The sequence below is a fragment of the Hakea prostrata genome, chromosome 9, assembly GCF_041222555.1.
Source record: "Hakea prostrata isolate BN-2017 chromosome 9, UWA_Hpros_2, whole genome shotgun sequence".
In the NCBI taxonomy this organism is placed as follows: Eukaryota; Viridiplantae; Streptophyta; class Magnoliopsida; order Proteales; family Proteaceae; genus Hakea; species Hakea prostrata.
This window is the reverse complement of record NC_142608.1, coordinates 40,448,869-40,520,957: the sequence shown is the minus strand read 5'-3', so window position 1 is coordinate 40,520,957 and position 72,089 is coordinate 40,448,869. Positions and strand designations below refer to the sequence as shown.

Here is a 72,089-nt window from a genome sequence, read left to right as displayed (position 1 = left end):
CCCGATCGATTCCTGGCATTCCTCAGCAGACCATGCAAATACATCTTTATTCTGTTGAAGAAATAACTTCAACTCATCTTTAAATTCCTCCAGCTGTTCAGACCCGATATAAGTAATATTTTTCTCATCCTCGGTACACAGCTGGATTTGTTCCAGCTTCTCCACTGGTTCGGGTCTTTGCATCTCTGCCTCTTCCCGATCGTCTCGAACTTCTATAGGTAGGGCAGTTACCTTCCTCGGGCCCTCCTTGTCTTTTAAATAGGCAACGTAACACTGCCGAGAGATCTTCTGGTCAGAGGAGACTTGACCAATTCCCATATCAGTCGGGAATTTTATCTTCAGGTGCTTTGTCGAAACAATAGCACCTATCTTGGATAAAGATGGTCGCCCGAGGATCATATTATAAGCTGGCAGTTCCCGAACCACCAAAAAATTGATTCGGACGGTTGTTTCCTTAGGAAAACTTCCAATAGACAAGTCCAACTGGATCGATCCTTCCGCCACTGCAGATGACCCCGCAAAACCATATAGATGTGTGGATGAAGGTTTCATCAAGTCCTGATCCACCTTCAATTTTTGATACACTTCGTAAGAAATTAGGTCACTGCCACTCGTATCAATCAAAACTCTATGCACTTCCCGACGTGCAATCTCTACCTTGATGACTATGGCATCATCATGAGGTAAACAAACATCTCATTCGTCCTCCTCGCTAAAGGTGATAGAATCTTCACCATTCAGCTTCTTCCGCTTCTGCGTCTCTCCGGTTCCAACAAATTTGGATTTTGTTTTCAGACTCATGAGTGATTCGGGCTCTGGTCCCCTGAAGTTGGTAAGGATCGGTGACCGAGTAGCTTCAATCACCTCCTTGCCCTTTTTAGACTTCGAGGCCTCCCTTGATCGTTCCGAACTAACCGAACGATCCCTTTTAGGAGCAGTTGTACGTGGCTCCTCCCTCCTTCTACTAACAAAACTGAACAGATGTCCCTGAGATATTAATCTCTCAATATCAGCTTTCAAATGACAACAGTTATTAGTATAATGACCATAATCCTTGTGGAATCGGCAATACTTTTCTCGATCCTGTTGCTCTCCAGGTTTCAAAAGAATTTTAGGAGGCCACTTCAAAATATTTTTTCTTTTGATGATATTTAAAATATCAGCCCGAGGAACATTCAATGGAGTGTACTCACTTTTACCGGGGGACCTTTGGCGCCAAGCCTGAGATTTTCCAACCCGATCACGGACATTTTTCTTTGGCTTCTGCTTCTGCTCAGGAGCCTTCTGTTCCTTATTGGACACTTTATTATCTCCTTGGCGCGCATCTAGAATCTCCATGACTTCAGCTTGCTTCTGGCATCTCTGTACCAACTCAGCATAAGTCGCAGGCATGTCCTGTAGTAATAACTCCAGGAGTTTCCGATTAGTGAGTCCCGTGAATAGAGTAGTTTTGGCTACTTGCTCATCCAAATTTTCTATCTCCATCGTTACTTTGTTGAATCTTTTCAGAAACTCTCTGATTGATTCGTTCTTTCCTTGTCTGACAGTAAACAAGGTTTCTTCCGTTTTCTTGACCTGTATTCCACTCTGGAATCGCCCTATGAATTTGCGCGCCAGTTCATCAAAGTTTACGATCCTTCCAGAGGGGAGGTTTGAAAACCACTTTTGTGTTGCTCCAGTTAGAGATGAACCAAAAACCCTGCATAAAATTTCATCAGAATTACCTGAAACTGCCATGGTCTGTTGGTAATAGCCGATGTGAGCTATTGGATCTTCGGAGCCATCGAATGTTGAAAAGGTAGGCAAACGGAAGTTACGGGGAAACTGATATCCCGCAATTGGCTCGGCAAAGGGAGTCTTCCGAATGAGTGAGTAAATATCCTCAGTTATTCTTCCCTTAGCCAACTGCCCTAATTTCTCATTGATGTTGGCCAATTCCTGACCAATCTAGGTCGGGTGATCTTCAGCAATATGATCACGACCTCGATTAACACGATCATCCTGTGCTAGTCGATTATCACGAACTGTCCGTCCTTCCCAAGCATTCCGCTCATCGCGAACTGCTCGATCATCACGAACGGTTCTTCTGACAGTGGGTGAGTGAGTTCTTACCCCTGTATCCAACCTTGTATTTGAATCAGTCGTACTCTCTTGCGGTCTGTCGAACCGATCGTCTCGCCTAGGTTGATCATCAATCCTCCTAAGTCCTCGATCTCCTTCACGAAAATTCTGACCGATATTCCGGTCTTCAGCCAATCTCTGATCACGTGGCAATGCACGTCTCCCTGAATCGCGCTGATCAGGTTCTTGTGGTAAAACCACTCGTCTGGTGAGCATGCGGAGTGCTTGGCTCACCTCCAGGAGTTGAATCTTTACCTGATCCAATTGATCTTGGAGTGTATCAGGAGGAGGATTACGTCCTCCTTGGCCACCATCTACCTCGATAGGATTTTGGCTTTCTTGGGGAATATCTGGATTATTCGCTTCAGGGATCTGAACACCAGAATTGCGCTGTGCAGCAGCTGCTGCGGCTGCTAATCTAGTCACCATGGCTTTTCAAGTCGTTTCCCACAGACGGCTCCAAATGATGCGTCCAAAATCTGCTCAGCCCTTAGATCTCCTCGTGATGACCTGCAAAACGAAAGCGTCAGATGTGGCCCGACCGCTGGGGTCGGGAGTCCACCTCCGAAGGCTAAGTCAGTTGATGAACTTTATCACAAACGGCCCTGCTAGAAGCACAGAGCTAAGGAATGAAGAACTGGGAAAGGTGATCTAGATAGCAGAGCGCTGATAGTTTAAGTCTATCAGTATGTATCTGAACCTGAGTCTCAGATTGTGTGTTTTTTCGATCCCCTCACCTCGTATGGTAGTGAGGTTTATATAGAGTGTACCTTCGAATCTCCTTCGTTGGATGCACATGAGCCTTCTTCGGGTAGTCGTTGGATCTTAACAGTTAGATCCGTTGAGCAATAGACTTCTACTAGTTTGGACTAGTAGAGGACTCCTGAGATAACCTTTAGGTTACGTGATGATTATCCCTTCGACAATGATTATCCACAGCCGTTAATTCGAGTCTGCCATCATTAGGGTAATTACCCTAATCCATAAGTAGGATTAGGGCATGCTTGTAGCTGAATAAGCTTTCTTCTTCAGCAAGCCATCTTCTGGATCCGGTTCGCTCGGGAGCGAGTCGGTTCCCTCCGTCTCGACCAGGGTCGAGGGTCGGACCAGGTATGAACCCGGTCTGATCATAAATTCTCCATATGAATATTGAACTTCATAAATATCATTGAGTAGGTCTTGCACTTTCATCTCAACCACCTGGTAAGTCTATATCTGCTGAGTTATTTGATTTCCATTGTTCTTTATGGTAGGCTTTGGGGTCCTCCCATTGTTCTTTTTAACTTTTAATTGAAAAGGGGGAGTGATGCATAAAGTAGATTCCTATGAATTTTGAGGGATTGTTAAGCTGATTTGTTGGGGTAATTGTATTACAAATTTTTCAAACATACAAAAATGAAATTGCAATACAATTGAGAGATGAAGATCTTTAGCAAATCCGAAGAGCTTGAAGTTGCAACCGAACGAACCACCGATCAGTGAGGTTGAGTCACACCTTGAGTGATGTCTTTAAGGTAATTGATGCACCCTACTACCAAGGATTCTTCGCACCACCACCTCCAAGATAAAGCAACCTCCAACTAGAAGATGAGGTAGTTCTTCTAGTCCCTTCAAGGAGCCAAAAGCTAGAGCACAACACTTAGACAACTCAAGAAAGAAATGAACTTTGTAAAATATATAATGTGAGTGAGGAGTGTCACAATAGTACACAATATGCAATGAAGGGTTGGGTTTATATAGGCCCAAACCACACCTCCTCACAAGGGGAGAATCAATTCTCCACTAATGGAGAATCAATGGTTTGTCCCTCCTCCACTAATGTGAATAAACCCCCAGATTGACACTGAGAGGGGGGTGAATCTTCAAAAATTCACCACAATGTGGCTGGGTCTACCAGACAGTGTACCACCACTCTGCAATCAAGGCACTCCAATATGTGCAACAAAGAAAAATAAACAAAAACGCAATGCACCAGAGTTTACGTGGTTCGGCCAAATTGCCTACATCCACGGAATAATACTCTACCTAGGGTTTCTTATATTACTCAATACACTTTTAGATATTTTGACTTCAGCCATCCAGGAACACCAATCCCACTCGTTATAGTCTAAAATGCAATTCGGACAAGGGCACCAACCCCAACCCCCTAGACAAGCTCCAACTTGCTAGGTCACAATGTAAACCAATAATTCAAGTTCCCCAAATTACATTCATGAGATAGATTCTTCATCACTAAACATAACCTCGAAAATAATAGACAATCACTTGTGAATACGGGTTACCTCAACTTGTGTAAGATGCATGGTAACAATACTTGTTTCTCTTTTTCTCCAACTCTTTTTTTTCTTTCTCTTTTCAATCCTTTTTAGTTTTCTCTCTTTAAAAAAGCCATACAACCATGTTCCCTTCTTTTCTTCTCTGCTTTTCTCTTTTCTTCTCTTTCACTTTCTTTCTTGTTCAGCAAAACAAAAAACTTCTTATTCCCAAGCTTCAGATCTCCATAGCCAACCAACGTCTTCTGGTTCGACCTCCACGCTATTCCCAAGCTCCTCAAGACGTCCTCCTCTTTTGCTCTCCTTTTATAGATTAATTTAACTCAGAGTTTGAATCAAACTCAGAGTTCCTATCTGACTTAAACAATGAGTGTTTTAACGTACAAATCGGACTAACTTCGAGATCTCCAATGAACAATCCCACCGTTGGATTTGAAGATCAAGAAGTCGTGAAGCTCTCCTCCGAAAATTAGCTCAATCGGACACTGGATGACCATCCGATGAAGAGGTTGATCAAAACTGGACTCAGAGTTTGAGTCAAACTCAGAGTTCCTATCTGACTTAAACAAGGAGTGTTTTGACGTACCAATCGGACTAACTTAGAGATATCCAATGAACAATCCCACCGTTGGATTTGAAGATCAAGAAGTCGTGAAGCTCTCCTCCAAAAATCGGCTCAATCGGACACTGGATGACCATCCAATGAAGAGGTTGATCAAAACTGGACAGAGACCCTCAAAAACGGGATTCTTGAGTTTTCTTTATTTGAATTGGATTCTTTCTCTCGGAACCTTTTTGTGTGTTGCTGTACCATATCAAAACCCACTTAAGTTGCCAACAATGACAACACCTTCATTTTAGGCCAATGGAACAACAATCTCCCCCTTTGGAATTGTTGGCAACTCAACCTCCTTTTCTCTTTTCTCTCCCCCTTTGACAACAAGTACAAAGGATGCTTTGTGCTCCCCCTACCATAGAGCTCCCCCTACATAGACTCTTCCATAGGAGTGCCCACCGCACCTTCCTATCCTATGGAGAAATGATGTTCTATGTATTTTCTCACTTACTCCCCCTTGGAGCCACAACCCCAAGCTTTACTCTTAATCTCAAAACTATGTTTGGACAGTGGTTTTGTGAAGATATCAGCCACTTGATTTTCTGTGAGAACAAACTCCAAACTCACTTCACCTTTTTGACATGGACCACATACATGATTTGAAGGCCTTTTAATCTTTGAAAGATCTCTCACAACTTCCCTTTTACTGAGCTTGGCAAGATTCTTGAGATTTATATGCCCCAATCTCCTATGCCATAACAAGCTTTTATCCTCTTGACTCACCATGCACCTGTCTTCACTAGTGTTTGATAAGACATATAAGTTTCAGGTTGTTCTGGTTCCTAAAGCCACTGTTTTGCCATTTTTTGGCTTCTTGATTTCACAACCTTCTTTAGTGAAAAGAACTTCATATCCACCATCACAGATTTGGCTCACACTAAGAAGATTGTGTTTGAGCCCACTCACATATAGAACATTATTGGATTTTAACTTTTCTTCATCCAGCTTAATTGAGCCTCTACCTTCAATCTTGGCCCCATCATTGTTGTTAAATCTCACTGAACCACCTTTCACTACATCAAGGCTTGAGAACCTATTCTTGTCACCTGTCATATGTGTGGAACACCCACTATCAAGAATCCAAGGTGTCTCGCTACTATGAGCCTTGAAAGCTGTTTGAACTACCAAGGAATTTATCATTTTCCCTTTTTGTCCTTTCTCAACCCAAATTGCTTTATCTGATACATCAATAGGTTCCCTCGATTTTCTTTGAATTGTTTGTGTATGTCTTTGAGCTAGCTTTTGGGGAAGGTTTATCTCCTTCTGTGAAGGAAGAGCAGTCCAACAATACCTTGCAATATGTCCCAACTTGAAACACCTGAAGCATTCTATTTTAACCTTATCCAATGGAGCAAATCTGTTTGTGTTGTTGAATGCCACAACCTTGTTTTGTCTTCTACAGTTTGCCACTTTATGTTCAAAGTTGTTGCATCCATAACAATACCCATTAAAGCCTTGACCATTAAATGTTTCATGATAAGCTCCAGTATTGCCTTCTTTACTCATCTTTGGCTTGGTCTTCCCAATATATGGATTCTTTTGGTGCTCCTCATCAAGACTCATTGGATTTGTTGTATTTCTATTTCCATTGGTCTTATTTACATTTGAACATTCCCCCTTTGAGTATCCAAGACCAGTTTTAATATGAGGTGACCTCTGAACACTCAAGATCTCATCTAGTACCTTATCTCTTCCCCAAGTGGAAGTAAAGTGAGTAGTCCCTGTCACTTGATTTTCAACTGTCTTGTCCTTAAAGTTCAATGTAACTGGAGTGGATGATGTGGTAGCTTCTATATAACTCCTCTTTTGTTCTCCTTCAAGTTCTGATCTTAACATTCCAATTTCTTTCTCAAGTTCTTCACACTCTTCACACTTGAGAGAGAGGTAAGATGATGAGTCATTTATAACATGTTCCAGTTCACTAATTGTGACAATTCAACTCCTTGATTGTTGTCTCAGAATTTTCAAGTTGATTCTTCATTTCTCTATTTTTCTTCCTTTCCTTTTTGAGATCAAGCAAGGCAGAGTACAACTCACCAACATAATCAATTTCACTTTCAGTGTCTTCATTATCATCAGACTTTTCTTTAGTTTGAGGTGATTCATCATCTTCAATAGCCATAAATAAAACCTCATCAGTTGAGTCATTGTCTTCATCTGATTCTTCTTCAGAGGAGTAGCATTCATTCTTAGTCAAAAGACTTCTCCTTTTGAAATGGCTTTTCTTTTTCTTTGGTAAGAATTTTTTCTTTCCCTTCAAATCATTTCTCTCTTCCTCTTCATCTTCCTCTTCATCTATGTTTCCTTTCTTAGGACATTTAGAGGCAAAGTGTCCTATTCCACCACAACTGAAGCACTTAAAATGTGCTTTTCCCTTGTGTTTACCTGTTCCTTTCTTAAACTTTCTAGCTAAGTAAGCTATAAGTTCATCATCAGAGTCTTCAGATTCTTTTTCTTCTTTGACCCTTAGCTTCTTCATTGCTTTGAATGCTGCTTCCTTCTCTGTGAACTTGCCATTTTCAGTTCTCATCTCATAGGTTTTAAGTGTTCCATGTACTTCATCAATAGTGATTGTATCCAAGTCTTTGGCTTCTTCAATGGCCGAGACTTTGGAGTCATATTTGGGAAGCACAGATCGGAGAATCTTCTGACATATCACAAAATTTTCAATTTTTTCTCCAACTCCTCTGATGGAGTTTACAACCTCATTTACTTTGACCATGTAGCTGTCTATGTCTTCTTCTTCAGTCATCTTAAGACTTTCAAATTGTGCTCTGATGATTTGCAGTTTGGCTTTCTTAACTTTGATGTCCCCTTCATAGATGCTTATCAACCTGTCCCAGACTTTTTTAGCTGTATCACAGTCCATTACTTTAGCCATGACTTCTTTATTCAGCCCAGACATGATAGCATTTAACGCCCTGAGATTGTGTGCATAAGCCATTTTTGCCTCATTGTCTATAAGCGGAGCTACTGGTTCCTCATAACCATTAATCACAGACTGCCATACATCATACCCTAGAGATCCGATATATATCTGCATTCTTCTTTTCCAAAAAACATATCCTGTACCATCAAAAATAGGAACTTTCCCAAAGTCTTTGGAGCTGCCTTCACTTGTGGCCATTCTTACAAATTCTCTGATCAAATCCCGAAGTGGTTACACTTCTCTTCACGGGAACTTGGCTCTGATACCAATTGTTATTCCCAGATTGACACTGAGAGGGGGGTGAATCAATGTCTTCAAAAATTCACCACAATGTGGCTGGGTCTACCAGACAGTGTACCACCACTCTGCAATCAAGGCACTCCAATATGTGCAACAAAGAAAAATAAACAAAAACGCAATGCACCAGAGTTTACGTGGTTCGGCCAAATTGCCTACATCCACGGAATAATACCCTACCTAGGGTTTCTTATATTACTCAATACACTTTTAGATATTTTGACTGCTACAACAGTCTAGGAACACCAATCCCTGTTATAGTCTAAAATGCAATTCAGACAAGGGCACCAACCCCAACCCCCTAGACAAGCTCCAACTTGCTAGGTCACAATGTAAACCAATAATTCAAGTTCCCCAAATTACATTCATGAGATAGATTCTTCATCACTAAACATAACCTCGAAAATAATAGACAATCACTTGTGAATACGGGTTACCTCAACTTGTGTAAGATGCATGGTAACAATACTTGTTTCTCTTTTTCTCCAACTCTTTTTTTTTTTCTTTTCAATCCTTTTTAGTTTTCTCTCTTTAAAAAAGCCATACAACCATGTTCCCTTCTTTTCTTCTGCTGCTTCTCTTTTCTTCTCTTTCACTTTCTTTCTTGTTCAGCAAAACAAAAAACTTCTTATTCCCAAGCTTCAGATCTCCATAGCCAACCAACATCTTCTGGTTCGACCTCCACGCTATTCCCAAGCTCCTCAAGACGTCCTCCTCTTTTGCTCTCCTTTTATAGATTAATTTAACTCAGAGTTTGAATCAAACTCAGAGTTCCTATCTGACTTAAACAATGAGTGTTTTAACGTACAAATCGGACTAACTTCGAGATCTCCAATGAACAATCCCACCGTTGGATTTGAAGATCAAGAAGTCGTGAAGCTCTCCTCCGAAAATTAGCTCAATTGGACACTGGATGACAATCCGATGAAGAGGTTGATCAAAACTGGACTCAGAGTTTGAGTCAAACTCAGAGTTCCTATCTGACTTAAACAAGGAGTGTTTTGACGTACCAATCGGACTAACTTAGAGATCTCCAATGAACAATCCCACCGTTGGATTTGAAGATCAAGAAGTCGTGAAGCTCTCCTCCAAAAATCGGCTCAATCGGACACTGGATGACCATCTGATGAAGAGGTTGATCAAAACTGGACAGAGACCCTCAAAAACGGGATTCTTGAGTTTTCTTTATTTGAATTGGATTCTTTCTCTCGGAACCTTTTTGTGTGTTGCTGTACCATATCAAAACCCACTTAAGTTGCCAACAATGACAACACCTTCATTTTAGGCCAATGGAACAACACCTTTAAAGAAACACATTTGTTTAATTAGCCTTTATGAGTTCAAAGTTTTTTCCACTTTCTCTTTCTCACCTTTATTTCTGGTTTGAAATTCTAGTGTTTCCATTAACTAGACTATAGATCTCCGTTGTCAGAACTGAATTGAAGAACATGGAAGTTGCAGGAGATGAGCATCCACTGATGTCCCCTGTTAGCGTTTTCTGATATTTGTTATGGCACAATGGGTTCCACGCACTAGGAATAAGATCTGATCATTCTTTATTTAGAACGTAAACCATGTTCAATGTCATTATGTCAACTCACTTGATTCGACCATTCATTGAAATTAAAAGAAAATTAATATAAGATTTTGAGAATCAATATAAGATTTAGATCCAGATTACAAACAGGATCTTGATTAGGGTAAAACAATATGCACTTAAGTACAAGGTTAACTCATTCAATTTAACCACTTTTGAGCAGATAATAAAGCAGCAATAACAGAACTTCTCCTATAGGCCATTGCGCTAGTTTTTGAACCGTCGAGATCTAGATCAGATTGTTTAAAGTTCTGAGCGCTAGAATTAGTGGGCAAAGCATGAACATCCAAACATGCTTATGTATTTCTAACAATTGTGTTTAAAATTCAAGACTTCATAATCGAGCAGGAAATCAGTACTAGAACTTGGCCAGAGTTCAAAAGAAATAGAATTTGAACAATTCCTTTACACATTTCCATTTGTTCCTTTAGAAATTGGCTTATTTTAGCATAGATGATAAACATGAAGGAGGGAGAAGATTATGTTGGACAAAAGGGAATTCCACAGGGTAGTAGAAGGTTGCTTGAGATAATAAGCAAGCAAATAGGCTCTATTGCTTTGTCTTTCCCTTCGCATTACTAAATACAGAAGAAAATAGGCTCTATTGCTTGTCTTGATGGGTTGAAGACCTGGTGTTAGATGATAGGGATCACTCCATGATCCTGTCTCTTAGGAACCATCAATCTTCTAGGGCTAGGTGCCTTTAGATGAAGAGAATTTGATTTATGTAGAGTTTGCAAGGGTTAGTGATAGGCTTTCGCCTCCCTTGTTCAGGGGCCGGGGATGGTCAAGGGTCCTTGGTGAATTTCAGAGTTAAAACTGCATTTAATAACAATACATGCGTAGATTAATTGTCTAAAGATGATGAGGTAGTTTTAACTTTAACTTTTTCTTTTCTCAAGTTTATTAACACTCTTTTATTTGACCAGTTACATGTGAAAACTATGAGATATGAGACGGCATCATGAACAGCATGTGGATGACAATAAGTTATGACACCCTGCTGACTCTAAAGCATGGAAGGACTTTGTTAGGTTATATCCTGATTTTGGTAAGAAACCCTGTAATATTAGGCTTGGGTTTGCAAGTGATGGATTTAATCCATTTAAGAGGATTAGCTCAAACCATAGTACATGGCCAGTCGTCTTGATTCCTTACAACTTACCACCATGGATGTGTATGAAGGTGCCTAACATGATTCTTACATTGCTTATTCCTGGACAAAGACAACCTGGGAATTATATAGACATATATTTACAACTGTTTTTATGAAAAGTCTTTATTCTATTTCTACTTGGATGAATGCATTTTATTCTATTTCAGTTTCAGTTTTAGTTTCAGACATAGGAGTATTTCCCTCCAAAAACATTCCTCTTCATTGTAAATCTCTACCTCTAAAGAGTTGTTTGTGGGAATGTTGGGGCTGGGATTTCCTTGGAATAACTCCAACACAAGTACATGGGACAGTAAGAGAGCTCAACAAGTCATATGTTAAAGAGAATGCACAATTGCGGGCTAAGATACACACATTAGAGGCAATAACATCAGCGCAGGTTGAAGAGATAGCTAGTCAAGCTGAAAAGATATCTTTGCTCGAGACTAGCTACTCTTCGTTCAGGGCTGACATAGAGTTCCTAATGCAAGAACGACGTACTTGAGGTGAGTATGGTTCTTACTTTCAATATCCTTGCTTGATCCCTATTAATCTTGGTTTTGATTTTTCTCTAGTTGAAAATTATCTTTTCAGAGTAGACCTACCTGATTTTGTTAAGCCATGGCGTTTCTTTGATGGCAGAAGTGACAGAGCTGATTTGAAAGGTTCCGACGAGCCTACCTCCAATGATATTCTTGACATCCTTCCATCAAATCCCTTCGGCATGGACGTAAGTGCCACTTTTACTACTCTCACGGAATGGATGGAGGACCTAGAACCACATTTTGAGAACTACATAAGAAGTGAAGCTGGTACAGAGAATGGAGATTGTCAGGTTTATACGGGGTTCAACTTTTATTGGATTGATGAAAGTTCAAACCCAGTAAGCCAGTTTGATGGATGGGAGGAGGACAAAGAATTTAGGGATGGATCATGTGACGGTACATCAATATCCAATGTGGAGGAGATCCCTAGTTCCGATGGAGCCGGCAGTTGTCGATTCAATGATTCTCATGAGGCTGCTGAATACTGTTCCCCGAGAGAAAAAGCAGAATCTCCACATGATGGCTTCTAATAGTTAGATGGCAGCACAGAAGAATGGTACAAGAAGAACAACAACATCAAAAATATAAAAATAACAGCAGTGGCGGAGGTTGTGGTGGTGGTGATAGTAGTAATGGGGGAGGTCGTTCTTCCAAGAAGAAAATCCCACAAAGAGGTCTCGGGGTTGCCCAACTAGAGAAGATCTGAGCACTAGCAAAAGGATGTGGTTCCTGGCGTGTTTCTCCCTGTTTTGTTATTCCACTATGTCCTCCTCCTCCTCCTCCTCCTCCTTCTCACTAGTCATCTTCTTCCTTGCTTTCCTTGCATCTTCAATTGATACAGCTTCTCTATTTGGAAGCCCTCTTACGATTCTATTCCAACTCTTGATCTGTTGGTTCCACCACGCGTTTTCCTGCTTCATGAATTATTGTCGCTAGGTGTTGCCGAAGCTAAAGAGGGAAATTGTAAAATGAGATAGGAGGCATTGGTGCTTGTAGTGAATCGGTGTTGCTGCCGATAGTGAGTTGGTGTTGCCAGAGGTGGAAAGGGAGACAACAAACACCCAAAATAGGAGAAAGAAAAGTAAGGGATGAAGTGGTTAAGAGTTCGGAAAAAAGACTAGCGATAACCGATGATGAAAATTACCCATAAGTAGTGGGAAAAATCTAAAACTTTAACGAACAGTTCAAACTTAATTCTATAGATTTAACGGTAAGAACTCAACGACTGATAAGTAAAGTCAATCTACACATCCGTTTAGCTATATATATATATTTGCGACAGTAGGATATTTCCATAGTGAAAAACAAATGCATACTTAGCAAACTATTTGCTACGGTAATTAGAAGCCGTAGCAAATAGTTAGGTAGTTACTATAACATACACTTATCTATTTGCCATGGTAACTAATTACCGTGGCTAAAGATAATAGAACCCACCCCCACAAATTTCTGTCTCAAATCCTCACGACAGCTTTCTAATCAACGGAATTCCGATGGAAAGTTGCCGTCAGGTCAAAACATTTGCCACGGTTTATGGGCTTTTGCCATTGTAATTTTTCGTGGCAAAAGGCCTTATTTGTTTGTAGTGAGATGAATGCAAGTGGCGACGGAGTTGTAGCAGCAGTAGTTGGAGTAGACGAGGTTTTAGCTAAAACCCTAGAGAGAGAGAGAGAGAGTAGTGTGTGTAAAGGAATGAAGAAAACAATGAGTGAATAGGTTTGGGGGTATTTCGGTAATTTACCTCAAAGGAGTATTTGAGTAATTGAGGGTGTAAATTTAGAATGAGGTGTTGGGGGGGGTATTTACATAATTTAACTTCAAGAGGGTATTTGAGTAATTGTACATTCAGATATGAATTGAGGGTAAAATGGTCATTATACTATATTCAAGTTAATATGGACATTCCACACTTGAGTTAATAGAATTTTGGATGGAAAACTATAAGCGTGCAACTTATAATTTTGAGTATATGTAATTTATAATTTTGGACACTAAAGCGTGCAACCTAGAGTTTAAGCTTCGTTAAAGCAGGACAATCTATAATTTAATCTAAATTTTATCTAGTGATAATAGATGTGATTAATTACAAGAGGATCTATACGTAATTTAATCTTAATACCATTATTTTTTTTCTTCCAGAAATCATAATATCATTCACTGTGGGATTTGGCTTTCGTGGTCAAGGCTCGAAAATCTATGAGTCTTTTTTGCTTATATAAAACTCGAAACTAGAGAACTGGACCTCTAATTTATTTTATTTTAACTATACATTATATCCCATTATTAGATTATTTATAATAAAATATTTTTCAAAAGTGATGGAGGAATCTTTTCCAACCTTTCACATGCAAGATGTGAAAAAAACATATAAATTTTCACCCAAGGTAGAAAGCTATGACACCGAGGCACATGGACAAATGAATTGAATAACTAATGTTCACACTTAAATATCACACTAGATGATATTAAACGTCACACTCAATTGTCCTTGAGTCCTTAAGGCTTCTAGGAAGTTTCATTTTTGAGAATTTAATATGCCTACTCCCAAAGTTACCATCTTACCAAAAAAAAAAGTTATCATTAAAATTCTTATCATCCCAAAATATAAATTAAAGAGTTTTTTACATGACCCCCCTCCATTTTCATGGAAAACAAACCGCACCCCCTATAAAATCAAAACCTTGCAAATACCCCCTCCACCATTAACCCTGTTATTTAGGACTGTTAAATAAATCAAATATGACGATATTACCGTTAAATATGGTAACATTTGAATTTCATTTTCAAGAGCTTTTTACATGAGCCCCCTCCATTTTTATGGGAAACAAGGCATACTCCCTCTAAAATAAATAAAAAAAAACCTTGCAAATACCCCCTCCACTTTAACCCCGTTACTTAAGACTATTAAATAATTTTAATATGACCATATTACCCTCAAATATGGTAACGTTTGAACTTCTTATTTCTCTTACCAAAAAAAAAAAAAAAAAAAGAACTTATTTTCAAAGCCATGCCACCTCACTCCTCATACTTACTCATGATGCCTCGTAATCTGTCATGATCACCAATGCCAATCAACGCCCACGATTACCATCGGAGGAACATTTGAGCAGAAGCAGTGTGTAGTACTTTACTTGCATTTTTTTTCTTCTTCTCCTCATATGTTCATTAGGTGGTAATCGTGGACATTGATTGGCAGTGGTGATGATAGATTACGAGGCATCGTGAGTAATTGTGATGAGTGAGGTGGCATGGCTTTTGATGCGTCCAAAATCTGCTCAGCCCTTGGATCTCCACATGATGTCCTGCAAAACGAAAGCGTCAGATGTGGCCCGACCGCTGGGGTCGGGAGTCCACCTCCGAAGGCTAAGTCAGTTGATGAACTTAATCACAAACGGCTCTGCTAGAAGCACAGAGCTAATGAATGAAGAAACGGGAAAGGTGATCTAGATAGCAGGACGCTGATAGTTTGGATCTATCAGTATGAATCCGAACCTGAGTCTCAGATAGTATTCTTTTTGATCGACTGATCCCTCCCTCACCTTGTATGGTAGTGAGGTTTATATAGAGTGTACCTTCGAATCTCCTTCGTTGGATGCACTCGAGCCTTCTTCGGGTAGTCGTTGGATCTTATCAATAAGATCCGTTGAGCGATAGACTTCTACTAGTTTGGGCTAGTAGAGGACTCCTGAGATAACCGTTAGGTTATGCGATAGTTATCCCTTTGATGATGATTATCCGCAGCCGTCGCTTTGAGTCTCGTCATCATCAGGTGATTACCCTAATCCATAAGTAAGATTAGGGCACGCTTGCAGCAGAATAATCTTTCCTATTCAGCAAGCCATCTTCTGGATCCGGTTCGCTCGGGAGCGATTCGGTTTTCTCCGTCTCGACCGGGGTCGAGGGTCGGACCAGGTATGAACCCGGTCTGATCATAAACTCTCCATATCACGAGCCCCCTGCACTGCGTTCGGGTCGATCCCGAGGGCTTGGTTTTTAACTCGGGTTCGTCGTCAGTGATGATCTCTGCGTGCTTCATTAAATGTCATATCACATTTAATGCGGTGGTCACTTTTCCTCGAGCGTTGTGAGTGTAAGGCCACGTATCTTCGTTGCAGTTGATCTGTCGTGGCTCACGTCATCCAAGCGACGGTTTCCGAACGCCTATTTCGGATTCGTGAGTTCAAACTTTCAAAACGTCTTTGAATCTTGATTGTTGATTTTGAATCAATCTCGATCGTTCAGATTCCCGAACACTCGTGCGGGAGTTTTAAAAGCGGTTCATTGTCTTCGTAGGTTTCATTCTTCCTGTCTGGAATTTGAACCTTTGTTGTCTGCTTCGCGCCTTCCTCGCTCTCAAGCTTCCGTCTCACCGAATCAGTAAGTTTACTGGTCTTTTCTTTTTGTAGTTTACTGTAACGAGTAATGGCGGACGATAGGGCTTCTTTAGTACCCCATGTTGGTGAGCAGTGATGCTTTTGCTTCTCCTGCTCCCGAACAGTCGGATAGTGATAACAAAACCCTAACCGTCCTCTGGCAGGAGTTCAGTGAAGTTTCTCAAAAAGGTTTTGAAAGAAAAGCCAAAACTTCTCCTGTCCTTCTCAAGTCTGGATCTTCCAAGATTGTCGAGTCTTCTAGGCAGCCTCAAACCTCCGGGTCCAATGGTGGGCCTGGCTCTGTTCCTTCCATTTATAATGGAGAAACCCTTCTTTCAGCTGTCCAAGATTTTGACCTTCCTTCCTCATATCAGGTTAGGGCTCCCCACCCTGATGAGAGGGTTGATTCATCCCTTTCGGGTGAATTTTCTCTGTACATAGATGCACTGGAGAGCGGGGTTCGCTTTCCCTTTTTTAATCCTTTATTCTCCGCAGTTTTGAATCACTAGAACATTTGTCCTCGAATGCTCCTCCCCAATAGCTGGCGTCTCATCGTCGGCTTCTTGGGTTTGTGTTTTGAGCTTGGCATTATGCCATCTCTTTCTCTTTTTGTACATTTTCATGTTCTTTCTATCTCCCATCCTCCCGGATGGGTCTTTCTTTCCAAACGCAATAAGGCTGAACTTGATTGGAGGGGCAGCATCCTTGTCAAAGGAACTTGCCCTTCTAATCACAAAAGATGGCACGAACGATACTTTTTCTGTCGAGCGCCTCCATCAGATCTTAACTTCCCGACCACCTGGAGGAGGTTTACTTCTTCGTCCGAAAGTAACCGGGGCCTTCCCTTATCCAAAGAAGACGAGGCGGCCATCAGGAAGATCAAATCCATTCCGTGGTATCAAGAGATACATGGATATGAAATGGAGTATAACTCCATCCTTCAGTACTGGGGCTTGGCTCATTGTGAGCTTCTAACCATCATCCTTTGATTTGACTGAAGTGATATGTCTTGAATTCTGATTCTTGTCCTTCTTCTTTGCAGTGCCTCCCAGAACGAACCCTGAAAGCCTGCGGGTGAAGGCCGCTAGGGCCGTTGTGACAGCCGAGCAACGATCGCCCAGGGTCTTGACTCGCAGATCAAGAGGCTTCTCTTCCTCTCCCGACCCCTCTTACAGGGGTATCAGGAATATCGGCCCGTAGCCGATGCTTCGGGTAAAGGGAAGAAACCAATGGTGGAGAGGGCTAACGTCTCCTCCTCCGTCCGAACCAAGAGGAGGCATGACACAATTGATGCTCCCTCCAACAAAAAATCCAAAGCTTCGACGGATGGTGAGGAAGTCTTCATCCCCCATTGGACCCTGAAGATGACCGACAGGGTCACTCGGGATCCTGAGAAAGCTGCAGAGTGGAGCTCCCTCGCCTTGCTCCTTCCGATCACCAGGAGTTTGAAGCCCTGGATGACACCTCCCTTGTTAGTCAATCTACAAGGTACCGGTCTTCTTGCTTACTTATGTTTTCATAATTTCTTATGACTTCTTCCCGATATCTTCCGTCTTCCCAGGAATGCTCGTGTTGAGCTTTTATCAACACATGGAAGCATTGAGCCGGGTTGGTTGCACCAGCTCCTTGCTGCAAAATTGTGAAGAGAAATTGGCCAAGGCCAATTCTGAAATAGACCAGCTGACTGCAGCTACTGTGGAGCTGCAGAAAAAGCATGAGGAAGAAGTGATCTCCCTCAAGGAAGCTCTTGAAGCTTCGAAAATTCGTGTCTCTGCTGCCGAGCGCGAGGCCAGGAAGCAAAAGGCAGCTGCCACGTTGTTTGGTGACAGCCTTGAAATCAAAAGTAGGGAGCTCGAAGAACATCTGAAGTTGGCAATCCCTAGCAAGCCTGAGCATATAAAGCCAGACCTTCGGAAGGAGTGCATTCGGAAATACCCGAACAGCGTACCTTTCTCCGAATTGCTAGGTTTCTACAACACTCAGGCTTATCGCATGGGGCAGAAACGACGTTTGGGAGCAGATCCTTGGAACGATCCCCGACTTTGACACTGCTCCTTTTCGTGAGGAATGCCACCCGAGGTCTTCGGGAAAGTTGGTATGGATCTTCCAGACCGGGCTCAGTGGAGAAGATGATCCTTTTCCAGCTGACCCTCAATATGAGGCATATCCGAATGACGAGCCGACACTTCCAGAGGAGAAATCACAAGCCGAGTCTCAAGTTGTTGCTGTAGAGGATTCAGCCGATGCCACTCTTGAGGAAGGCTCTTCTCATGGTCCTGAGAAAAGTCATCCCGACCAGGGTCCCTCGGGCAACAATGAAGAAAAGGCTTAGGGAGTTGTTCTTTTGTAAAGATGTACCCTCAATTTAATGAATATACATTTCTTTATTCATGTTGGCCTCAAAATTTCCCCGTCTCCTCGTCGAAGTATTGCCTTGAATATCAAAGTATTAATGATAAAACTTATCACTTAACTTTTCATTCCTCGCCGAATAATGATCTTGTAGAAATATTGTGAAGATGCGTTTCGGGAAGATGCATTAATCTTCCCCACTACTTCATTTATTGCAAAGTCCGCACGTTTCCCTTCTCGCGAAGTTCAAACGTTTTCCGCTTTTGTATACCATTCACTGTTTCCAATGAATCGGAAATACATCCATTATTTTAATGGCAAGTGCGACGATTGGAGGTTTCTCTGCATCAGGTGCTCGCTTCCACATGTTTCCATGTGGCATCTCTTCGACCGTTGATCTTGCTTTTTGCGGATTTCGAAGCGTCGTTTCGATCTGGGTCGTCGGTTGTCCTTAGCCTTCAACCGTCGTCTTATACCTTAGGCTATTTAAAGCCTTCGTGGGTACTCTCCATCTATCCCGACTTCCGCAAGATAGATTTGCTAAAGTGCCAAAGCAACCTTTCGTCCTTCGGCCTCGCTTCCGTATTCCTCGTACTCCAACGACAGCTCTATCCATTTCCGAACAAGTGAGTTTTTTGATTTCTCATCTCTTTCCCCTCTTCCCCCCGAAGTAAACTGCACAAGTAGTTATACTTGGGGTTTAGTTTGTTGGTCTGTCGTAGCTTTAGAAAACTAGGGTTTCCCCATTGTTGTTGTAGTTTATTTCTCAGACCGATACGGCGGTTTTTTTTTGTTGTTTTGCATAGTGGCTCCCAAGATCAACCCGAACTTTATCGAGCAAAATCTTGCAAGAAAAGGGTTGCGTTGGTGGTGGTTGGGGCCAGTGTGGTGGTTTCAGCTAGTGAATCCTCCAAGCGTAAGGCGATCGCTGGCGGTGAATCTTCAAGTTAGATTCCCGCAGCCTTCGGTGATGCCGTCCCTACGCCTCCTTTTGCCCGAAGTGATCGCTCGTCTTTCCCAGGAAGATCTTGATCACTCCGCTGCCGATGGTGCTGCCGGCACTCCCGCTGGTGAGCCTGTTGGTGCGCACCCCGAAGAAGACTCTTCGGGCATCCGAGGCAACTATGTTGGCGTCTCGATGAAGGTGTGGTCCCAGCAGGTGCTGCTCCTATTTCTAATTCCAGTGCTTGTTTGGCATCCTCCTCCTCTCCTTCCGAGTTGGAGGATTTTGCCACCAGGAAGCGCCGTCGGGTGACAAGTGATGAAGCTCAGCCTTTGCTTGGTGTAGTTCATCCTTCTCATCCTTCGCTCGAATTAGTGTCAAACGAGTTTGACAAAGCGTTGGAATGGTGTACCGCTGCTCGAATGACTTCCGAGAGCGCAGCTTCTTTCCAAACTTCCAGATGAAGTCTTTACGAAGTCACCGGTGATGTAAGTCTTTCTTCATTATCCTCCCGATTTTGAAAAATTACTTTTCTCGCTCCTCGCTAACTCGAAAGTTGTTTGCAGGAGTCTTGCTGGTAACTTCCACAACCAAGTGGAAGCAAGCATTAGACTCAAGAGGTTGAGCAATGAAGTTTCTAGGCTTCGGGAAATCTCTGAAGCTAAAGATGTTGAGATTGCTCGCCTTCGGAATCTAGCTTGGGAGGTGGCAGGAGAAAAGAATTCGATGATTGGTCGTCTTCGGTCGGACTTGGATGATGCCAGGGAGAAGATCCGGCGATCGGAGCGGACAGTTGGAAAGTCAGAGCTAAAGGATCCGAAACATTACCCGAAAGGCAAGCTGTCGTTCCTTTGCCCGAATCCCTTCCAACCGATGTTCGCAGAGCCTCGCGTCTTCAAGTATTTACACAAGAAGCCTTTTGTTGATATGCTGAATGCTTATAACTTGCAAAGGCGCATCGGGATGGTGAGAACGGAGTATGGGAATCAATATTAAGGAAAGATCCTCATTTTGATACGACTCCCTACAAGGTGCTGTTTGCCATCCCGAAGTATTTACCGACCCGGGTATTCCTCCTCCCGACTGGACCAAGGATAAGATTGATCCTCCACCTTCCGATCCAGATATTATGCAATATCTGGAAGATTCTCCTGTTTATTCTCCGCCGGAAGAAGTCAATTATGACGAGCTTGTACCGAATGCGAGTTTGGTCGAGGACCATTCTTCTCCTGGACAAGCTGGACAAAGAGTATGAAATTGCGGAGGATTTTCTGAATATCGAAATATTTTTGTAATCCTCATTTCTTCTCTTCTTTTCCTTGACTCCCCACCAATGGTTGACTCATATGTTTGTTCTAGCAAAGTCGCATCGATCTTGTATAACTTGTTAACAAATCACCTGTAATGACTTTCTTCTTTGATCAAAGATTGTATCCAGCTCTTGTAATTATTTTGATACCGGCCTCTTTGGATCTTCCCAAGAAATAAGAAATTACTTTATCTTTGAACTTTGCTAGCCACTTGAATCGGGGGTGGAGCCGTTCAGGATTTCCACATGCATTAGGTCTCACTTGTCTTTAAACAATGCCTTTACTTAAGGATTTCCGGAGAAATACAATAAGTCCGAGAAGGAACTCACTCGGGTTTTAAACCGATGCCTTATACTGTTTTGGGGGGAAATAAAAAAAGTCGGGGGAGGACTCCTGGGTTTTACGATGCCTTATTTAAGGATTTCCGGAGAAATACAATAAGTCCGAGAAGGAACTCACTCGGGTTTTAAACCGATGCCTTATACTTAAGGATTTCCGGAGAAATACAATAAGTCTGAGAAGGAACTCACTCGGGTTTTAAACCGATGCCTTATACTTAAGGATTTTCGGAGAAATACAATAAGTCTGAGAAGGAACTCACTCGGGTTTTAAACCGATGCCTTATACTTAAGGATAATTCAAAAATTCAATAAGTCTCGAAGGAACTCACTCGGGTTTCAAACCGACGCCTTGCAAAAGGAACTCACTCGGATTTTCATCCGATGCCCCGACTTAAGAAAGTTCGAAAAATTTTCCATAAGCGTTGAAGTGTTGAAGGACCCACACGAATTTTCATCCGATGCCTTATAGTTGGATCTTGTTCTTGAATGTGGTGTATGATGCCCCCCAATCAAAAGATAGTTTGTTAAAAGCCAAAAATTGCATTGATTGAGTTGAAAATGATTACACCGCGAACAAAATTGAAATCATCCTCAAGGATAAAACTTTTTGAGATGCCTAGCATTCCACGAACGATCCAACTCTTTCTGGGAATCGATGTTCTTCAGCCTGTAAGCTCCTGAACCGACCGGTTTCACAACCATATAAGGTCCTTCCCAGGAAGGGTCCAACTTTCTTTGGTGACGCGGGTCGGAAGCTAGGGTGTTTCTCAACACCAAATCTCCGGCTAAGTACCGACGATTCTTCACTCGAGTATTATAATGAGACGCTATCCTTCTTTGATAATGTTGAGTTCGTGCTATTGCCTTTGCCCGAACTTCGTCCAACAAATCAAGACTATCAAGCAATCCTTGTTCATTTACTTTTTCCTCGAACTCACGATCCCGTAACGTCCCCGCCATTATCTCCACAGGTGCCAAATGCTTCGGATCCATATGCCAACCCGAATGGAGTTTCTCCCCGTAGGTGTTCGAACCGTAGTTCTATAAGCCCACAATACATTATGTAGTTCTTCGACCCAAGAAGCTTTGTCAGCTTCGAGTCTTCTCTTTATTCCTTCCAGTAGCGTTCGGTTAGTAACCTCTACCTGGCCATTGCTTTGGGGGGTATGCCACCGAGGACATATGATGCTCGATCATATATGTTCCACAGAATTGCTCAAATTGTGGACAATCGAACCGAGTACCATGGTCGGTGACAATTATCTTTGGAATCCCAAAGCGATATATGATTGATTCAAGCACAAATTTCTCCACTTTTTTCTCGTAATTGTCGCCAAGGCAATCGGCTTCTACCCATTTTGTGAAGTAATCAATTGCTACTATCGATATTCCCGTCCGCCTCGATGCCTTGGTGAATTTGCCCATGATATCAATTCCCCACATTGCAAAGGGAATGGGATTTAGAATTGAAGTCATAATTTCCGCCGGGCGCTTCGATATCGTAGCATGAATTTGACAGTTACTAAATTGACAAACGTAGTCCATAGCAGCCTCTTGGATCTTAGGCCAATATAACCCAAGTCTTAGAATTTTGTGGGCTAGGGCTCTGCCACCCATGTGAGCGCCACAAATTCCTTCATGAACCTCAGCCAAAGCTGATTTTACTCCTTCGGGGCCTATACATCTCATAAGGGGTCCAAGATAAGATCTTTTGTATAGTCTCCCATTCCGAATGACAAATCTAGCTGATCGAATCTTGATCAACCTTGCCTCTACCGGATCCTCGGGTAACTTGTCATCTCTTAGATATTCGATTATTGGATCCATGCAGCAACGTTCTGCTTCAATATAAGAAATTTCTTTCTCATGATAACTTGGAAAAGTTACCTCTTCAATGTAGACCGAAGGGTCTAGATTCTTTTCCTTGGCATTGGCTAGTCGGGATAGCTCATCTCGCCACCGAATTTTCATTCCTCGAAATCCGAGATATCTTCAAATTCCGAAATTGGTTCGAAATGCCCGCACTATCTCCCGATATTTTTGCAAGCGTGGTTCTTTAATGCCATACTCCCCCTGGACTTGGTTGACTATAAGCCGAGAGTCACTATAAATAGTAACATCTGCAATAGCTAATGCCTTTGACAACCGAAGTCCCGCTATCGTGGGCCTCATATTCCGCTTCGTTATTACTTGCATCAAATGCGAATCTCAAAGCATATCGAATAATAAATCCTGCTGGACTTTTTAATAGAATTCCAGCGCCTGCTCCATCTTTATTACTCGAACCATCCACATATACCTCCCAAGTGGTTGGTATAATGGGATCCTCAATGGTGGGTTCCACTGGTGCAAAGTAGTTTCTACTACAAAGTCGGCTAATGCCCGAGCCTTGATTGCAGTTCTGGGCTTAAAGCTCACTTGGAACTCACTTAGCTCAACCGACCAGATACCATCCTTCCACACAAATCAGGTTTGTTAAGAACTTTACTAAGAGGAAAAGTTGTAAATACCTCAATTGGATGAGCCTCGAAAATATGGCCTTAGCTTCCCGGCGGCCATCATGAGAGCCAGAGCCTCGCTTCTCAATCTGCGAATATCTCGTCTCCGCATCTAGCAACACGTGGCTTACATAGTAAATCGGCCACTGTTTCTTATCTTTCTCCCGAACAAGTACCGCACCGACCGCCGAAAGGGATGTCGCTAGATATAGCTGTAATGTTTCCCCCTTCTCCGGTCCGGACAGATCGGTGGTTGTCCAAGTGCTTCTTTTAATTCCTCGAAAGCTTTCTCGGCACTCTTCAGTCCACTTTGCTTCCTTATCGCCCTTCAGGTCTTTAAGTGCCTTGAAGAAAGGCAAACATTTTTCTCCGGACTTGGAGATAAATCGATTTAAGGCAAGCAACTCTCCCGGTCAAACATTGTACATCCCGAACGGTTTTGGGAGCCTCCATATCAATCGAGCTTGTATTTTGGCAGGATTTGCCTCAATTCCCTCTCGTGATACCATGAAACCCAAGAATTTGCCCGAGGAGACTCCAAAGGCACATTTTTCGAGGTTCAACTTCATTTGATGTTTCCTCGCATCGAGAAAACCTCAGTCAAATCTGCAATGTGATTTGCTTTTGTAAAGCTTTTCACCAAAGCATGTCGTCAACATATGCTTCAACATTCTTTCCTATCAGCTCTTTGAAAATCTTGTTGACGGCCCTCTCGATATGTTGCTCCCGCATTCTTCAGGCCAAAAGGCATGACCTTGTAATAATAGCTTTCACGATCAGTCATGAAAGCCGTATACTTCTCATCCTCCTTATTCATAAGGATCCGATTATACCCGAGTAGGCATCCATGAAACTTAAAGTTTCATATCCCGCAGTAGCATCTATCAAGAGGTCAATCCGAGGCAACGGGTAGCAATCTTTTGGGCAAGCTTTGTTTAGATCCGTGTAGTCTGTACACATCCTCCACTTCCCATTCGCCTTTTTCACCATCACCACGTTGGCCAACCAAGTTGGGCACTCGATTGGTTCTATGAAACCAGAATTCTTAAGTTTTTCAACTTCGTTCCGAACGGCTTCATACTTTTCAATAGAGAAATTTCTTCTTTTCTCGTATCACCGGTTTCGCCTTAGGGTCTATCCAGAGTTTGTGCTCCGCAATGGCCCGATCGATCCCCGGCATGTCCTCAGCAGACCATGCGAATACATCCTTATTCTCGTTGAAGAAATAACTTCAACTCATCTTTAAACTCTTCCACTGCTCGCACCCGACATAAGTAATCTTTTTCTCATCCTCGGTACACACTGGATTTGCTCCAGCTTTCTCCACCGGTTCGGGCCTTTGTATCTTTGTCTCTTCCCGATCATCTCGAACTTCTATGGGGAGGGCAGTAACCTTCCTCGGACCCTCCTTGTCTTTTAAATAGGCAACATAACACCGCCGAGAGATCTTCCGGTCGAGAGGAGACTTGACCGATTCCATATCAATCGGGAATTTTATCTTCAGGTGCTTTGTCGAAACAATAGCACCTATCTTGGATAAAGATGGTCGCCCGAGAATCATATTATAGGCTGGTAGTTCTCGAACCACCAAAAAATTGATTCGGACAGTTGTTTCTTTAGGAAAACTTCCAATGGAAAGATCCAACCGAACCGATCCTTCCGCTACCGCAGATGACCCCCGCAAAGCCATATAGGTGTGTAGATGAAGGTTTCATCAAGTCCCGATCCACCTTCAATTTTTGATACACTTCGTAAGAAATTAGGTCAGCTGCAGACCCGTATCATTCAATACTCTATGCACTTCCCGCCGTGCAATCTCTACCTTGATGACTATAGCATCATCATGAGGTAAACAAACATCTCTTTCGTCTTCTTCGCTAAAGGTGATAGAATCTTCACCATTCAGCTTCTTCCGCTTCTGCGCCTCTCCGGCTCCAACAAATTTGGATTTGGTTTTTAAACTCCGGAATGACTCGGGCTCTGGACCCCCGAAGATGGTAAGAATCGGTGACCGAGTAGCAGCTTCAATCACCTCCTTGCCTTTTTTAGACTTCGGGGCCTCCCTCGATCGTTCTGAACTAACCGAACGATTCCTTTTAGGGGCAGCCGCACGTGGCCCACGTGGCTCCTCCCTTCTCCCCGCTAACAAAACTTGACAGATGTCCCCGAGATATCAATCTCTCAATATCCGCCTTCGTATGACGACAATCATTAGTGTAATGACCATAGTCCTTGTGGAATCGGCAATACTTTTCCCGATCCTGCTGCTCTCCGGGTTTCAAAAGAATTTTAGGCGGCCACTTCAAAATATTTTTTCTTTTGAGGATATTCAAAATATTGGCCCTAGGAGCATTCAATGGAGTGTACTCACTTCTACCGGGGGATCTTTGGCGCCAAGGTTGGGATCTTCCAACCCGATCGCGAACATTCTTTTTTGGCTTCTGCTTCTAATCAGGAGCCTTTTGTTCCTTATTGGAGACTTTATTATCTCCTTGGCGCGCATCTAGAATCTCCATGACTTCAGCTTGCTTCGGCATCTCTCGTACCAACTCAAAGATAAGTCGTGGGTATATCCCGTAGTAATAACTCCAGGAGTTTCCGATTTGTGAGTCCCGTGAATAGAGCGATTCTGGCTACCTGTTCATCCAAGTTTTCTATCACCATCGTCACTTTGTTGAATCATTTCAGAAACTCTCGATCGATTCGTTCTTTCCTTGTTTGACAAGAAACAAGGTTTCTTCCGTTTTCTTGACCTCGTATCCCACTCGGAATCGCCCTATGAATTGGCTCGCCAATTCGTCAAAGTTTACGATCCTTCCCGAGGGAGGTTAGAAAACCACTTTTGTGCCGCTCCAGCTTAGAGATGAACCGAAACCCCGCATAAAATTTCATCGAATTACCCGAAACCGCCATGGTCTCGTTGGTAATAGCCGATGTGAGCTGTTGGATCTCGGAGCCATCGAATGTTGAGAAGGTAGGCAAACGGAAGTTATGGGGCAACCGATATCCCGCAATTGGCTCAAAGAAAAGGAGTCTTCCGAATGACCGAGTAAATATCCTCGCTATTCTTCCCTTAGCCAATTGTCCTAACTTCTCATTGATGTTGGCCAATTCTTGATTAACTGGGGTCGGGTGATCTTCAAGAATACGATCACGACCTCGATTAACACGATCATCACGTGCTACTCGATCATCACGAACAGCCCGTCCTTCACGAACGTTTCTCTCGTCACGAATTGCTCGATCATCACGAACGGTTCTTCCGACAGAGGGTGAGTGAGTTCTTACCCTCGTATCCAACCTTGTATTTGAATCAGTTGTACTCTCTTGTGGTTTGTCGAACCGATCGCCTCGCCTTGGTTGATCATCAATCCTCCGAAGTCCTCGGTCTCCTTCACGGAAATTCCGATCAACATTCCGGTCTTCAGCCATTCTTTGGTCACGTGGTATTTGATCACGTGGCAATGCACGTCTCCCCGAATCGTGTTGATCGTGTTCTTGTGGTAAAACCACTCGCCTGGGTGAGCACGCGGAGTGCTTGGCTCACCTCCAAGAGTTGAATCTTTACCTGATCCAATTGATCTTGGATTGTATCGGGAGGAAGATTACGTCCTCCCCGGCCATTATCCACCTCGATAGGATTTTGGCTTTCCCGGGGAATATCTGGATTATTCACCCTGTATCTCGAACACCGGAATTGCGTTGTGCAAGGCTGCTGCGGCTGCCGATCTAGTCACCATGGCTTTTTCAAGTCTTTCCCACAGACGGCGCCAAATGATGCGTCCAAAATCTGCTCATCCCTTGGATCTCCACGTGATGTCCTGCAAAACGAAAGCGTCAGATGTGGCCCGACCGCTGGGGTCGGGAGTCCACCTCCGAAGGCTAAGTCGCTTGATGAACTTAATCACAAACGGCTCGCTAGAAGCACAGAGCTAATGAATGAAGAAACGGGAAAGGTGATCTAGATAGCAGACGCCGATAGTTTGGATCTATCGCATGTATCCGAACCCGAGTCTCGTATAGTATTCTTTTTGATCGATTGATCCCTCCCTCACCTTGTATGGTAGTGAGGTTTATATAGAGTGTACCTTCGAATCTCCTTCGTTGGATGCACTCGAGCCTTCTTCGGGTAGTCGTTGGATCTTATCAATAAGATCCGTTGAGCGATAGACTTCTACTAGTTTGGGTTAGTAGAGGACTCCCGAGATAACCGTTAGGTTATGCGATAGTTATCCCTTTGATGATGATTATCCGCAGCCGTCGCTTTGAGTCTCACTGTCATCGTGGTGATTACCCTAATCCATAAGTAAGATTAGGGCACGCTTGCAAAGAGAATAATCTTTCTTATTCAAAGAAGCCATCTTCCGGATCCGGTTCGCTCGGGAGTGATTCGGTTTTCTCCGTCTCGACCGGGGTCGAGGGTCGGACCAGTATGAACCCGGTCCGATCATAAACTCTCTAAAAAAGATTAAAAAAATTAAAGGTTAAAGGTTTTTTTGGGGTTTGTTTTTTTTTTTTTATTTTTTTTTTTGTTTGTTATTGGGGTTGGAGGTAGGGGGGTTTGGTTTTTTTTTTTTTTTTTTTTTTTGGGGGGGGGTTGTTTTTTTTTGAATAGGGGGGGGGGGGGGGGGGGTTATTAATTGTTGATGATTTTTTTTGTTTTTAGTTTTGGGGATGTTGTTTTTTTTTTTTTTTTTTTTTGGGGGAATAGGAAAGGGGTTGGGGGTGGGGGGGGGTTTGGGAGTTTTTTTTTTTGGGGGGGGGGGGTTTGTTTCCCATGAAATGGGGGGGGTTTGGGGTCATGAAGGGGGCTCATGTAAAAAACTCTAAATTAAAATATGAATAGACCCTTTTAATATACTATTAAAAAAAGATTGCTCTGACACCCCCAATGCTTTAATGTATTGACATCCCTGTGCATTTTTTTCAAAGTATGTTTCATAAACATAGACATTTTTTAGTAAAATAAATTAAACATAGATATCGTAGAATTGAACTTATCATGACACGTTAGTCCAATATGTTAGTGTCTTCCACTAAATCATAATTTTAATTATTTTAATTTCAAAATTATCTTTAATTATAAATAAAATTGCCATATTACCTCTACCTTACCTGCTGTCAATTAAAGTTGCTTGATTCCCAGCAAGGACAATCTCTTACCAGCACATTGGGAGGAATCTTTACATCCTTTCACATGAAAATTGAAAAAAGATATGATAATGCCGACACACATTGGGCAGTGAGTTGAAAATTTTTCACACGTAAATATTTTATAAATGACATTAAACGTTACATTCAATTGTGGGTGATGGTTCCAAGAAGTTTCATTTTAAGAATTATCATTGCTACTCCTATAGTTATTTTTAATTACAGCACTTTCCCACAATAAATTAAATTGGCAATTAGATCCTTTTAATATATTATTTATTAAAAAGGTAAGAATACTTTCTATAATTGTGTGGAGGACATATTATATCCTTTTTAATTTAGAAAACCAGTATCTCAAATCGAGAAAATGATACCAATGTAAATCGTCTTAACCCTTCGTACCCTTAAAAAAAAATTTGTATTAACCAAACCAAGTAACATTATGACAATAATTACATCATCAGCAAGTTGACATCATTTTTCATTTGATTGGTTACTTTAATTAAAGGATACAATAGACAGTTTCTATTTTACTTTATTTTAAAAGAATAAAGAATTTTGTTAACCAAATTAATTAACATTATGGCAATAATTACTTGATCAGCAACTTGGTATCATTTTCATCTTATTGGTTCCTTTAATTAAACGATGTAAGTGACAATTTACATTATTAGAGGGGTATTTTTGTTTTTTTAAATAATATATTAATAAAAGACCTACTTTCTATCAAAAAATAAGAAACTTACTTGATATTTTGATTTATTTTTTCATTACATTAAAATAAGTAGTAATTAAGAAGCAATTTTAATAGATTTTTTTTTTTTTAACTTTTTACATGAGTCGCCTCCATTTTCATCGGAAACACCACACATACCCTTGTACTTGAAACCAAAACCTTACAATACCCCCCTCTTCCCTCCAGCCCAAAAGAAAGAAGAAAATAATAATAACACTTCACATCACTAATTTATTAACCTTAATATGTGATTTTACATTTTCACCAATATTCAACGTAAAATTACTACTATATGCTTATAAGAATAATTTTCAAAATCAAGAAAATGAAAGATTAAAAAACACTGGCAGCATTTGGCTGATTGTGGCCTCTTTTTTTTTTTTTTTTTTTGTAGGAAATAAAAACTTTCCTGCGGGATCTTACATATTAGAGAGTCAAAAAGTAAAATCCAAGACAAGAAAGGAGCCCGCAACCTAGCCATATTGAATTTTTTTTTTTTTTTTTTGGGTAAGGTGCTTCAAAGCAAGGAATATTTGTTTATGATTCTCCTCTTTGTCACAGGATTGCACTACGGTCATAATAATCCATCTTTTGTTTTTCTTGTGAAAAGGGTGGCCTTGTTATCTCGATCTATTAGAACATACTAGATCTTTTGAATCTTTATTGTAAAAATCACAACACAACCCTATCCCTTAAACCTATAGTTGATCTCCCTAATCTGTGCAACCCTCGATCACCACAACAATGATGACCCTAACCATTGATTGAATCAAGCCATCTGTTGTATGATGGTTATCTTGCAATAACGGGGTTAAAATTTTTGGTTAGAATAAATTTGAGTTTTTTCTTTGGTAAAAAAATAAATTTAGTATTATTGTTTTTTCGAAATTGGTAGTTTTATATTTGAGGTGGATACTATTATGTACTCCACAAAAAGTGTGAAATGAGTGATCTCTTTATTAAGATGTGTTAGTCATTACCCACTTTTCAGTGTAAAGTGAACTTATTTAAAATTAAAACCATGAGAGTTCAGCAAATATAATCAATTAGCATTGACCAACATAAAAAGTGGTATAATAATTTGAGTCAATACGAGACAATCAAACTTAAGGGGTTATAAGAGTTATTCTACTCTTTTAAGTGGTAATATGGTCATATACAAAATATAGTCATTTGATTTTTAATGACTATGAGTATAAAGTATAAACCGTTTGAGGAAGGGGTTTTGTGAGGTTTTCTGGTTGTGAGGGGTAATTCCATAGTGTTAATGGAAACGAAGGAGGCCTATGTAATTTCTCCTTTTCATTTTTGTTTGAAAAACTTTAATGCAATTTCTGTTTGGATTCTTCAAAAGTTTAAGACAACAGCTGTAATGATTTTGTCCTTTTGTTGATGTCCGTTTGCCAATTTGCATGTTACTTTGGTTTCCGTTTTTATTTTCTTTTTAATTTTTTATTTCTTTTTAAATTTTTAATCTTCTTTATTAGAATATAAAATGAGCCACTTGCTAGGATTGAAGACCGACTTGACTTAAAAAATATAAAGAGGTGAAATACCTTATCACACTTTAGTATACCCGGCATTCACATTTCAAAGGATCAGTCGATTGATTTTCAAGCAATTTGTAAGGATGACATCCTCCTTTTCTTCATCATCTAAAGGTTGGCGTTTTGATGTTTTTTTGAGCTTTTGTGGTAAAGATGTTCGTACTAGTTTTGCTGATCACCTCTATCATGCTTTGGTTGGAGCTGGAATTCGAACGTACAGGGATGAGGATGAACTCACCAAGGGATACAAGATTGGTCCTGAGCTAATCACTGCAATCCAAGAGTCAAAAATCTCCATTCCCATCTTTTCAAAGCATTACACTTCTACCAAGTGGTGTCTCAATGAATTGGTTGAGATATTCAAATGGAAGAAGACAAAGAATCAGGTCATCTTTCCCATTTTCTACAGAATTGAACCAAGGGATGTACGAAATGAGGAAGAATTCAATGTGAATGTCTCTATGGAATACAATTTGTGCCTCGGTGAATATCAAAAGCATTTAGTAGAAATAGATGCTGACGTCTTTGAGAAACACCAAAATAATAACGAAGAGAAGGTTGTACAACAATGGAAAGAAGCTGTAAAAGAAGTCGGAGAACTGGTTGGATGGCATTTGAAGGAGGGCATGTAAGTCTAACACAACACTTCTATTTTATTGGTTCCATAATATTTAAGGTATAGTTTGTACGTAGTTTCTTCTTTTAATTTTTCCACCGTAAAGTAAGTCACGTAGTTGGATCTACTAGATAAGAAAATAAATAAATCTAAATCAACTCTATTTATGGGCAAGTTAAAATAGAAAACATTTTTTATTTTTAATAAATTTTTAATTACCGCAATTCATTGTAATTTTTTATTTTATGTTCTTAACTTAGTTTAAACATAGTTTTACTTATAGATTTTTTATTTGAATTAAGTTAAAATTGACTAGATCTACTATATAAGAAAATAAATGAAAAAAGAGGCTGATTTTAATTTTGCATGGACTTGTTTTTCAATTTAGTAGATCTCTAGAAAAATGTCATTTTAATTAATATTTTAATAATTTTTGTGCACATGAGGACCTACAATTGGCTACACTAGTCAACCATTTTAAACGAGTCAAATTCTAGAACATCACAAGCGCAACTTATACTATCAATTTTTTTATGCAAAGCATGATATGGATGTTATCCAGTGGCCAAGGGTGTGAAAGAGGATGAGCATTTGGACAGTAATAGGATTTGAGCACTTACCACACATTAGTCAATGGGGGTGAGAGATCCACTAAAATGGGATAATCCTTTCTGAACACAAAGAAGCATGTCAAGGAAGAACATCCGTTCAAGCCCTATTCTTAATTCAATATTGTTGGAATTTATGATTCCAATACACACAAAAGCACTCACCAATCTTCATAAGTTTTTGACTAAAGATACTTGCACACATTGAGGGAGGGTTATCAAGAGCTAGGTGAAATATTTTGCATATATAGGATGGAATATGATCATAGGGAGTCTCTTGTGAAGAGTCCTCATGAAGCTCTTGGGGGGGGGGGGGGGTGTGAGATTTGTGAAGATAAAAAATATAGGAAGAAACAAATTGCATAACTTCAATTGGGTTGGGGTTACTGTTTTTTAAATATACTAAATTACGTTATTTCCAAATGAAATAACAAGTTATAATGAAAACAAAGAACATCCATTTTAGAGAAGCTTCATCAAGGATCTGAAGAGATAGATTTGCGCAGGTGAAGAGAAAATCTCCATGTGAATTATTTTATCCACAGCCCCAGAGGTCCCGTCGCCCATATACGCTTGCTCCGTTTGCAAGATAGGAAAATGTGCCATTGGGACTTTGAACCACCATGACATAGAACACAAGTAGATCGAACTGGGATGTAATGGGATAATGTAGAGCAGATTGGTATACTTGTATTAGAAGGCGCCAGAAGAACAATTTGAATTTAGGATGAATATTTAACTTCCAAAAGAAGTTCCACCATAAAGTAAATTCATTCTTCATAGAATTATGTTTTAATAAGAAAAGTGCTTGGCCAACAAGTCTAGAAGTAAAAATTCCAGAAGACGAGATAACATACTTTCAGTAATCAGATGAAGAATTCAAAGTGGTGGAAGAGACGAATTCAGCTACAGTTGGATTAAAGGAGTGAATCTCTGATATTAAAGCATGTCTATTACCCACCATGTCTATAACGTTGGCACCTCGTGGTTGATGATGGTAATCATTCAAACCAATCTTATGATCTGGGGCGCAATAGACCCAGGGATCAAACCAAAAAGAGGTGTTCTTGCAATTCCCCTCACATCTGAGCACCATTATTGCAAGCATAGTATAGTCATAAGCTTTTCCAGGTTTGAGAACCAGATTTTCTAGCAACCATAGGATCAAACAAGGAAGAAGATGGAAAGTATTTTGCTAGTAGAATCTGGCACCATAGCGCAGATGGATCCGTCACCATCCCATGTAGCAACAAAGCTTTGTTATACTCCTACATCTTCTTGAAACCCAAACTGCCTAGTGTTTTAGGTATAGCATTTGTCCCATGCAATGAAGGTCAATTTCTTCCCTTCCCGTAGAAACTCCTGCAAGAATTTTTGACAAATTGGATCCTTGTGTAGGCAAGTAACCTTAAGAAAAGCTAAAATAGTCTGTATGATGTAGAGAAAGAGATTGAATGACGGATTGAACAAGAACTCTCCTTCCTACAAAGGATAGGGATGTAGACTTCAGAACATAAAATTTTCTATGCATCTTATTGAACAAGGGTTGAAAGTCTCAAGACCTAGACCTTGAGGAAAACAAGGGTTTTCCTAAAAAGACATCGTTCTTCTACATTTCCCTAAACACTAGAAGTCTAAGAACTCTTTGTTTTTCCTCTATCGACATATATCTATTGAAAAAAACCTCAGTTATCTCAATATTAACATGGCGGGTTAGATTAGAGAACAGATCAATTACAACTTTAATAGCTAACATATCATCACAGGTGTTACGAAGAAAAAAGAGTCATCAACAAAGAACAAATGGGTTACATCTAGAGCTTGCTTAGCAACCTATTAGCAACCTAGATCCCTTTGAATAGGTTTAGTCTTGTACTCTATCAAGAGTCTAGAGAAGACCTCCATGACTAGAAGGAATACGTATGGGTTAAAAGAGGGCATCCCAGCCTTAGGCCCTAGTCCCAAAGAACCTTGATAAGGCAGCCCATTAAGCTTGGTGGATAAAGATGTAGAGGAGATAAGATGCTCAACTAGGCTACACCACTTTTGGTTAAACCTCAAAGGGACATCACTCGAAGGATGATTTCCCATTCAGCGCCGTGATATGCCTAGACATATCTAACTTTAAAGCAATAACATAGACAGACTTAGCACGAGTTGAATTCATAAGTAATGAAAAATTTTATGTGTAATATAAATATTATCAATGATTTGTCTAGATGGCACAAAAACTCCTTGTATGGGAGAGATAATATCAGACAATAAAGGCTTAAGCCGTAAAGCAAACAACTTTGCAATAATTTTATAAGCTACATTACATAGACTTATGGTTCTAAATCACTGTACACAAACTAAAATCTTTTTCTTGGGAATGAAACATAAAATAGTGTGATTGATGCCAAAAGGGAGAGAGCTAGTTCTAGAAAATTCTTCAAAAAAAAAAAATAAAATTGAGTTCATTATAGAAGTATCCAACACCTCTGGAAAAAAAATTTCTGTCTTGAAACCCATCTAAACCAGGGACTTTACAGACCCCTAGGGAGAACACAACCCTTCTTATCTCATCTATATCTGGCAGTTCAGTCAAGGTTGAGGTTGAAACAACGGTTGAAGCATTGAGAATAAACGTTCTACAAAAGAAGAGTCAAGGGGTGAAGATGATGTGTAAAGAGAGGACATAAAGTCAGCAAATAAAGTGGCTACTTTACATGGTTGGGAAGCAACAACTTTATCCATTAAGAAATTAATTCTACTACGGGCAAACCTTGTTTTAGCAATAGAACGATAAAGTTTTCAGCTTCTATCTCCTTTAGAAATGTATTTATGTCTTGATTTTTAAGACCAAAAAGCTCTTCAGCAACATAAATCCAAGGCAGGTTGTCGTTTTCTGCAGTGTAAGCACCCCAATTGGGGGTAGGGGATTCATGGACAGCTTTAGGTTCAGATTCAATTTGCATACAAAGATTGTTAACATTACCAAAAGATTCATGATTCCATTGGCAAGGAAACAAGAAAGATTTCTAACATTCCCTTCCAGGCCATACTCAACATAGGGAATTCATAACTTACTACCTTAAAGAAGTCTGAGTAGAGATGCCAAGCCGCTTGATAGTGGAAAAGTTTATTTCCTGTCATCAAATAGGGTTAGTATTTAAGAGTAGAGGATTATGGTCAAACTCAATGGCTTAAAGGTAGGATAGGGATGGTGAAGAGAGAGAGAGAGAGAGAGAGAGAGAGAGAGAGAGAGAGAGAGAGAGAGAGAGAGAGAGAGAGAGATGAAATCATGCCCTAGAAACAACTTATCCAATAGTTCATGCAGCAAATGAGGGGGGGGGGGGGAGGTTTCGTATGAGATTAGGTGAAATTCTTACAAGGCCAAAGCAGTTCCAATAGGTTGAAATCAGACAAACATTCAAGGAATGAGCATAAAGCAGGGGAAGGGAAGAAGGGACTTCCAAGTTTTCAGAAGTAGAGCAAAGTAATAGAGTTTGCACACAAAAAGAAAGGAAGAAGGGAGAGAAAGGAGGGAATGAGAAGAAACCCATGCACCTTTCCTAGGACCATACTGAAGGGGGTCATAAACAACACAGAGATCTATTGAAAATGTAAGTCATAGAATTTTACAGCAATGAAAGCAGAATGGAAAAAAATGATTGAGAATTTAATACAAGACTTTGTGAGGATCAAAGCACCCCCCCCCCCAAAAAAAAAAAAAAAAAAAAAAAAAAAAAAGAAAAAAGAAAAGAAAAAAAGACCGTTTAATGCTAGAGCTAGCACTTTCAAACATAGAGACCAATCCCAAAAAGCATGATTTATAAGAATCCATAAGATTAGAGTGAGAGGCACACTTAGTTTCACACAAAAAGAGGACATTAGGATCACTACGTTTGATTAACTTTTGCATCCAACATATTGTAAATTTATTTTTTAAATCCCAAACATTCCATGCAAAAAACCTCAGGATGGGTAAAAATGAAACATGCAAAAAGCCTTGCCTTCAAGAATCAAAGGGGGGGGGGGGGGGGGCAAAAAAGCACAACAATAGGAATATATGCACAGATAGATATTCACAATACCAGAGAAACAAGAAGTAGGAATGGCAACCAAGGAGCACACAAATAAAAGATAACACTTTAAAAGCTTGAAAACACTACAGAGAAAGCCCAAACAAACCATAATAAGCATAGACCAGGATAAAGACAGAGAAGATCATGAAATTTAAACTGGTAGGAAAGAAGTTTAGGAAAAACTAGCTTAAATAGAGACACAAAAAGGATCAAGAAAAGTACCATTTTTCAAGAGAGCAGTGAACTTTTATCTATAGCTTTCCGCTAGTAAGGAAATTTATCTACAGTGGTTAAGGAAGTGGGCTAACATAGCTAGGGTTAGGATTGGTGATAGAAGTGATGAGAGCCCTAGGACTGGCCTTGGATCAAGTGATCATGGGGTGGGTGTTGAGTGAGGGTTGGGTGGAGGTAGTGGGTAGGATTTCCTGTGTCTCATAAGGGAGATCAACAACCAGCTGAATGAGTGAGGGTGATTCGGCCAAGGAGGTGGAGGAAACTCTGGAATTTCTGGGGCTAGGAGTGGAAGTGTGGGACTCAGTTGGTGGCATGGGAGAGTAAGAGTCAACAGGGGAAACCCTAGGAGGGAAGTTCTGCCTAGGTGGGGTCTCAAGAGAGGTGGTGGTCCTAAAATTGTGGGAAGTGGTTGGGTTGGTGTGGTGGTTACCTCACTGACAGGGAAAGGAAAATGCCTTTCATCAAATGCAACATGGCCAAAAATAATAATTTTCCTAGTGCCAGGGTCAAATTAGTTATTTCTTTAGTGAAGAGAACTATATCCCATAAAAACATGAAAGGTAGACCTAAATTACAACTTGTGCTTATCATATGGTCTCAAACAAGGATAGCAAGCACATCCGAAGATCCTCAAAGAATCATGGTCAAGCCTTACTTTGACCAATTTGAAATAGGGAGAAACATTTTTCAGAACGTTGGTGGGTTAGAAATAGCAATTTCAAAGGCATGACCCCAAAATTTTCTAGGGCAAGATGAGTGAGCCAAAAAAGATAAGCTAGTCTCTACAGCATGTCAATGACACCGCTTAGCAGCACCATTTTATTCATATGTGTGAGGGTAGTTCAATTCCATTTTTTTTGGTGAAAGATAAATTTATTCAGAAGGACTCATGGAATCATGATTACAAAGATCACTCAACCACGGACTGGACTCAGGCAAAATTGTCATACTCCCATGCGACAATGCCTTCCGAGCTAGGGTATCGGCTACTGAGTTAGCCTCCCTAGGAATAAAACGAAAAGTACATTCCTCAAACCTATTTGACAAAAACTCTATATCATCTAAAATGGATTGAAGAGGAACTGGGCCCATGAAAGAACCATACTGAAGACGGCCCATGAGAGCAAGGCAGTCAGACTCCAAAGCTACCTTAGTGAAACCCAAGTTTACCACTTCAGTCATACCTCTTCGGAGAGTCAACGCCTCACCTTCAAAGCTGCTGCCAAAATTTGCAGCTTCAACAATGGCAAAAAGGGGTTCACCTGATTGATCCCTACACACTACTCCCAAACCTCCAGCTGAATGTCCTTTTTTCCATGAGGCATCACAATTGATTTTAAGCCATTCTATAGCTGGGGGTCTCCATCGCATTGGCTGTTGGTGACGTTGAGAAGGAGTAGAAGATCGAGTATGTAAGTTGGCTTTCTTATACTCCTCCGCCCTTACAGCTGCTGACTCCACTACTTGCATTGGCGAAATGTTTGACTCGTCGAAGATGAATTCATTTCTTGCAGTCCATAGCGCCCATGCTAGACACACTGAGAAGTGCTTCAAATCCTCCTCAGTTTCCTTTCCCAATATGCTCCAATGACCCCATGATTGAATCCAATCTTGCAATTTGAAACCTTCAAGTTGAGGGATTCTATAGGACAGCATGCTGCCATACCACACCGCTTTAGCATATGGACATCTAAGTAATATTTGTTCTGGTGTTTCCTTCTCTTCATTACTTCTTGGACAGCTTATCTCATAAGTCAGATTTCGAGTAGCTAGACCTTCTCCAGACGCTATTCCACCTCCCACTGCCCTCCATAAGAACGATTTAACCTTTGGCATCACATTAATGTTCCAAATAGTCTTCCACACTTGTGTAGATGTAGTCTCCCACCTACTATTTGATGATGATGAAGCCTGGGATTTTTCTTTTAGTTCTTTCTCATGTTTCAACATCAGATATGTGGATTTGACAGAGTATACCACATTCCTTGCTTCTCTCCAAAGTAAACGATCATCCCTGCTATGAGTAGGTAAATGTATATTGAGAATCGCTGTTGCATCCCCCTCTGAGAACAATTGTTGAATCAGCTCTCGTTTCCACTGCCCAAATATTGGATCTATGAGATGTTCAACTTTGAAAATAGCGGGGTTATCATCAACAACCGAATGGACCATTCCATTTTCCACTCTTGGCACCCACCTCTCTGTAGCTATGTTGATTTTCTCCCCATTTCCCACTTTCCAGATTAAGCCCTTTTTAATCACTTGTAAACCTTCCCAAATATTTCTCCATCCCCAAGATGGGGAGGAACCTAGCCTTGCATTCAAAATATTTGTATGAGGAAGGTATAGACAAATCATATACTCTCCTTGTTAGTCACTACAAAAATATTTAATACGTCTAGAAAAGAGTTCTCAACAAGCAATTTTAACATTTTAACAATTGTCAAAACTTCAGATTTGACAGTCATAGGATAAAGCCATATAAACTTGCTGAAATCCTCCACAAAAATAACATACTAGCGGTAGCCATCAATAGACTCATTTGGGGAAGGTCTCCATACATCCGAAAAAATTAAGTCCAAGGGTCCATAAGAAATAGAGTTAGAAGAGTGAAAATTGGAGTTTGTGACTTTTTCCTTTCTGACAAACATCTCACACTAAAACAAAATTCTTTGAACTAATAGTAAATCAAAACTTAAAATCAAACTCTTAACGCCTTTAGAGTTAGGATGCCCTGATTGAACGCCAATTTAAAAAGGAGGTCTTTTCTCCAACCAATGCTTTGGGAGAAGAAGAGTTTCCCAAGCGAAGTTGATACAATCCATCCTTAATGCTGCCTTGAAGTAGATATCTCCCCGTTGTACGATCTTTCACATAAAAGAGATTAGGGTAAAATTCAAACATTGTTGTCCCTTGTGAATTGTGAGACCCATAATAAATTATTGCAAATAAAGGGCACATAAAGAACTAAATTCAGATATACCAAAGAAGAATTTGTACCAATAGAGATGTTACTAGTGTTACCAATAGGCAAGCCAACACCATTTCGAACTTGAACACGATCTGATCCAATAAGGCTTGAGCAACATGAAGGTTGTCAAAAGCATGGTAACGTGGTGAGTGGCTCCAGAATCAGGGTACCAATTTTTATTTGGAATAAAAACATTATAAATTTCATAAATATTCATAGAAGGACATGCGTTTTTGGTACCTTGAATTGCATGGTTGAAGTGTTGATAACAATCCTTGGCTTTGTGGCCAGGACAAGCACAGTTTTGACAAATGATTTTTTATCTAGGGCCACCAACTTGAGAAGGTGATTGAGCTGGCTGAGGGGGATGATTAGAAGTGAAGGATCCACGTCCAAATCTACCTCTTTGAGAAAGAGCCCCTTATAGGGCTATCTTAGAGGCTGAATTCCATGAAGTTGGCTTCTAGCTATATTTGTCATAGGCTAAGATGCATCAACACTAGATAGTTCATCTTTCAAATGGGGGCAATTAAATGGGAGGTGGGTCGTGGTTCCTAGCGAGGAGGGGGTATGGTGGTTTTTGGCGAGGGATAGGTAGAAGATGGGTGATGGGAAAATCCCTTCACTCACCTAAGGGTTGGGTATGGGAGGGTGTTAAATAGGGGTAATTAATTCATTTTATTGCTCAAAGGGCATTTAGGTCATTTTACACCCAACTTAATAGAAAATCCTAACTATGGATAACTTATAATTTTGAAAGTGGGTGCCATGTAATTTAGGTCATAATAGTGGGTGTACACTAGTTTCACCCCATAATTGTGGGTGCAGTGTAATCAAATTGACAGCACTTTAGGATTTTAACTACTAGGGTAATTGAGGATAATTTAGGATTTAAATTAAAAAAAATCTTTTCAGTTGAGGGTAGTTTGAGATTTTAAAAAAATATTTAAAGCTAAAAGTGGAATTTAACTAAAGAATTTGTTAAAGCAACCCAGAGGGGGGTGAATAGGTTGCAACTAGTGGATTTGTTTAATTTTTCAATCTAATTCAATACAAGATATATTATAACTTTAAATGAAATTAAAATATTGTAATCAAGCACAAGGAAAAATATTATATAATGCTTTGACTTTATAAGTCTACGTCCACTCCTCTCTTGGTCTTAAGAGAGTATTTCACTAGTGATTCTCTTTCAATACTATGGGTAGAAATCAAATCCTTACAATCTATGTTCAATAGAAAAAATACATCATTTATAATCTTTGTTCTAGATAGGGAAAATGTACTATTTATAATCTTTGTTTATCCTAGGGCAAGAGTACCCTTAATCAATTATAATCAACCTAAACTAGAATTGACCAAACACAATAAAGAGATGAAGGAGGTAACCTAACAAGGGGTATGACACTTTACCCTTTGTGTGAGTGTGATGCAATGAGAATGAAAACTTAGAAGAAAATGACTGCACCACAAATGAGATACCAATACTCTTCATCACCTCAAGCTTTGCTCCAATGAGCTTGCTTAAACACCTTGATATGTTTTTTCAATGTTGAGTGGGGATGGAAGGAAAATAACAAGTGATTCTTCACAATTTGAGAGATTGATAGTTGTAGGGGAATTATTGCCCAATAGGCAAGGTAGAAGGTCTCAAATGGGGTTGGTTGGGATTATAAAGATGGCATTCAATTGTTTGGCTCAATCTCCCATCGGATAGAAATTTCATTGAAAGTTCAATCTAGACGGACGACCGTTTGAAAAGTAACCGTTAGGCTTATTTTTAACCAGACAAAATTTTCGTTTAGCATTCTGTGACCAAACGGACATCCATCTGCAGCACATAATGCCTAGTAAACCCAATCATAAGGACTTGAGGGGGGGGGGGGTTTAGGGATTTCTAGCCAACCCTAAGCCTCATACACTCTCCTAACATGTCCTAGCTTTGTACAATGATAAGATACATGTGCAATTGAGTGCAATTATATGTGAGTGTGCATGAGAGTGTATTAAGTCCTGAATTTTTCTAAGTCTTCTTGCTTGAGCTTGACTTGATATTCTTGAATCTTCTTGCTCATTTTGACTTAGACTTCTTGTTCAAGCTTGGCTTGTCTTGACTTGGCTTCGAACATCTAGTGAGTTGGATTAGGTCCGCTTGCTTTCATATTGAACTGAACAATTATGACTCAGTATAGACATTAGTACTTCATGTTTGTTATCATCAAAACTAATAGAGGCTGATGTGGCAATGCTGACTTGACATTTCCCAACAAAAATTAACAGAAGGAGGTGTTTGATATCTTTGCCAGGTAAGAGGGGGAGGTAAGTATATATTAGATATAGTTGATATAATACACCTCTCTCTCTCTCTCTCTCTCTCTCTCTCTCTCTCTCTCAATATAGATATTAGTATTTCATGTTTGTTATCATCAAAACTAATGGAGGCTGATGTGGCAATGCTGACATGGCATTTTCGAACAAAAATTAACAAAATGGAGGTGTTTGATATCTTTTCCAGGTAAGAGGGGAGGTAAGTGATATTTAACCTTAAAGTTATAAATATTAGATATAGTTGATAATACACCTCTCTTTCTCTCTCTGCCTATATATATATATATATATACCCACCCACCCACCCACATAGATATATATATATATATATATATATATATATATATATATATATATATATATATATATAATGGATTTCACCAAAATGTATTGACTGGTACGATAAAATACTCAATATAACATGATACGTCTCTCAAAATCACATGACCGATATGATACTCGATATTGATGCTTCAAATAATACTTTTAGAATTTTTTTCAAAAAAAAGTTATAAAACCAGTCTTTGGTATTCAGTATCTAAAGTTATTTTTTTGTTTTATAATCTCTTCTTTTATTGTTGTCTAACTGCTTTTCATTTTTCCACAAAAAAAAAAAAAAAAAAAAAAACCTTCTTGTCATTTTTGAATGACAATGGCTGCTAGTATTAGATTTTTCAAATAGGCAAAGAAGAGAATGATAAATAACACCAGTCAAAAAGAGTTTTGTCCAACAATAAAAAGTGAAAGATAATTAGAAGAGGAAAACCAAGATCATCTTAAGGGCCAACACAAAATAGGCTCAGCATCCAAGTTTTTCATTATATATACTTTTAAATACATTACATCAATTTCAAATTCTTTTATGTACTAAAAAAGAAATACTTGTGTTGTCATTTGTAATCGAGTTCCCCTTTCTTACTGATACGAATTTTTATCATGTTTAATATATATTAGGTTAAGGTCCCTCAAAAATTGAAATATGGGACATTCTTTTATCTACTTTGCTTGCTTACATTCTATTTGCTCATTATGAACTTTGCTCTTTTTTTTTCTTCTTTTCTACTGAAAGATAAAATTCTCATTAAACTACAAGAGAACTTAAGTACAGAATTATACATCTCTCTGTGTCTTGGGTTACAATTGATTTCAATTTCCTATTGTAACTCCAAGATAAGAACATGGGTAACAGAATTACGGTAAATAAGAAAGCAACTGAAGGTGGATGTTGTCAACAAAAGAGACACCGAATGTATCAGCCATGACCTAGTAGGAGATGGGATTAATTGATCCCAAAGTTGTTTGTCTGAAACAACAGAATGAACAATCAGATGGAGAACTTTAGCCTATTGCAACCCTTGGTAAACTACTATAGCTATTATGGACAATTTTGATAGAGAATTCATGCAAAAATGAAAGCAAACAAATGAGACCCAAATATAAATCCACTTAATGTTTCTTCCCTGTTAAGTATTCTTAATCCATTTCAGTATATATATCATTCATTACCTAAATCCTTTTATTGCTATTAAGTTGGTTTCAACTACGCAGGTACGAAGGGAAGTTAATAGAGGAAGTTGTTAAAACAATTCGGATTGAATTGCAAAAGAGTCGTTCCATTCTTCTTGACAACCTTGTTGGAATTCAATCTCATATTGAAAATATGCTGGATCGTTTAGACATTGAATCTAATGACCGAAAAACTATAGTGGTCCATGGCCTTGGTGGTATTGGAAAAACAACAATTGCTAAGGCTGTTTATAGTAAAGTCCTCAGTCATTTTGAAGAGCATAAATTCATTGAAGATGTTCGTGACAAGGCTAAAAAGCATGGGATTGAATACTTGCAGAACCAACTTATCACTAATATCTTGGGTCACAACAAGCATAATATTACCAATGTGTCCGATGGAATTCAGCTGATCAAGGAAAAATTCCACAACAGAAAAGTTCTTATTGTGCTTGATGACGTGGATAGAAGTGATCAAGTAGAGTCTTTGGTTGGAAATGGTGAATGGTTTAGTATTGGAAGTAGGGTCATTATCACAAGTAGAAGTATGGATATCATAGTTGCCCCAAACCAAAGGACTTATGAACCCCAAGTAATGGATCCAGAAGATTCACTTGTCCTTTTCAGCCATTCTGCATTTAGAACTGATAAACCTCCAATTGATTATTTGGATCTTTCAACAAAGATTGTGGAAACTACTGGTGGACTTCCCTTGGCTCTTAAAGTTGTAGGCTCATCTCTATATTCAAGGCAGGAAAGATCAAAATGGGAAAATGTGTTGAAGAAATTGCAAAAGTTTCCCGATACCAATGTCATGAAAAGCTTGAAAGTAAGTTATGATGAGTTAGATGTTGTGGAGAAACAAATTTTTCTTGATATTGCTTGTTTTTTAATTGGAGAGGATAAAGGCATTGCATGTTACTTTTGGAAAGGGTATGGTTTTTTCGCTGAAGAGGGAGTTGACACTCTTTGTGCAAGGTCGTTGCTAACGATTGATGAATATAATAACCTAAGGGTGCATGATCAGCTTCGGGATTTCGGAAGACACATTGTTTATCAAGAAAACGAACTCGTACCGGGAAAACGTTCTCGAATATGGTCTAAGGAGGAAGCCTTTGAAGTACTCGATACACTGACGGTAGGTTTTGAATAATTTAATTTTTTCTTTTTAATCTTTTTGAGGAGTTTTGTGAATTAGGTGTTCTTTTATTCTTACTTAATTGAGGTTGTCATTGTAGGGAACAAGTACTGTTAAAGGACTCCATGTTCGACAAGATAATTTGATTCCCAGTGAAGGAATTGCTTCAATGACAGAAATAAGCTTACTTCATATTAATGATGCATCAATGACAGAACTGAGCTTACTTCATATTGATTATCCATATCTTTTTAAAGGAATGTTACCTGAAAGAAATTCTCCTGAGAACATCACTAATTCTTTTTCAAAATTAAGATGGCTTTGTTGGAGAGCATTTCGTCCGTCTGAATATCAACTGCCCAACTTCCATCCAAAAAAGTTGGTTATTCTTGATCAATCCTATTCTGAAATCTCAGACGAATGGATTGGCTGGGAACACATTAAGGTTTGGAGGAATTAATTTTCTACTTCATGTAATTTGTTAATAGCAAAATCTTGCAGGGAAAAAAAAAATTCTCTATTTTGTCCTTCTCGAGCTAATTACTACGTAAATGCAATTTTGTAGGTGGCTGTCTGTCTGAAAGTTCTAAATCTCACGGGTTGTTGGAGATTATCTAGAACTCCTGATGTTTCAAGGAATCTACTCCTGGAGGTATTGATTCTTAAAGGTTGTGGTACATTGAAGGTGATGGATAAATCCATTTATTATCTCAGAAACTTGATCATATTAGATATGAGTTACTGCGAGTATCTGAACGATCTGCGAAGTGAAATTTCCCAGTTGACGTCACTCAAAAGGCTCGATTTAGAGGGATGTTCCAGTCTAATCACTCTGCCAGAGAAGCTGGGCCACTTAATCTCCTTGGAAGAAATTAATTTAAGTGATTGCTATAGTCTGGTGGAGCTCCCAAATGAACTCTATCGGTTGACTTCTCTCGAAAGTCTCAAATTAAAACGATGCCGCACTCTACAAAAGCTGCCAGAGAAATTGGGTTGCATGACCTCCTTGGCAACGCTTGATATAAGTGGCTGCAACCGACCTGAGTCCCTCCCAGGTCTTCCCTCGAGTTTGACCAGACTTTATGCCTCGCATTGTGACTCATTGGTAACACTATCAAGTACCCCAGGAGGGTTGAGGAATTTACAGATATTAGATCTTGATTACTGCAGCAGCCTAGAAGAAATTGAAGGTTTCGACGAGAAATTGGATTCCCTAGTGGACTTCAGGATTCATGGCTGTGCAAGATTAAAGAAAATACCAAAATTGAGGGGCTCGAAATATCTGAAATATCTGAGGACTTTAAAGCTGGTCGGGAATCCCTTCATATCTGATTTTGAAGGTGAGGGGATGGATTTTCTGGAGGCTTTGGAGGTAAAGAACTGCGACTCATTGAGAAAAATACCATACCTGCGAGATTCGAAAAGCTTGAGGAAATTAGAGATCATTGGATGTCCCGTACTGTTCGAGATTGAGCACCTTGAGTACTATGAATGCTTACAAGAGTTATGGATATTTAAGGCCACATCATTAGAGAGATTACCTGCTGATCTTTCAAGGTTGAAAGAGTTGCGGCTACTGAAGATTGAGGACTCTGAGAATTTAACTGAGATTCAAGGTATTGGCAGATTGGAATTCTTGGAGACTCTGAATATTATTGGGTGCGAGTCCTTAGAAAGATTACCAGATCTCTCAAATTTTCAAAATTTAGTGAAGCTAAAGGTCACAAACTGTGAGAAGCTGACTGAGATTCAAACTGGTAACGGATTGATAGAGTCTTTGAAGATCTTGGTTATTGGAGGGTGTACATCCTTGGTAAGATTACCAGATCTCTCAAACTTTCAAAATTTAGAGAAGCTATATGTCACATACTGTGAGAAGCTGATTGAAATTCAAGCTGGTTATGGATTGAAATTCCAACAGGCTCTACCATACCTGCGAGATTCGAAAAGGTTAGTGATCAGTAGTAGTGCAGAACTGTCCGAGATTGAGAGCCCTGAATATGAATGCTTACAAGAGTTATGGATAAGTAATGCCACATCATTAGAGAGATTACCTGCTGATCTTTCAAGGTTGAAAGAGTTGCGGATGTTGAAGATTGAGAGCTGTGGGAACTTAACCCATATTCCAGGCCTCAGCAGATTGGAGTCCCTGCGAGAATTAATGATAGCAGGATGCCCACTCATTCCAAGATTATCAGATCTGCCCAACAATTTGAGTTCTCTAAAGATCTTACGCTGCAAGGATCTAAGTGAGATTCGTAGTTTAGACAAGTTGGAATTCTTAGAGGAATTGAACATCCGTTTTTGTGAATCCTTGGAAAGATTACATGGTCTGCCAGAAAACGTGAAGCATCTCGTGATTCAGGGATGCAAGAATCTAACTGAGATTCAAGGTATTGGCAGATTGGGGTCCTTGGAAAGGTTGGATATTAGTGCGTGTGGTTCCTTAAAAATGCTTGATCTGTCAAACCTTCAGAACTTGAAGAGTCTAAAGATAACTTCAAGAATCCAACCGAAATTCATGGCGATAATGGATTTGATTTCTTAAATACGCTGAATATTATTGGGTGCAAGTCCTTATAAAGATTACTAGTTCTCTCGAATTTTAAAAATTTAGAGGAGCTAAAAATCGGATGCTGCAAGAAGCTGACTGAGATTCGAGCTGGTGATGAATGTTTTTGCAGGTCTTGGATATCAGAGGGTGTACGTCGTTGGTAAAATTACCAGATGTGACACAGTCAACGAAATTGTTCAAGTTAAAATGGTTCGATCACAAGAAGAATTTCTGGCTGTTGGCATATCTGAAGCAGAGTATCCATGGGAAGGTACTTCTCTCTCAACATGTATCTTTTTTTTTTATTTTTTTTATGTGTGTTTTTAGTTCTGGTTTATTTTTGTTGGTAATACATCAAAAGTAATTCAATTCAATTAATTGATGAGGAAAAAATTCCTTACCTGAATTCGCTTTCCCTTACTTGAAGTATTCGCAGCGGAAGTCTAGATCCACGTTCTCGTTCCACCACCAAAGATTTACCGGCGAGATTCCACAATCACAGGGAAAGGGAATAATATCCACAACCCAAATGCCGTGGATTAATGGAATGAAGATCAAATACTAGGAAAGAAGAATTTCTAAGCCTGCGATTCTAAGAGAGAGGGAGAGAGAGATGGAGCCGTCGTTTTTCAGAGATTCGCTCGTGCGAATGAATCACTCAGTTACTTACTCACTAATGCGGTGGTTACCAAAATATATAACCCTATTTTATAACCGCCCTAATAGTGAGTTTCCAATATTGCCCTTGGGCATTTAATTTATTAATCAAATTAATAAATTCCAACAGCTCCCACTTGCACAAGGGCAAGTGTTAATCTTTCAATGTGTCCCAGACACACTTGTATATCCCAGATATACACATTCAATCTCTCTCGCTATGTATCCCGGATACATAGACCTCTTGTGTCCCAGGACACACATGCATATCCCGAGATATACATATATATTGATCTCTTCACTATGTATCCCAGATACATAGACCACCTGTGTCCCAGACACTAATATCCACAAGTCATACTGGAAAAATGGGTTGTGCGACCGGTGATATACTTGCACACGTGAGCCCCAAACTAGAAACCTTCCCAGAAGGCCAGAATGGCACATCACTCATAGAAACAAATCAAATAAGCATTAGTATAACACAGTGTCCTAGGTTTATTCAAACTCACCAGACTAAAGGTATCTCGATCCCTCTGAGAGATCACCTTCTTGTCCTTAAAATGATCACTACCTGTAACACATACGGTTGGCGCCACAGAAACACTTTTTAGGGTGCGGTTGAATCAAACCTTTCCTTTCGCCCCAGACCATCACTACACTTAGGATTGACTCCTTTCCCAGTAGTGCCCCTTTAGGTCGAATCTGTCATGACCATAGGTAACACCCCAAAGTAGCCACATCAACCCTTCGTTTCATGATGTCGTCGAAAGTCACTAAGAACACTAATGGACCATAAGGTCCAGGACTCACACAATGAGAGGAGCAGGGATCCATCCTCTTATTTCCAATGATTGCTAAGCACACATAGTATGATATATGTGCTATGGTGGAGCATTCTATATACAATAGAACGTATGTCCATCTCAACACCATACAGGTCTTAGTCTAGTCGCAACCCCTTGCGCCTAACCCGAGTTTCTTTATTGTCGCCACCCTAGCGCCACATAAAGTACTCGCACTTGGCTCCTATAGGCAACATGAATAGTGGGAACATTCATGTCGATTTTCTTCACAATAGATAAACTCATCTTGATTCCAAATCAAGGCGACATCATGATTATGAATTGACCTACACAAAGTCATTCACAATCCGTCTCATCTCTGCTCGCCTCCAAGGCGCCAGAGGCGAATGCTCGTGTGAGTGAGCCATTCTCTTGCCTATTGACATATGTTGTTTTATGCTAGCAAAACACAATCACACAGAAAGTGAATAAAAAAATGCTGGAATGAACTCATATTATTCATTAATAAGAAAGTCTCAGTACAATAATAAGTCACAATCTACGCAAGCCCAAGGATTTTACATGGGAAATAAAAACATCATTGGCTATAGGTTTGGTAAGAGGGTCAGCTACCATCAAACTAGTAGATATGTGCTTAAGTACAACTTTCTTTCTTGATGTAATGTCTCTAACAAAGTGATATCTCAACTGTATATGTTTGGTCTTCCCATGATACTTGGGGTCCTTGACATAGCTAAGAGCTGCCGTACTATCACAGTAGACAAGGGCAGCCTCTTTGGATGTCATCACAATCCCAGTATGTCGAAGGAATCTCCTCAACCAAACAGCCTCTTGAACCGCAGTTGAGCATGCCACATACTCTGCTTCCATGGTCGAGAGGGATATACAAGCCTGCTTCTTGCTACACCACGAAATGGCCCCCCATTCAGCAAGAAAGCATATCCAGAGGTTGATTTGCGCTCATCGATGTCTCCAGCCCAGTCGGCATCACTATAGCCAACTAACCGCAAATCCGATCCTTGGTAACACAACATGTAGTTACTCGTTCCTCTGAGATATCTCAATATCCTCTTGACTGCTTTCCAGTGCTCTATGCCTGGGTTTGATTGGTATCGACTAACCAAACCCACTGCATAACAAATATCCGGCCTAGTACACATCATAGCGTACATAAGGCTACCCACTGCACTGGAATATGGAACTCTTTCCATCTTGGTTTTCTCCTCTAGAGTCTTAGGACCCATATCAAGGCTCAAATGCAAACCCTTCTCCACTGGAGTATCAATTGGTTTGTAGTTGTGCATCTAGTATCTCGTCAAGACATTGTCAATATAGGTCTCTTGAGAATAGGTCTCTTGAGATAAACCCAGTAATCTCTTTTGCCTATTTCTGACAATCTTGACACCAAGCACATAGCTTGCTTCACCCATGTCCTTCATATCAAATACGGAGGACAATCATTTCTTAATGGTTTCCAATAGCTCCTTGCTATTGCTAGCCATAAGTATGTCATCCACGTACAGTGTCAGAATGACATAATTATTATCAGATCTCTTGGTGTAAACACAGTGGTCTTCCTCAAGCATGGAAAAACCATTTTCCATCATAGCTTGGTGAAAGCGCACATTCCACTGTCTAGATGCTTGCTTTAAGCCATATATGGATTTCTTAAGCTTGCACACTTTGCGCTCAAGTCCATGTGCTTCAAAGCCTTGAGGTTGATCCATATAGATCTCTTCCTCAAGTTCTCCATTGAGAAAAGCAGTTTTTACATCCATCTGATAAAGCTCCAAGTCCAGCTGAGCAACAATGGCTAGTATGAGGCGAATTGAGGCAAACCTAACCACAGGGGAAAAAGTTTCCTCATAATCAACGCCCTCTCGTTGGGTGTAGCCCTTAGCCACTAAACGAGCCTTGAATCTCTCAATAGATCCATCCGCCTTTCTTTTGATCTTGAGAACCCACTTGTTCCCAATCGCCTTTCAGCCTGGCGGCAAGTCAACCAAGTCCCAGACATGATTAACTTTCATCGACTCCAACTCTTCCTTTATTGCTTTTAACCATTCCTTTGAGCTTGACCCCGCAAGAGCTTCCTGCATGCTCTTTGGTTCATGCTCATCGACTGAAATCATCTCACAGTCGATCTCTTCAGGAGTTACCATGTAGGCTTCATCCTCTATGTCGAAACGTCGACGAGGAACTAGCCCGCGCCCACTACGGCGCAAGTGCATGTAAGATTGCTCACCGTCTAAGGTAGCTATCACATCTGCACTCCCACTCCCACTAGGATCTTCTGGATGAACCCCAAGTTCATTATCCGAAATCTGAATCCCTGGAGTGACAAGACCACTATCTTGTATCTCAAAGAATTCCAATGATTCTTTGTTAACTCCTGAAAGAGATGGAAAATCATTCTCCAAGAATGTTGCATCCCTAGACTCAAGTTCCGTTCTCCTCTCATTCTCATCTAGTCCAATGAAGACATGGCCCTTTGAGGGTTCAGAATATCTCACAAAGATACACTTTCTTCCTCTGGGTCCAAGCTTTCCATATTGGTGAGAAGTAGAGTGAACATATGCTGCACATCCCCATGCGCGCAAGTAACTCAAATCTGGCTTCCTTCCGGTCCACAACTCATATGGTGTGGAAGGAACCGATTTGGTTGGAACTCTGTTGAGGATATAGGCCGCAGTCAGCAAAGCATCTCCCCAATAAGAGATGGGTAGATTTGCCTACGCCATCATGGATCTCACCATGTCTAGCAAGGTTCTATTCCTCCTCTCAGCAACCCCATTTTGCTGTGGAGTCCTTGGAATAGTAAGTTGTCTAGATATCCCCTTTTCATCACATAACCCTTTGAACATATCGGAGAGATACTCTCTTCCTCTATCCGTTCTAAGAGTTTTAATCCTTTTATCTAATCGATTCTCAACCAAGCTCATGAATTTCTTAAAACATTCCGGAGCTTCGACTTATGAGAAGTTAGATAAATGTGACCATACCTTGTATAGTCATCTATGAATGTGATGAAATAAGACTGTCCTTTTCTAGTATGCACATTCATGGGTCCACACACATCTGAATGGATAAGTTCTAAAGGAAGAGAGGCTCTTAAAGCCTTTTTAAATGGTTTTCTAGTTGCTTTTCCTACTAGACATGACTCACAGGTTGGCAAATCAGATAGTGAACCTTGGCCTAAGAGACCTTCTCTTGCCAACCTGTTCATCCTATCTAAGCCAATATGTCCTAGTCTAGCATGCCACAAATTAGAATCAATACACACAGTATTTTGGCAAACAAAAGCATTACTAGAATTAAATGAATAATCAATTGTATCCAATACAATGAAACCATTATCAAGAAAACCATAACCATAAACTGTATCACCCAGATACAAAACCAAAGAATTGTTTTCAAATACAACTCTAAAACCATGTCTTAAAAGATAAATAACGAAACAAGATTTCGCCGAATGTCCGGAGCATACAAGACATCATGGAGTAACAGCGTCGGCCACCTCGCAAAACTAATTTGCATGTGCCTATGCCATGAACCTCCACGCTTGAGCTGTTCCCCATCGTTATTCTTTTGCTTCCTCTTGGAATACAATGGTATTCCACGAAGCTCGAGCGTTCCCTTGTTATGTGTTCTGTCGCACCTCTTGCTCAGTGCAATCACGAGCAAAATGACCAGGCTTTCGGCACTTGAAGCAAATCAAAGTTGATTTCTTCTTGCCAGCACTAGTCCCCCTTGAACGCTTGGGCCCACTCTTGTTTTTGTTCCCACCCTGGTTACTTTGCTTGGACCGTTGAGGTTGAGCTTTCTCTCTCTTGCGCTTGAAGCCTGCACCCTTACTAGTGCTAGCTTCAGCAGCAAATACATCAGTTTGAGGGGTATCGGCCAACATCCGATCCTCATCAAGCTCAAGGTGCTTGGCAGCTTGATCGAAAGTCTTGACCTCATCAGCATGAGTCAAGAAGATCTTCATATGCTCCCAAGTCTTTGGCAATGACCTGATGACTGCGGAGACTTGCTCCTCATCAGTCTTCTGGCGCCCACATGCGCTCAACTCACTAATCATGTTAGACATGATGGTTATATGCTGCCTCATGGTGTGACCCTGGCGCATCTTATAACCGTCAAAAGTGAGTCCGAGCTGGCGGCCTCTTGTGGTGGAAGTCCCTCCATACTGGAACTTCACAGCCTCCCACAAAGACTTTGCGATCCTATGCTTCTCATAACGAAGCATCAGGTCATCCCTCATGGAGCTCGGGATTGTAATCCCGGCTACCCGGTCTTTCCTCTTCCAAGCATTGTATATATCAAGGTCCCTGCGATGCTGTGCAGTGGTACCTTCCTCAGGTGGGTTCATGGTCTGGTTTATGGTCTCCAGCATATCCTGCTCTTCCAGGAGATATTGCACCTTTCGGTGCCAGAGGTCATAATTCCTCTTATTCAGCTTATCTCCTTTAGTGAGGTCAGCAACAATGCTCTTGGTAGCAGCCATTTTTCTAGAGATATTACATACAAGAATGAGTTCAATAAATCTAGCATAAAACACAACTCATGCAACAACAAATCACACTAGCATAGTCAACCTATGGGATAAGCACTTAAACCAAAAGAGATGCTAAAAAACATTCAATCAAATTCTCATGCAAACCCACAAAGACTTATACACTAGCTTCATTCTGTGCAAGAAACATGATTGATAGACCCATAAATAAAAAATAGTTTTATTAAAATAAAACATGCAATCATGTTCAAGCTATGAGGTGGTTCACACAGAACACTTCTACCTCATTAGCTCCCACTAGGCCCCATTAGGCCCTCAATGCCCAAACATCACACAGATTATCGGGCCATTGGTGTCCAGTAAGTTAGAAACACATTCTGAACTAGACAAACCAATATCCAAAAAAATCCATCTCCCAGATGGACTGCGCCGTCTGCCCAGACGGAATTCCGTCTGCCTTTTATGCCCAGACGGATGACCGTCCCAGACGGAAATTCCGTCTGGGTCACTATGACCAATCTAATAATAGACGAACGACCATCTAGTCAGACGGTCGTCCGTCTGGTCCACAGTGACCAAAAACGGCGATTTTTCAATTTTTCTTGAACGAAAAAAACGGTAAAACACGTTTTTTCACTCAAAAAAACATCCAAAAACACATGAAAAAATCCAACAAAAAATTTTTAAACAAAAAATTATCATCATGGATTATCAATTCATGCAAATCTTCATTAGGGAAATTCACAAGGATCTCCCACTCGGATCCGAATCAAAATTAAAGGTTTCCAAAAACCCTATCAATTCTCCCATGGGTTTCGTATTAAACCCTTGATCCTCCCATTGGATCCATACAATAAAATTAAACAATGGGGAGGAACAATAAACGTGGGAACCAATGGCTCTGATGCCAATGTTGGTAATACATCAAAAGTAATTCAATTCAATTAATTGATGGGGAAAAAATTCCTTACCTGAATTCGCTTTCCCTTACTTGAAGTATTCGCAGCGGAAGTCTAGATCCACGTTCTTGTTCCACCACCAAAGATTTACCGGCGAGATTCCACAATCACAGGGAAAGGGAATAATATCCACAACCCAAATGCCGTGGATTAATGGAATGAAGATCAAATACTAGGAAAGAAGAATTTCTAAGCCTGCGATTCTAAGAGAGAGGGAGAGAGAGATGGAGCCGCCGTTTTTCAGAGATTCGCTCGTGCGAATGAATCACTCAGTTACTTACTCACTAATGCGGTGGTTACCAAAATATATAACCCTATTTTGTAACCGCCCTAATAGTGAGTTTCCAATATTGCCCTTGGGCATTTAATTTATTAATCAAATTAATAAATTCCAACAATTTCCCTGAAAAGAAGTCCTAGAAATGTCTATATTGAAATCAAATCCTAGAAAAGTTTCACTCGGAAAAAGACAAGAGAGAAAGACTAGTCAGCGCAAAGATGCTAGTTGAGGTCAATTTTGATTGGCTGAATTTGTGCCAATTAAGATGTTGCTTGCATTTCAATGAAAGGAATACTGAGGCCAGGACTCTGTTTCACTGACTTACCACATTCAACTGCAAATCTAAATCTAATCTAAATGGTTTATCTTATATTCACAAACAAATTTTTTAATAAAATCCCATTTATATATAATCCTCTAGTGTAAAGGTTCATGTTTATTCAATTTTGCTGAGGTCCTGTAATTAATGCGCAGAACCGTCAAGCCGGCTGTCCGATTAGATCAGATGGCTGACTTGATTTTAACAATAAAATAATCTAAAATACTCAAATCCTTGTTTAAAACATCGGTTCTGTTTGATGGTTTGGTCTAGCACAACCCAACGGTTCAAGTTGGGCGGTTCGACTCAATTGAGAGGGATACGTTTTATATACAATCCAAAACAATATATACGATTTTAAATTTTAATTTTAAAATATATGATTTTCAAAATCTTTTGAAAAGCACAAAACCCAAACTGTAAGAAACCAAACCTCATTTCGTGATATCGATAGAAGCTCTAACGCATCTTGGAGAAGAAGAAAAAGAAGCAGCAGGTTGAACAAGAATCTTCTTTCTCTTGAAGCGTTTTTCTTTGCTACATCTGATATCGATCGAAGCTTGCATCTTGGAGAAGAAGAATAAGCAGCAGCTTGAACAAGAATCCAACTCGTTCCAGCATTTTTCAATTTACACCTGATTTCGTGTTATATCTTCGTATTGAGCTTTCGATCGAGGCTCTGACGGAGAAGAAGAAGAAGTAGCCTGAAGCAACAACTTGAACAAGAAGAAGCCCTAGTTTGGGTACTCGTTCCAGCATTTGGAGCTTTCATGGAGAAATCCGTACTAACTCCTCCAACTGCTTCTACTGAACTTCAAGGCCTTACTTTTCAAAGACATGTCTAACTCTTTTTTCCCTTCGTTTACTTCTTTTGACTTCTTTCATTTTTCTTTAACTTGTCTATTTATTTGCAATTTCTGGGCTGTTTGGTTACATGAATCTTGAGATTTCAAATCTCTGGATTCATGAATCTGAGAATTATACCCGTTTGGTTGTAAAAATCTCTAGATTCATGAAATCTAGGGATTCACCTTTTTACACTAAAAACGTGAATCTGTAGATTTATGGGCAAGGGGTGAAATGCAGAGATTTCAAAAAAGCTATATATTTGCACATTCACAAAAATCACGTAGATCAAATAGTTTTTTAGGATGAATCCACAAATTTCATTCCACAACCAAACATTTAATTTTATAAATTATGATTCCATAAATTTGAAATCTACAGATTTGAAATCTCAAGATATTTGAAATCTCCAAACTCATAATTGGTCTTGAAATTTTGAGTTTGTGTGAACAGATTTAATGTTGAAGGGTATGTGACTGGATTTGGTCATCCGGATTGGGCCAAGACCCACTCAGTGTTGGGATCAATCCCTGCTCCCGTTGTTCTGACTCTCTGAATCTTTGGTGCCACATCTGTTGGTAAAACCGTCTTAGATGAATTGGCCTACAGGTATGTTCAATTTATTTATTTTTTATTTGAACAATTTCTGGGATGAAGAGCTGTTCATGTTTTATGTTTAATATTTTGTTGCCTTTTAGTTTTTGATTGCAGTCTCAATGGGGAAAATATACACTACGGAACACCTGTTAACCCTTCTTTCCCAGATAAGATTCCTGGAGGATCTTCAAGTGGGTCTGCTGCAACGGTGGCAGGGAACCTTGTAGATTTCTCCTTAGGTGCAAAACATTCACTCCCTTGAGATATTATCATCTTGTTTTTTCTTTCCCCCTGATGGAGGTTCTCGTACAAACCCTTCTTTTCTGTTGGCGTTTTCCTTCCAGGCACTGACACTGGAGGAAGTGTAAGAGCCCCTGCAGCATACTGTGGAATTTAAGGGATTCGGCCTTCGCATGGTGTTGTTTGTTGTAATATTAGTCCCACATCGACTGATGTGGGAATATGTGGAGAAGAAGAGGCTATAAAAGAATGCCTCTTCCTTCTTCTTTAATCATCCCAAATATCTTCTCTCTTGGATATTTCTTTATTTATAGTGGAGTTTTTTCTCTTGCCCATATATTATTGTGTCTTTCTTTTCTCTTAGTTGTTATTATTGTGTTCTTCTTTTCTCTTATTTGCTGATTGTTCTATTCAGTGGGTTCTTCATAACCCGACAGTGGTATCAGAGCGAGGTTTTTCTGAAGTATGCTCTGTAGTTGCAGCATAGTCTGAGCTTCCACATCAGAAAAGGAAAATTCCTTGGGGGTTTGGTTTAGGGTGTGAGTATCTACTTATAGTATGCTCTGTGATTGCCACTTAGGTGGATCCTTCACATCAGAAAAATAAGTAAGATATTGTTTTTCATCCTACGGAGGTGCTGCAGAAGTCGCAATTTCACGTGGTTTCTTTTTGGGTATCCTAGAAAGGTGTATTGGGTGATTAAGTGCATGTCTAGGAAAATTTTGTCTAAGGAGTCTGGTTTTTAAGCGGACCGCTTGTGTCCCTCCAGTCTTTCCTGGAAATTTTCCTGGTGCATTTTGGTTCAACCATATACCAGTTGGAGGTTACCTGAGAAGACAAGTTTCACGTGAAATAGTGGGAGTTATTCTGCAGCCAACAACAGTTCATGATAGAAGCAATGGCAGCAAAAATCGACATCGGCAAGTTTGACGGCACGAAATTCTCATTTGGAAAATGAAGATGAAGGCATTATTGATAAAAGATAACTGCCTGGAAGCCATTAGTGTTCGGTAGGCGAAGTTCACAGACAACGAAAAGTGGAACAGAATAGATGCGATCGCTCTTTCTGATTTGCATCTAGCATTATCAGATGATATTTTAGCGGGCGTAGAAGAGAAGAAAATTGATAAGGAGTTTTGGGATCACCTCATCAAATTATATGAAGCCAAAATCACTTCACCTCATCAAATTGTAGATAAGGTAGAAACATCTCAAGGGTGCGTTGCTGAAGGAGAGATTCTTTATAGCGAAGCAGCAAACGGATCCAAGGATAGATTGGAGCTCACTGATGCTTGGATCTTGGATTCGGGAGAAACATGGCACATGACCTCTCGTAGAAATTGGTTTCAAACTTATGAACCTATCTCTACAGGGTCTGTGTACATGGGAAATGATCATGCCTTGGAGATTGTTGGAGTTGGCACCATCAAGTTGAAGATGTACGATGGTATGGTACGCACTATTCAAAATGTGCGGCATGTGAAGGGCTTAAAGAAGAATCTATTGTCTTTGGGACAATTAAATAAAATTGGGTGCAAGACACGCGTCCAAAATGGAATGATGAGGATCGTCAAAGGAGCGCTAGTTGTAATGAAAAGCTGAAAGGGGCGCTGCAAATTTGTACGAATTAATGGGAGAAACATGTCTGGAGGCAGAAGCATCAGTTGCATCAACCGGAACTGCAGAAGAGATGACAAAAGTGTGGCATCGAAAATTGGCCCAAATGTCAGAGCAAGGGTTGAAGGTTCTCGCAGAACAGAAATTACTCCCGGGTCTCACAAAGGTTTCATTACCCTTTTGTGAGCACCGTGTTACAAGCAAGCAGCATAGATTGAAGTTCAAAAGTATTCTGGAATTAGTTCACTCTGATGTATGGCAAGCACCGGTTACATCTCTAGGAGGAGCAAGGTACTATGTATCTTTCATTGATGATTATTCCAGCAGATGTTGGGTGTTTCCTATCAAGAAGAAGTCAGATGTGTTTTCAGTTTTCAAAACATTCAAAGCGCAAGTTGAACGAGAAACTGAGAAGAAAATCAAGTGCCTCAGGACGGACAATGGCGGTGAATATATAGGGGATGACTTCTTTGAGTTTTGTACTCAAGAAGGCATCAAGAGACAATTCACGGTGGCATACACTCCTCAACAGAATGGAGTAGCGGAGGGGTTGAATAGAACTCTACTCGAAAGAACGAGAGCCATGTTGAGAACTGCAAGTATGGCTAAGTCCTTTTGGGCAGAAGCCGTAAACACTGCCTGCTATGTGATTAATCGATCACCAACAAGATTGATTGATTTGAAGACACCGATGGAGATGTGGACTGGCAAGCCGCTTGATTATTCACGCCGCACACATTTGGGAGTCCGTGTACGTGATGTATCATCCCCAAGAAATTTCGAAGTTGGATCCAAAATCCGGAAAATGCAGATTCTTGGGAAATGCTTGATGGAGTCAAGGGGTATCGATTGTGGGATCCCACTCGCCCACAAGGTTGTCATCAGCAGAGATGTCATTTTTGCAGAAGATAAGCTACAAAAGGAAGATGTGAGTAGCATTTCAATAGAAATTCCGGAGAGTACAACAGTTCAGGAGGAAGAGAAGTCCAATCCAGAAAATTCTTCTGGAGCAGAATCTGAAAATGAGGAACAAGTACCAGTTGAGTCTACAACTGTAGAAGTTCGACGGTCACCTCGTGAAAGACATACACCGACCTGGGCAGTCGATTATATTATGGAGAGCAACATTGCATACTGTCTTCTAACAGAAGATGGTGAGCCATCAACATTCAGAGAAGCGATTGATAGCTCAGAAGCGTCACTTTGGATGGCAGCTATGTAGGAAGAACTAGAAGCTCTTCATAAGAATAAGACATGGGAGCTTGTACCTTTACTGCACGGAAGGAAGCCCATTGGTAACAAATGGGTTTACAAGATCAAACGAAATAGTGATGATCAAGTAGAGCGGTATCGTGCAAGAATGGTGATCAAAGGATATGCTCAGAAAGAAGGTGTCGATTTCACAGAAATCTTTTCTTCAGTGGTTCGACTTACTACTGTCCGGATAGTTCTAGCACTTTGTGCTACGTTTGATCTACATCTTGAGCAGTTAGATGTAAAAATTGCATTTCTTCATGGAGATCTTGAAGAAGAAATCTATATGCTCCAACCAGAAGGTTTTGAAGAACCAGAAAAGGGGAACTTGGTTTGCAGGTTGAACAAATCTTTATACGGCTTAAAACAGGCGCCAAGATGTTGGTATAAGAGATTTGATTCCTTCATATTGAGCCTTGGATACAACAGACTTGCTTCAAACCCTTGTGCGTATTACAAGAGGTTTGGTGATGATGATTTCATCATTTTACTGTTGTATGTCAATGATATGTTGGTGTTAGGCCCCAACAAAGATCGGATCGTAGAATTAAAGGCTCAGTTGGCTAGGGAATTTGAAATGAAGGATCTGGGACCCGCAAACAAGATTCTAGGGATGCAAATTCACCGAGACAGAAATAACAGGAATGTTTTGGCTATCTCAGAAGAGTTACTTAAGGAAAGTCTTGCGCCGCTTCAATATGCAAGACTGTAAGCCAATTTCTACTCCTCTTCCTGTTAATTCCAAGTTATCCTCAAGTATGTGTCCTAGCAATGAAGCAGAGAGGATGGAGATGTCTCGAGTACCGTATGCATCAGCAATGGGAAGTCTGATGTTCGCTATGATATGTACAAGACCGGACATTGCACATGCAGTGGGAGTGATTAGTCGGCATATGGCGAATCCAGGACAAGAGCATTGGATTATAGTGAAGAGGATCCTAAGATACATTAAAGGAACCTTGGATGCTGCTCTATGTTATGGAGGATCTGAATTTACTGTCAGAGGATATGTTGATTCTGATTTTGCAGGGGATCTTGATAAAAGGAAATCCACTACTGACTATGTGTTTACAATTGCAGGAGGAGTTGTGAGCTGGGTATCTAAACTACAGACAGTTGTAGCACTGTCTACAACAGAAGCTGAGTATATGGCAGCTACACAGGTTTGTAAAGAAGCAATCTGGATAAGAAGATTCATGGAAGAACTTGGGCACAAACACGAGAAGATTCTCTTGTATTGTGACAGTCAGAGTGCCTTGGACATTGCAAGGAATCCAGCTTTTCATTCCAGGACAAAACACATAGAAGTACAATATCATTTTATTCGTGAAGTGGTGGAAGACGGAAGGGTGGATATGCAGAAAATCCACACGAAAGAGAACCTAGCAGATGCATTGACAAAAGCAATCAATACTGGCAAGTTCATTTGGTGCAGATCCTTGTATGGCTTGACAGAGACATAGACAGCATGGTGGTGGCAAGATAGAGACTGGTGGAGATTGATTGGTTCTCAATCTAATTTCCAAGTGGGAGATTGTTGTAATATTAGTCCCACGTCGACTGATGTGGGAATATGTGGAGAGGAAGAGGCTATAAAAGAATGCCTCTTCCTTCTTCTTTAATCATCCCAAATATCTTCTCTCTTGGATATTTCTTTATTTATAGTGGAGTTTTCTCTCTTGCCCATATATTATTGTGTTTTTCTTTTCTCTTAGTTGTTATTATTGTGTTCTTCTTTTCTCTTATTTGCTGATTGTTCTATTTGGTGGGTTCTTCATAACCTGACATTGTTCCCATTAGTGGTGCTGTTCCTAGTTCACAAAGTTTTGATACAGTTGGTGAGTTGCTAATATCGATTTTCAATCTTTTTTTCCTGTTATGTATACTTTTTTTTTGTGATATATTTTTCAGAAACGCTTTCATGGTCTATGTCGAAGCATGTTTACTTAAATCCTGTTAATAACATTATTATAACTATGAGGCCATGAGCCATGAGAATCCCCACCTATTCTAAACTTAGAATTTAACCAATATCATGGTTTGAAATGTTGACTGAATGTTGAAAAGTCGGTTAAATATTTCACTTGTAATGGGCGTGTAATGATCCCAAATACAAAGACTATTGTATTTCCTCAAAATTAATGAAACATTGAAATTTTGGTAAAAAAGTTGAGATGCACATTTTTTTATAAATCACCGAAGATTCATCCATCTCTTACTCATCTAAGGTCCCATGATAAAATTGAAAAGTACTATGTGCATTTAAACTTCAAGAAAGAGATCCTGAAATGTTTCCATTATTTATTTATTTTTATGGCTTTTGGTGAATACAAGTTTCATTACCAACAACTTGGAGGAGAAGGGGGGCCGGGTGGAGGGGTGGGGTGGGATGGGATGGGAGGGGATGGGATGGGATCTATTTGGGGCCTGGGAGAGCCACATAAGCCTCAAGTCGTAGGAAGGTGGGGCCAGAAAACTGTGAAAGAGATACAACTAGATATCAGGATATTTATAGGGTTGTATATTAAATGATGCAGCCTCAATTGAATGGAGTTCAAATATACCTGGATCTTGTAACAAAAACAGCTCCATTTGTTAAAGGGGTTGGCTTTGGGGTAGTTTGGTTATGATGGGTGGGGTGCTTTTACAAAGTGATCTCAAATGGGGCCCTAGGGCTTTGGCTCTAGTTGAAATGTTTACAGACCATTTGTTGGCAAGAGGAAAAGGGGCAGGAAAGATAAAAGAGTAGGACCCACTAGTAGTGGGGTGGGGTGGCAAAATAGGAAAAGAAAGGATTTTACAGAAAAGTTGAAAACAAAAGTTCCATGTTAAATAAAATAATGTTTTCCCTCTTGTTTCCACGAAGTCCTATCTAAAGTGATGGGACTTTGAAGAAGAGTGGGATGAGAAAAGTTGCTTTGCCATGTAAGTTGACGTTTCCCCTAAATTATGGAGGTTTGTCTCTCTATTATTCCACCCCAGCTAAATAAACAAACCTAGATTTTGGTGTTTAGTGGAAAAGTTTCCTTTCTTCCAACCCTTTTTTCTCACCCAATTCTATTCCATCAAACAAATAGTATGTTAGGGTTTGTGATGGATAAGGTTAATGGTTTGGGGAGTGAAGTTTGAATCTGTACAAATTTGGGTTTAGGGTTTGAGATATGTGTCACACGGAGGGAAAACCTTGAGATTGGGAACTGGGTTCTTAGGTGTGAGAATTGGATGAAACTTTATGGATATGTTGGTATTGGAGGTGTCCTTCAAGTTTGGTTGGGTTTGGATGGTTAGATTAGGAGATATTAGATTTCCTCATTAATAAGGTTTCATAATATTCGACAAGTTGCTGGTTTCTAGGGTTAGGAGGATCAGAAAGGGGGTGAAGATAGGATCAGAGGTCAAGTTTGTGATGGATGAGGCTGTGAATGAAGTAAGGTCGATGATCTGGCGGCTGATTAGGGAGATCTAGTTCTGTTCTTTTGTGTGTGTGTGTGTGGAGAGGAAGTGGTCTGGTGGGGGGGGGGGTGTTAGGGTTCTAGAAATGAAAAAAGGGGAATGGTGGGGGATGGGCTCGCTTTCAAGCATACCTGCTGTAGAGCCTTGTCTTCTTGTGTGGAAATGGATTTGATGAAAAGTGTAGGCTGAATCCACAACCACAGTAGAATTTGGACTTGAACCACCAAGAACCTTGAAAAAACACCGTGGATTACTCACCAAGGATCCCCAGCATCTTGGATATTATCAATTATGGTACCAGTCTTATCATAAACTTTGATCAGACAAATCTCACAGAGAAGCTGCAAGTTGACAAACAACTAGCAAACTTAATCCCATCAACTGGATTTTTTTTTTTTTGGGGGGGGGGGGGGGTATTTGTAGATTGCTAACCAGCCTTACAATGTGCTCCCTCCATGGAATTGAACTGGGACTCTTAAACTCGACTAGGACCTCTACTTCATGGAGACCATACAAACTAAAATTGACTAAATAAACAAACTGTAAAGATTTTTGAACTTGACTTAAGTTGGATGAATTACAAGCTATATCCTAAACTGAGAATTAGAAGGGCTTGGTACAGATAATACTTCTAATACTACCACTACTGCTAGGCAGTAGTCTCTTGGTGCTGGGTAGCAACTCTGTGAACCCTATTTTGGTGTTGAAACTGCATCATCAAGCTAGAGCTGACGTCTAAGAAGATGTTTTCAAAATCAAGACAATAAAGTGGGTTGGAAGTCCATCTTTTGAGATTCTGCTCCATCCAAATGTGAGAGAGAGTGGCACCATTTTATTTCTTGCATTACAAATTGAACTGCCAGAAAAAGTGGTATCCAACTAAAGCCTGAGTTTTATGTTATAAACTAGCAACCTAGGGACTGAAATTAACTGAAAAGAAAATGATCACAAAATTTGTAAACATGCTTAACTAGGCAATAATTGAAGTTTATGAGTTTTGGCCACCGAAATGGTCCATTTCCTGAAATTTGGTACATTAGGTGGGATTTTGGCCCCTCTGTTGGCAGCCTTAAGCCAAGCAAGTCATGTTTCATCATTCCATTGCAAATCCCAAGATCAGTGACGTCTATGCTAAATTTTACTTGGTATGGTACTGGTAGTACATGACTACCATGCATTCTACCATTTTTATTTGTCATGAAAAATGTACTTCTAAATACATTCATTTCACAAAGAGAACTGCAATGAACAAAACAAAAGTGAAGGTCCCATTAATAAAAACAAACAACAAATTAAGAGAACCCATCCAGTAGAATTTTTTTTTTAAGGAATAAGACAACAAGAGGTATTGACAACATGACCAGCAGCCCATTTCATGAAAGGTATTGACAACATGACCACCAGCCCATTATTCCAATGTTGAGACTGAAACAACTTCAATGTTAGGAATGAGTTTTCTGATAGAATCAGGAGCAAGTGAACCCTGAACTAGCTTTCTAATTCTAGTGTGGTAGTTCCCTTGGAAAAACCGAGCAGTTGGGCCGACTGTTGACTACAAACTGACACTGCCTTATTGAACTTCTACAATTTGGTCTGGTAATACACCTTAGGCTTCTAATTTTGTCTTAATTCTGAATTTTCTTTGTGGGTTAAATGGGGCTAACTGGCTAAGTCATCCTTGGTCATAGTTTTACATTATGCATGCCATACCAACAAAACATTTGAGTTCCTAATTCTATGTTCTGCCAAATTTGAAATGCTCTAATTCTGGGTTCATTGGAGTATTTCTGTGTTTATGTGTAGGATGACGGTCTACTATTCATTATAGATCACCTAATATTAACTTGAACTGATTGATAGAGGCTGCATGGCAGGTTAAGGACAATAGCAGAACTAAAATGCTTGAGGTTTTCCAGTAGAAGCCACGTTCATCATAGCCTAATTTGATATTAAGCAAAACTATATTCGTCCAAAGCAAATGCAACCCAAAAGAAACCTTATTGGGCTCAGTTAATTGTGGGATGGGTCATTTTTTACTAGGTCTGCAAGGGAAATCGTGCATTGAACTTTGAAAGTTATTATCTTGAACTATATGACTGTTATTTTATTTTTAAGTGGAATTGAATATTGCTGATCATATAATTGTGTTGATATATGTTGCTGGTGCATTTGCTGAACACAGCTTGAACTTTTGTAATAAGTGGTTTAAACATCATATCAGTGTAAAAGGTCAGGGTGTTGGATTGCAAGTATGAGGGGTTTGTGTGTTGTCTACCCTCACACCTTTTGCCCCTTGGTGCCGCATTGCATGATTGGTTTCACATGCAGAGTTATCTGCATGGGCCTGCACATCTGTGGAGTGTTGATCAGCTGATACATATTTACTACGTTGCTAAGTCAATGTTGCCCTTAGTTATTACCTTGGGCTTTCAAGATAAGCGGTTCTAGTAATATATCTGAAAGACCATAACGGATCTGTTATGGTTTGAATTTGATTTTTGAATTCAAGTTTTGAATTTAAGTTTTTAAATTTGAATTCAAGTTTTTAATTTTGAATTCAAATTTGAATATTGTAAACGAATCTTGTACAACATCCATGTTTATTTATAAATACATAAGACTTACCCATCAAAGGTAAGCAACCTACTTATCAAAAACAGAGTTTCCTTTGCATTCTTTTATGGTATTAGAGCTAAGGTTTTGAGATTTTTTTCTTCCCAAAACACTACATTTTCAATGGCCACTGCTAACAATCCATTCCCCATTACCAATCTCTCCAACCTTGTTTCTGTCAAGCTTGAGGGAGAAAATTATCTCATGTGGAGAGAACAATTAGAATCAATTTTTATTACCTGTGATCTTATGGATCATCTTGATGGTACTGGATCGATGCCAAATCAAACTATCACTACTGGAGGAACTCAAACGCCGAATCCAGCATTTCAAACCTGGAGAAAGAATGATCATTTTGTTCGAGCATGCATCAATGCCACACTCACACCGTCTCTTTCTTCTCATATTCTTGGCCTTCAAACAACGAAAGATGTATGGGATTCTCTTGCACAACTTTTCCAACAACAGTCCACTGCTCGAAGGACTTATCTTTGTAGTGAATTGCAGATGGTCAATAAAGGAACGAGCACGATTACAGACTATCTTCACAAAATTAAGTCCATCACTGATTCCTTAGCGGCAATCAATGACAAGGTAAATGACTCTGACTTGGTAGCATATACATTAAATGGTCTTGGTTCGGATTATCTCACTTTCATCATCACTGTGGAGAATATTACCCCACCAGTTACCTTTACCGACCTAAGAGCCAAATTCCTTACTCATGAGCAACGGTTACGCCGTGGCTATGGGAACACTCAATTAATCTTAATTGATTCCCATTCCCCTACTGCATTACTTGTTACAGATCAGCCTAAATTTAATCGGCCTAATAATAGTATTAATTCCTATCCACCCAACAACCGAAACCCACCTAGATCTGACTTCCGATATTCATCAAATGGCTATCCAAGATCTCAAAATTCCTATAACCGACCAAACCAAAACACCTTTAATACTAATTCCTTCAAATGTCAAATATGTGCTAAGCGAGGCCATTTGGCCAATAGATGCTATTTCCGTTATGCCCAGAACCGAAATAATACTAATCCACCACCTCACATTCCTTATGCTGGCTTACATGGTACCCAAAATACCCAACACATTACACCACAGAATGATGCACAGTGGATACCGGACTCAGATGCTACCAATCATATGTCATTTGATCCAGTCATGCTACAGCAATCTGCCACTTACAAAGGAGAAGACCATGTTTCAGTTGGTGATGGTAAGAAACTCCCTATAACTCATATAGGCTCCTCAACTTTGAAAACAAATTCAAATCATTTATCTCTTAATGACATACTCATCGTTCCCCAATTGTCAAAGAATTTAATTTCCATTTCTCAACTTACATCTGACAATAATTGTTCTGTTGAATTTTTTCCATGGGGTTTCTGTGTTAAGGATTTGGAGTCGGGCATCACTCTCATCAAGGGTCCAAATCAAAGATAAATTGTATTCCTTCTCGGCTAATGTTGTGCCTCCTTTGGCTCTTTATGGAAATAAAGCTCCTTCTGATATTTGGCATCGCCGGCTTGGTCATCCTTCTTCTGCAGTACTTACTCATTTGAGAAATAGTGTCTTATTTAATTCTTTTGACACGCTTAGATCCAATAAAATTTGTGACGCTTGCCAACTTGGCAAACATCACAAATTACCCTTTTCTATTTCAGTTAGTAGAACTACTCGACCATTACAGCTTATTCATTGTGTTTTGTGGGGTCCCACTAAAACTTTGTCAATTAGTGGATTCAATTCATATATTATTTTTGTTGATGATTTCAGTCGATTTACTTGGTTCTATCCTTTGCGATTTAAATCTGATGCAATTTATTGTTTCAAGCATTTTAAAAATATGGCTGAAAACTTGCTTTCTACTTCTATTAAATTTTTTCAAAGGATGGAGCCTTAGAGTTAACAAAGGGAGCTTTCAAAAACTATCTTGATGAATGTGGCATTGTATCTAGGATTTCATGTCCTCATACTCCAGAACAAAATGGAGTTTCAGAAAGAAAACACAGACACATTATAGAGATGGGTTTATCCCTTCTATTCCAAGCTCACATGCCCAAAGAATATTGGTTAGAAGCCTTTACTGCTGCTGTCTATTTAATAAACCGGTTACCTACACCAGTATTGCAGGGAAAATCTCCTCATGAAGCACGGTTTGGCTTCAAACCAGATTATTGTTTATTGAGAGTTTTTGGCTGCCTTTGTTACCCCAACTTGACACCCTACAGAGAAGACAAATTATCGCCAAAGTCCAAGGCTTGTGTCTTTCTTGGTTACAGTCTCTATCACAAGGGTTATAGATGCTTAGATAAGGACACTGGCAAGGTATATTTATCCAGACATGTTATTTTTGAAGAAAAGGAATTTCCCTTTTCAAATCCCCCATCACACCAATCATCAAACAAACCACCAGTTGAACTTATTTCTCTACTTGTTTTCATCCCACACACCCCACCAAATGTGCCTCCACTCACTTCTCATTCTTCTTCACCTATTTCAAACAACCCCTACAACATCATCACCAGCCATATCAATGGCAAATCCAACCCAAGATGTTAATCAATCCCCACCAACAATAGACCAACCACAGTCCCAACCATCTCATCCTATGATTACTAGGAGTAAAACAAATTCCGCCAAACCAAAAACCCCTCTCTCTTTACTCACTATTAGACACCCAATACCTCAAACCTTTCTTACAACCATCTCCAACATCCCAACTGAACCTAAAACCTACAAATCAGCCTCAAAAGACCCAAAGTGGATTGATGCAATGCAAAAAGAATACAAAGCCTTAATAGACAATCAGACTTGGAACTTGGTGCCTTATTCCAAGGGTATGAATATTGTAGGCTGTAAGTGGGTGTACAGGATCAAGACAAAAAGTGATAGTTCCATTGAGAGATATAAGGCACGATTAGTTGCCAAGGGGTTCAACCAGCAGGCAGGAGTGGACTTTCATGAAACATTTAGTTCAGTTGTAAAGCCAGCCACCATTCAGACAGTATTAACCATTGCACTCTCAAAGTCATGGCCAATACATCAACTTGATGTGAAAAATGCTTTCTTGAATGGCAACTTAGCAGAAGATGTTTACATGGAACAACCACAGGGGTTTGTTTCCACATCTAAATCAACACATATTTGTCATCTACGAAAAGCAATTTATGGTCTCAAACAAGCTCCACGAGCTTGGTTTCACAGATTCAAAACATACCTACAAGGAGAAGGTTTCAAGCAAAGCGTTGCAGATTCTTCCATGTTTATATGCAAAACCCGAGGTACAATGATAGTATTGTTGTTATATGTAGATGATATAATATTGACAGGAGCCAATGAAGTTGCAATTCAAGAGGTTATTCAAAGCCTGAGCAAAGAATTTGCAATGACAGATTTGGGACACTTGCATTACTTCTTGGGAATTGAGGCTAATCGAAGTTCAGATGGTCTTTTACTCACTCAAAGTAAATACTCCATTGATTTATTAAAGTCTACAGGAATGGAGACTTCAAAGCCATGCACAACCCCAATTGCAGTTGGAACAAAGTTATCATCAACAATAGGTTATCCTCTACCTGATCCAACACCATACAGACAATTAGTAGGAGCCTTACAATATTTGACGATCACTAGACCAGATATCTCCTATGCAGTCAATCATGTGTGTCAGTTCATGCAATCTCCCACAGAAGATCATCTACAAGCAGCAAAACGTATTTTACGTTATGTCAAGCACACTATTGGTGATGGTGTTCTCTTGAAACCAACCCAACTTTCTTTTATAGCTGCTTACACTGATGCAGATTGGGCAGGATGTCCAGACACACGCCGATCAACTAGTGGGTTTTGCACTTTTCTTGGGGATAATTTGTTATCATGGTCTTCCAAGAAACAACCTACAGTATCTAGATCAAGTACGGAAGCTGAGTACAAATCCCTTGCTATCACAACATCTGAGTTACTATGGCTTTCTTATGTTCTACGTGATTTGCAAGTACAACTTCCAAGAGAAATGGACATTTATTGTGATAATGTGTCTGCAACACAAATGGCTACAAATCCAGTGCTACACGCTCGCACAAAACATATAGAAGTGGACTATCATTTTGTCCGAGACTTGGTTCAGAACAACACCATAAAAGTGCACTTTGTTTGGTCAGATGATCAAATTGCAGATGTGTTTACTAAGGGCTTAACATCACAAGCTTTCTTCAAGCATAGAGACAAACTCTTGCACCTGCCAATGCAGAGTTTGAGGGGGGATGAAAAACCATAACGGATCTGTTATGGTTTGAATTTGATTTTTGAATTCAAGTTTTTGAATTCAATTTTTGAATTCAAGTTTTGAATTTAAGTTTTTAAATTTGAATTCAAGTTTTTAATTTTGAATTCAAATTTGAATATTGTAAACGAATCTTGTACAACAGCCATGTTTATTTATAAATACATAAGACTTACCCATCAAAGGTAAGCAACCTACTTATCAAACCCCTGCACCCCCTATCTCCCCCCCCCCACCCCCCCCCCCCCCCCCCCCCAAGCAATAAAAAAAAAAAGAAAAATAAATAAAAAAAAAATTAAAACCCACCAAAAAAAAAAAAAAAAAAAAAAAAAAAAAAAAAAAAAAAAAAAAAAAAAAAAAAATTTTTTTTTTTTTTTTTTTATTTTTTAATTTATCTCTCCTCCCTAATATCATCCTATTCTCATATTATAACCAAAAACAAAACATACACAAAACAAATCATTATTTTTTTCCCCAACAACAACACTTTTTTTTTTTACATCAACCCACACCACAAATAAAAAAAAAAGATATTTTTTTTAAAACAACCATTAGGAATTCTTTTAACCTTTTCGGGATGTTCTCACATAACCCTTTATTTGTAGCTTAGTTAATATTCTCTGTTGCTCCAATGTGTGATTGCTTTTTCAGTTTAATTGGATATTGGCAATCATGATTTTCTTACTGCTTAGCTCCCCCGTTACAATCCAGGTGGGAGAAAGCAATAACACTGGGGCAGACACGATTTCAACATCAAGACTAAGCAAAACACAAGCAAGATACCAATCCTTCTTCATATCCTAGTCCAAGATTACAATCACAACTAGAAACTGCCGTCTCCAAAAGTTGAAGATGCAGAAGACGGTGAGGAAGAGGATGAGGACGAGGAAGGGGATGAAGAAGAAGATGTTGAGGGAAACGGAAGTGGCAGCGAAGGTGGTAGTGGTGATGAAGATTGACACATAATTTGACATGGCAGACATAACTGGAATGGGAACAAGATTGACATATAATTTGATGGGTTTGCAAGCAGGGGGCAGTGAAAATCTAATTTTCACAAAGAAAGATTTGTAAAATTATTTGAATAGCAAATGGCAACGTGATATACCATATGGAGATGCCGGAAGCTTGATGTTTTATTTAGACAATCAACGAAATTTAAACCCTGCATTTGTGTATTCTATACAGATGGACAGTGACGATGACACAAATAATTGAAACATGACCTTTATATTGGAACATTTTTTATTCCCCTTAAATTTGTATATGGATAGTGGTACTAATTTATATAAAACAATGATAGACCATATATATTATTGTAATTCTTCATTTGAAAATTTCAGTGTGCATAGCAGTGGTTGGTTGCTCAATTATGGGATAGTTTTTTTTGTGGGTTCCAATACAAAAGTACTTCACATAAAGAGTTGGTATGTACACCAAAAAATTATGAAGATATTAAGATTTGGTATGTATGAATGCGCTAACGTTTATGCAAACTTAGTAAAACGGAATGGTTCCGTTCTGATCACAGTGATGAAACGGAAATGGTTCCGATTAAAAAGGAACCATTCCGTTTCAACTCAGTCGTGAATATGATACCTAGGGAATGGTTCCTTTTTAAACGGAACCATAACGTTTCAAAACTGTGATCAGTCTGATGAAACGGAATGCTTCCTTTTTAAACGGAACCATTCCATTTCATCCCTGTGATCAGTCTGATGAAACGGAATGCTTCACTTTTGAACGGAACCATTCCGTTTCAACACTGTGATCAGTCTGATGAAACGGAATGGTTCCTTTTTAAACGGAACTATTCCGTTTCAACACTGTGATAAGTCTAGTGAAACGGAATGGTTCCTTTTGATCAGTTCGTTTCAACACTATGATCAGATTCACTAGACTGGTTCCTTTTGATTAGTCCGTTTCAACACTATGATCAATCTGATGAACGGAACCATTCTGTTTCAACATTGTGATCAGTCTTATGAAACAAAATGGTTCCTTTTTAAACGGAACCAATCCGTTTCAACACTATGATAAGTCTAGTGAAACGGAATGGTTCCTTTTGATCAGTCCGTTTCAACACTGTGATCAGTTTGATGAAACAAAATGGTCCCTTTTTAAACGGAAACATTCCGTTTCAACACTGTGATAAGTCTAGTGAAACGGAATGGTTCCTTTTGATCAGTCTGTTTCAACACTATGATCAATCTGATGAACGGAACCATTCCATTTCAACACTGTGATCAATCTAATGAAACGAAATGGTTCCTTTTTAAACGGAACTATTCCGTTTCAACACTGTGATAAGTCTAGTGAAACGGACTGGTTCCTTTTGATCAGTCCGTTTCAACACTGTGATCAGTCTGATGAACAGAACCATTCCATTTCAACACTGTGATCAGTCTGATGAAACGAAATGGTTCCTTTTTAAACGGAACCATTCCGTTTCAACACTATGATAAGTCTAGTGAAACGGAATGGTTTCTTTTGATCAGTCCATTTCAACATTATGATCAGTCTGATGAAATGAAATGGTTCCTTTTTAAATGGAAACATTCCATTTCAACACTGTAATAAGTCTAGTGAAACGGAATGGTTCCTTTAGATCAGTCCGTTTCAACATTGTGATCAGTCTGATGAAACGGAATGCTTCCTTTTTAAACGGAACCATTCCGTTTCAAATGGGTCATGAATATGCTAAAACGGAACGGTTCCTTTTTAAACGGAACCAGTCCGTTTCAACACTGTGATCAATCTGATGAAACGGAATGGTTCCTTTTTAAACGGAATCATTCTATTTCAAGTAGCTTCAGAACAGAATC

The 72,089-nt window shown here is 39.8% G+C and overlaps 1 protein-coding gene across 1 annotated transcript; it reads left to right on the top strand.

The window, feature by feature from the left end:
* Positions 1 to 30,868: 30,868 nt before the first annotated feature.
* LOC149005230 (disease resistance protein RML1A-like) lies at positions 30,869 to 55,705 on the top strand. The gene is made up of 5 exons (XM_089135817.1): positions 30,869 to 31,413; positions 43,158 to 44,253; positions 44,354 to 44,698; positions 44,819 to 47,078; positions 55,644 to 55,705. The coding sequence occupies exons 1-4, from the start codon at positions 30,869 to 30,871 to the stop codon at positions 46,799 to 46,801; spliced, it is 3,969 nt and encodes a 1,322-aa protein (XP_088991943.1). The 3' UTR covers positions 46,802 to 47,078; positions 55,644 to 55,705.
* Positions 55,706 to 72,089: the final 16,384 nt, after the last annotated feature.

Excerpts from the sequence above, each read along its gene's own strand:
- LOC149005230 (XM_089135817.1), top strand. The coding sequence starts at position 30,869 with ATGACATCCTCCTTTTCTTCATCATCTAAAGGTTGGCGTTTTGATGTT. Across the intron at positions 44,254-44,353 it reads AAGTACTCGATACACTGACG|GGAACAAGTACTGTTAAAGG; the intron begins GTAGGTTTTGAA and ends TTGTCATTGTAG. Across the intron at positions 44,699-44,818 it reads TTGGCTGGGAACACATTAAG|GTGGCTGTCTGTCTGAAAGT; the intron begins GTTTGGAGGAAT and ends GCAATTTTGTAG.